The sequence below is a fragment of the Cyprinus carpio genome, chromosome B5 (genome assembly GCF_018340385.1).
Source record: "Cyprinus carpio isolate SPL01 chromosome B5, ASM1834038v1, whole genome shotgun sequence".
NCBI classification, from domain to species: Eukaryota; Metazoa; Chordata; class Actinopteri; order Cypriniformes; family Cyprinidae; genus Cyprinus; species Cyprinus carpio.
Genome location: NC_056601.1, coordinates 19,738,011 through 19,791,620, shown reverse-complemented (window position 1 = coordinate 19,791,620; position 53,610 = coordinate 19,738,011). Strand labels below are relative to the sequence as shown.

Genomic DNA, 53,610 nt, shown 5'->3' with positions numbered 1-53,610 from the left:
CAGAACTTTCTTCAGTTAAACAAGGAGAAAACTGAAATCATTGCATTTGGAAACAAAGATGAAGGTCTCAAGGTGAATGCATACCTGGACTCTAGAGGTCAAACAACTAAAAATCAAGTCAAGAATCTTGGTGTGATTCTGGAGACAGACCTTAGTTTCGGTAGTCATGTAAAAGCGGTAACTATATCAGCATTTACTATCGCCTCAAAAGCATTGCAAGTATTAGATGTTTTGTTTCCTGTGAAGATTTGGAGAAACTTGTCAATGCCTTTATCACCAGCAGGGTGGACTATTGAAATGGTCTCCTCACAGGCCTTCCCAAGAAGACCATTAGACAGCTGCAACTCATCCAGAATGCTACTGCCAGTATTCTAACTAGATCCAGAAAATCTGAGCATATCACACCAGTCCTCAGGTCCTTACACTGGCTTCCAGTTGCTTTTAGGATTGATTTTAAAGTACTTTTACTCATTTATAAACAGTGCTGGGAGTAACGCATTACAAAAGTAATGCATTACAGTAACAGATTACTTTTTGCTGTAACGCAGTAGTGTAAGGCATTACTAATCAATTTTCAGTAATATTTTTTACAACACAATTTTAGCCCAAAATTTAATTGTTCAAAGAAAAGAAAGAAGAAAAAAAAAAAAAAACAATGCAAGACATTAATGAATCAAAATGCAGCAAATAAGTTCTATTTCCTGTTCGTGGTCAGTCAGTAGCTGCGTGTGGTGTCCAAGTTTGGAAATAAAGACTAAACGACAGCTTTTGATATTTGTTTAGCGATTTATTTCATTCATCTCCCTCTTGCTGGTGGAACTTTGTACAAACCCGATTCCAAAAAAGTTGGGACTCTGTACAAATTGTGAGTAAAAAAGGAATGGAATAATTTACAAATCACAGAAACTTATATTTTATTCACAATAGAATATAGATAACATATAAAATGTTTAAAGTGAGACATTTTGAAATGTCATGCCAAATATTGGCTCATTTTGGATTTCATGAGAGCTACACATTCCAAAAAAGTTGGGACAGGTAGCAATAAGAGGCCTGAAAAGTTAAATGTACATATAAGGAACAGCTGAAAAATGACCAACTTGCAACTTATTAGGTCAATTGGCAACATGATTGGGTATAAAAAGAGCCTCTCAGAGTGGCAGTGTCTCTCAGAAGTCAAGATGGGCAGAGGATCACCAATTCCCTCAATGCTGCGGCGAAAAATAGTGTAGCAATATCAGAAAGGAGTTTGAAGTAATCATCATCTACAGTGCATAAGATCATCCAAAGATTCAGAGAATCTGGAACAATCTCTGTGCGTAAGGGTCAAGGCCGGAAAACCAAACTGGATCTTCAGGCCCTTAGACGGCACTACATCACATACAGGAATGTTGTGAAATCACAACATGGGCTCAGATATACTTCCAGAAAACATTGTTGGTGAACACAATCCACCGTGCCATTCACCATTGCACTCTATAGGTCTAAAACTAAAACTCTATAGGTCAAAAAAGAAGCCATATCTAAACATGATCCAGAAGCGCAGGTGTTTTCTCTGGGCCAAGGCTCATTTAAAATGGACTGTGGCAAAGTGGAAAACTGTTCTGTGGTCAGACGAATCACAATTTTAAGTTCTTTTTGGAAAACTGGGATGCCATGTCATCCGGACTAAAGAGGACAAGGACATCCCAAGTTGTTATCAGCGCTCAGTTCAGAAGCCTGCATCTCTGATGGTATGGGGATGCATGAGTGTGTTTGGCATGGGCAGCTTACACATCTGGAAAGGCACCCTCAATGCTGAAAGGTATATCCAAGTTCTAGAACAACACATGCTCCCATCCAGACGTCGTCTCTTTCAGGGAAGACCTTGCATTTTCCAACATGACAATGCCAGACCACATACTGCATCAATTACAACATCATGGCTGCGTAGAAGAAGGATCTAAGTACTGAAATGGCCAGCCTGCAGTCCAGATCTTTCACCCATAGAAAACAATTGGTGCATCATAAAGAGGAAGATGCGACAAAGAAGTGCTAAGACAGTTGAGCAACTAGAAGCCTGTATTAGACAAGAATGGGACAACATTCCTATTCCTAAACTTGAGCAACTTGTCTCCTCAGTCCCCAGACGTTTGCAGAGTGTTATAAAAAGAAGAGGGGATGCCACACAGTGGTAAACTTGGCCTTGTCCCAACTTTTTTGAGATGTGTTGATGCCATGAAATTTAAAGTAAACTTATTTTTCCCTTAAAATGATACATTTTCTCGGTTTAAACATTTTGATATGTCATCTATGTTGTATTCTGAATAAAATATTGAAATTTAAAACTTCCACATCATTGCATTCTGTTTTTATTCACAATTTGTACAGTGTCCCAAATTTTTTGGAATTGGGTTTGTATTGTGTGACGTAGTCCAGTGAAGGCGTGTTTAGGGCAGGCTTTACAGGAGTGCCGCGAGGATACTGGCATGACTCGGCATGATTTTGCCCTCTGTGCTCGAGGTCCGAGGCTATTAGCTCCGCCCGGCTTGCTGTTAGCTCCGGCTTGCACTGGCCAGTGGAAAAGAGTCTAATGGGTGAAGATGGCAGAAGACTGTACATTCGCAAGATGGACGTATGCGCATCTTGTCATTTTACAATTGCATATGGCATTAGAGTTTACATATAGTCCTGTTGTGTCTAATATGAATAGACCCAAGCTATTCACATATATTGCCAGATAATCACCTTACCTCTACCATACTTTTAACAGACTTGAATCGTTTGTGATTCTGGCTGTCATCCTTTTTTGCATTGTCTTGAGCCTTCACTTTGCCAATTATAACCTATATTGTTAGTAGCCTGGATAGCCCGCAGTCATTATGCTACACCATATCGCGTTCTGGATGTAAAATGCTCTGCAGTACATTTTGTAATTTCAGGATGTTAAGTTCTACTTCTGTAGTTATTTTGGTAAAAGTAACTCAAAAGTAACAGAGGAGTCATGTAACGCATTAGAATTCTGAGACAGTAATACTGTAAGGTAAGGAATTACTTTTAAATGGCAGTAACAAGTAATCTATAATGTATTACAGTTTGGAAGTACAGTAACTTGCACAACACTGTTTATAAATCAATCAATGGCCTAGTACCTAAATACATTGCAGATATGCTCACTGAATATAAACCTAACAGACCACTCAGATCATTAGGATAGAGTCAGTTAGAAATACCAAGGGTTCACACAGTTGCCCGCAGTTCATTTTCTATTCTTAACTGTTTTAATTCATTTTAAATCAATTTTTAAATCATTTTAAAAGTTTAAACAGAAGGTTAAAGTAAGTGCTGTGAAGGAAGTAAAGAGAATGGGCAAAGAAAGACAAGTTTGTTAGTTAATCAGTTGAAAGTCAGACCTCTGAGTTCTATTTGTTTGGTTTATGATGGTCAACATAAGTAGGGGATGAAGTAGTGGAATAGTTAGGTATTTTGGGAGGATTTTCCACTTATAGGGGAAGAGGATGAACATAGCTTGAGAATGTTTGTTTGTGTCAAGAGCACATCATATGTTTTTAAATTTCTTGTTTTAATTGTGATTATTTTACTTCCTTTTATTTAAAGCACTTTAAATTGCCATTGTGTATGAAATGTGCTATATAAATAAACTTGCCTTGCCTTGCCTTGCCTTGCCCTTTTCTCTGAAATTAGAATGCCACATTAAGAAATATGATAATAAAAAATGTGACAGGTGTTTAAATACCCATTTGCATAGCCATCATGTTCTAGCTCATGTGAAGAAAATAACTATCCAACACAAAGAGGGTTTTTTTCCCCCACTGATGGTCAAAAGTTTTAAAATATAGCTAAACCAGCCAGGACTTCATCTAGACATGTACTGAATAAGAACATCCTGCTGCCAGATCCAACAGAAAATACAAGTTCAAGATGCACTGAATCCAGTCAAATGCATTTAATGTTTGCTTAGTCCAATAAAGGAAAATAAACTAGTTGTTACTTAAGGAAAGTAAGTCACAACTTAATTTTAGTATGAAATGAGATTTTTACCTACTAGCCTGTTACTCAGTTCATTATATTTAGCACACTCAATAGGTCCTGTAGAGTAAATTAGACTGTATCACTTGAAACTGGGCAAACTGAGTGCCAGACACAGAGCCAGTCACAATTACCAAAGCTTTTTGGCAATTTAAAATGTTATCATCCAAATGAATTGGCAAATAGGCTTTCCAACTAATGTAAATCAATACTTGCATAAATTTATTTCTCTCCACATCCTGCAAAATCACATATACTATCACTGTCATATCCATTTACATGTTTAAAAAAAATCACAGATGTTCTGTATTGGCCAAGTGAGACTTGCCCTTCCTGTGGTTTGGCTCTCATTAAATATATATTTGTGAAACCTCATATAGCTATTAAGCCAACAAGGTCTTTACACTCTTTAGACGCACTGCTGGAGTGAGAGCAAACATCACCCATCTATTTAAATGCACTGCCAGAAGGAAGCTTTTCAACCCTCCATTAGGTAAGTGCTCTGCCAAATAGGAAAATCCATTAGCCTTTGTGAACAAAGCCATTGAGCAATACCTGTCCATTCAGCTATCATACACAAAAGCATCATAAATATATTCAGACTCTCCTGTGTCCACGGACAATGTGATACAGCCAGGGCTGGGAAGGTTACTTTTAAAATGTATTTCACTACAGATTACAAAATGCAAGCTTTATAGTAATCAGTAATGTATTTCGTTAGATTACTCAGATTTAGTAACAATCTTTAAGTGATGATAATCCTCTTTATGGAGAAGCGATAGGACAAAAGAATCGCTGAGTCAAATTTGACAGGGCTCGTTTCCCATGGTCGCAAGCAATGTTGTTATAGTTCAATATTTAACAACCAGAGTTTGCTAAAGATGCTTTTGGGAAACACCCCTCAGATCTATCCAGTTTGTGAACCATTGGTTTCCACCTCTATGGTTTACACACTGGTTTCGTTAAACAAAATAATTTTTTCTTTTAAGAGATTGACTCAAAAAATCATCTGTTCACGAATCGGATCATGAACTCGAGTTACCACGCCAAAGATGATCTATTCTTGAACATTTCGAATGAATAAAGACTTCATGTTCATCTGTAAAGCACACAAAGCTATCGTTTGGATTTATAAACTTTTATTTCATGCATGATTCGTATGGATCTGTTAACTGAATGCAAAGTGTGAATTCTAGCAGTAGGCCTACTGGTTAAAATCCCCAGACTGTTTAAAGTATTAAATTAAGAAATGACATTAAAATTAAAAGCAATCACTTTGGTAATCTAAAATACTTTCCGGATGTAACTGTAATCTGATTACCCCTTTTTAAAATCTAATTATAACGAAATACAGTTACTCATATTTTGTATTTTAAATACATAACGCCATTACATATATTTCGTTACTCCTCAGCCCTGGACAGCATATGTGCTATAACACTGTGCAAACAAGTGCATCACACTATTTATTTGAGAGCATACTATGTTATGTATCTAAAATTAGAAAGGCAGAATTACTTGACGTTATATAAAAATAGATTCTGTGCTAATATTGAATGGCTGTAAGGGCAAGAACACATGATTGTTGAAGCACCCAGCATGACTGCAGCAGGAGGCCTGCACTGGTGCACCTGGGTTCCACCTAATCAGATGCCTTTTATTATCACTACTAAATGCTTGGAAACCTTATCCAGTTTGTTTTTAAAGTAATGTTTTGTATTTTTGTTTTACATTCTGTCAGACAAATCATGCATTTTAGTGAAAAATGGATGATATAATTTCAAGCTTAATTAATTAGTTGTGTTAAGAAACTACAAAATGCTAATCAGAAGCATATCCTGATTCTGTCTTCAGTTCTGTGTTCAAATCGTAACAATGGGAGAATGGCAATAACCTTGAATACGCTAGAAAACTTTGTCTCTAGCTAGAGAAAATGCCTAATTTTGTATGTTTATGGAGGATTCAGTGCACACTCTGATTGCCATATAGAGAACGTGTTATACTTGATATCATGGCTGTATGGAGCTAATTTTCTCCTAAATAGGCTATTAAATAAATATATACATAAAAAGGCAAAACCATTAGACTATGAAAACATTATATAAAACACATTGTATACTCTACTTGCAAGCATATGAAATGGAAATAACCAACAGCTGTTATCCATAAATTTATTCTTAAATGTTAATTATACTTCATAGAATATTTAGGGGCCATCACCAAAGGTGCGTAGGCACCTATTATTTTCATTGACGTTCCTATTATTCTTCTTCTTCTTCCGTTTCTTCTTTCCCTCTTGAGTCTATTGCAGCCCATAGAACCTCTTGCAGGAAAATTGTTAAATTTGGCACACTGATAGAGGACAGTCTCAACATTAACCGTAGCATGTTTAGAGTCTCTAACTCAAACTCTCTAGCGCCACCACTTGTCCAAAATTTCACTCATGTTTATGCTAATAACTTTTAAACCATAAGGCACAGAAGGACATTTTTTTCCTCTGAATCCTTGGCTCATGCCGAGTGGAATGAACACCAAAATTCAAAAATGGCTAAGTTTAGTTTTTCACTAATTTTCATTGTTCCAAAACCTACTTTTTCAAACTCGTCCTACATGGTTTGTCTGATTCTCACCAAAATTGGCTCAGATCATCTTCAGACCATTCTGGCAAAAAGTTATGGAATTCAAATTGATTATCCAAACCATTCTCAAATAACGTGCAAACGAATTTGACAAAAAGCACACAAAAATGGATCCGAGGCTGTATCTCTGCAATAGTTTGGTGTATTGAGACCAAACTTGGTGTGTGTTATCCACCTTTATCTTGTCGTAAAAATGGGCACAGCCATTTGTCAATTCTATGGGTCTGGCTTCTGGTCTCATCTGCGTCCACTCCGTCCAGCTATTTTTAACTGAACAAAACAGTTTGTTTTGCTGCTTGATGTTGAAAGTTGGTGTGTCTTATCACATTATTTTAATGTATTATCTTAATTATGAACACACTGGTTTGTAGTGCAAACAGTTTTACCGTTTACTGCACATTGTAATTCTCCTCGTTATTTACCTATAGCGACTAATGAACCGGAAGTCTCACCCATAGGCCTACTTCCACGTTGAAGAAAAAGGTGGATAATAGAGCGGCAACCTTCCGGTCTCTCTCGTGAAACCAACACAGGATTGACTAAAACTACAATTCATTGACTGGCCGCTAGAGGCTGGCTCCAAAAGGGATCCTGTCCCATAGACCTCCCATGTTAAAATGCCCAACTTTACAGCAGAACAAAACGTGTTTACAGCCTGGTACAAAAAGTGGTTTTGGTCTATAAAGCTAATTTTGCTAATCCTTAATGACAACTGTGAGGGGAGTGATTTTGTTTTATGACTCATCCGTTTTAATTACAAACCCGATTCCAAAAAAGTTGGGACACTGTACAAATTGTGAGTAAAAAAGGAATGGAATAAGTTACAAATCTCATAAACTTATATTTTATTCATAAGAGAATATAGATAACATATGAAATGTTGAAAGTGAGACATTTTGAAATGTCATGCCAAATATTGGCTACACATTCCAAAAAAGTCGGGACAGGTAGCAATAAGATACCGGAAAAGTTAAATGTACATATAAGGAACAGCTGGAGGACCAATTTGCAACTTATTAGGTCAACTGGCAACATGATTGGGTATAAAAAGAGCCTCTCAGAGTGGCAGTGTCTCTCAGAAGTCAAGATGGGCAGAGCATCACCAATTCCCTCAATGCTGCGGCAAAAAATAGTGGAGCAATATCAGAAAGGAGTTTCTCAGAGAAAAATGGCAAAGAGTTTGAAGTTATCATCATCTACAGTGGATAATATCATCCAAAGATTCAGCGAATCTGGAACAATCTCTGTGCGTAAGGGTCAAGGCCAGAAAACAAAACTGGATGCCCGTGATCTTTGGGGCCTTAGAAGGCACTGCATCACATACAGGAATGCTACTGTAATGGAAATCACAACATGGGCTCAAGAATACTTCCAAAAAACATTGTCGGTGAACACAATCCACCGTGCCATTCTCTGTTGCCGGCTAAAACTCTATAGGATTATTAAAACAGGCGTTTTTTTCTCTGGGCCAAGGCTCATTTAAAATGGACTGTGGCAAAGTGGAAAACTGTTCTGTGGTCAGAGGAATCAAAATTTGAAGAATCTTTTTTTTTTGTGAAAACTGGGATGCCATGTTATCCGGACTAAAGAGGACAAGGACAACCCAAGTTGTTATCAGTGCTCAGTTCAGAAGCCTGCATCTCTGATGGTATGGGGTTGTATGAGGGTGTGTGGCATGGGCAGCTTACACATCTGGAAAGACACCATCAATGCTGAAAGGTATATCCAAGTTCTAGAACAACATATGCTCCCATTCAGACGTCGTCTCTTTCAGGGAAGACCTTGCATTTTCCAACATGACAATGCCAGACCACATACTGCATCAATTACAACATCATGGCTGCGTAGAAGAAGGATCCGGGTACTGAAATGGCCAGCCTGCAGTCCAGATCTTTCACCCATAGAAAACAATTGGCGCATTCATAACATTCTTATTCCTAAACTTAAGCAACTTGTCTCCTCAGTCCCAAGACATTTGCAGACTGTTATAAAAAGAAGAGGGGATGCCACACAGTGGTAAACATGGCTTTGTCCCAACTTTTTTGATATGTGTTGATGCCATGAAATTTAAAATCAACTTATTTTTCCCTTAAAATTATACATTTTCTCAGTTTAAACATTTGATATGTCATCTATGTTGTATTCTGAATAAAATATTGAAATTTGAAACTTCCACATCATTGCATTCTGTTTTTATTCACAATTTGTACAGTGTCCCAACTTTTTTGGAATCGGGTTTGTATATTAAGCCTTAAAGTTCTGCATAATTAAGGGCGTGGCCACTTGAGTGACTGGTAGATTGCTACTGCTGTCACCGATGTCGAGCAAGGTGAGCGTGGTTTCAGCAACCAGCTCCCGCCTCTTTGCCCATTTTCGATTATCTGGGAGCGGCCAAGATGGCGAAGGCCCGCTCCACCCACTTCTAGATTCAGAAATGCTCTTCAGAAATCTACGGTTGACTTCACGTCACACTACGTCCATGTTTTTATACAATCTATGGTTATGACAAGTAGGCTATGACCTGAGCCTACCTGCAGGGTTTTGCCTCTGTGCCACCTAGTGGGCAGAAGATATGAAAAATGCATATTTTTATACTTTGATTAATGTTCAAAGAATTTTTCTATTACTGAAGGGTTTTTGTATGAAGTGTTAAAATCTCATTTTCAGTCCAGTTAGGATCACGTCAGAGTGTGACTCATCTGCTGTGCCACATTCAGGATGTACTTTCCTCCTGGACTCTTTAAATATAGTTGATCCAAATAAATCTGTGCAAAAAAGGATTTTGCAAAGAGCATTTATCAAACGAATCCAAAACGAACGCATCAAAGACAGCTCAGGATCTGCAGACTATGAGTCATTGCCAAAAGTTTCCACAAGATGACACTCTTTCACCAAAATTAGACTCACTATCTTGTGCAAAGCTTTTGAAGAAAAATTTACCTCCAAAACCCTACACAGTCTTAGAATGAAGATCCAGCAATAGAAACTGAGGAAAGAAATTTGAACTTCAGCACCTGGAGAGAAAGATCGACAACATCTTACCAGAAAAATTTGCAGGGTCACAAACACTGCACTGCACTGTCACTGAACTTTAAGGTATATGTAATTACAAAGCATGGATGTGTATTTTAAAAAGATATAGAGGTAACATATCAATTAGATGATGTGCAAGTCTGTGTTAAATTAAATTACTATGTAATTTGATGTAATCTGTTCTGACAGAAGCAAAAGCATCACCAGGTAAAGGTGGAGTAATTAGTTTGGCTGTAAAGGAAAAACAATATTAGGAAAAACTGTTTTTCACCCAGCGCCAGATACCAAAGATCTAATCTCTGAGGTGAGACCTGTGAGAAAACTATTTAATATAATGCTTCCTGACCCAGAATATAAAATAAAAATATCTCAGACCTTTCAAGGCACCTTGGCCTACTAAATGCCTTACGTAAGAGAATAGAAAAATTCAATTAAGCATTAAAACTACACTCTCAGAAAAAGAAAAAAAAAATTGTACAAAAGCTTCACCTTATAAGGATACAACAGCTTGTCACTGGGGCAGTACCCTTGAAAGGAAATCTTAAAGCACCTTATTTAATCCTAAAAGGTTTATAGTAGTACAATGGTACAGATTACTAAACTAACCCTTGTAAAAAAAGAGGTACACTTAACATTTTTAATTTGAAACTAATATATTTAAAGAATATGAGGTACCTAAATGTGAACTGAATTGAATGTTTCAGATGCATGTTTATTTACAATTAAACGAAAAATATATGATATACTTTAAATTATATGCTTTTAGTTGGGATTTGAAGTACACAAGTGCACATTCAGTACAATTAAGCACACTTACTTTTCACAAGGGAAGATACTAATATGCACCTTTTAGGAGTAGACAAAGTACAAAGTTGGCCCTTTAATTACAGGAATAGTTTACCCAAAAATGAAAATTAGCTGAAAATGTCCTTACCCTCAGGTCATCCAAGATGTAGATTAGTTTGTTTCTTCATGGAACAGATTTGGAATTTAAGCCATTAAGGCATTTTAACTTTTAATTGTCATGCATCTTTTTGCTTCAGAAGATGTTAATTGATTGACTGAAGCAGTGTGGATTACTTGTGGATTATTGTGATTTTTTCATCAGCTGTCTGAACTCTCATTCTGACAGCACCCAATCACTGCAGAGGATCCATTGGTGAGCAAGTGATATAATGCTTAATTTATAAAAAAAAAAAAAAAAAAAATCTGTTGAAATAAAGACGCAAAATCTACATCTTGGATGGCCTGAGAGTGAGTGAATGTTCAGTAAATATTTATTATTCATTTAAATGTACTGTGTCAGGAACAAGCTACTGTACTGTGCTGTAAAATTTTTGCACTTCTTTTCCTTTCTAACCACGCAGAAGAACATTCTACGTACATATCCGGCTGGAGGAATGCCCAAGGGCTTGTGAAACTAATTTTGCACTCACCTTGCAGTGCTGTTTCACAGGCTGAAAGAGTCAGCATTAAGGATAGGCCATAATTTAATTGCACACAGAATCAGACTCAGCATCTTATGCATGCTTATATCATATTTAGCATCTTTGCATTCTTTTAAATTTGCACACTTCTCATGCATGCATTTTCTTTACAGATCAGAGAAACTGGTCAAACAAGAAGGCTTCTCAACAATTAGTTGTTTTGAATGCTCAAACAGACGGAGACCTCAATTCAAACCAAATGAAAAAGGATGAGAATTCATCTAAGAAGCATCCCAGACCTCAGGCTCAAGTCTTGTATTCTCCAGCATCTGGAAAAACATTCATAAGCCATGCAGCTTCTTCATACCCAGTCAAAGCAGTTCCACTGGCACACAGAAATCATTACTCACCAAATTCCACCTCAGAAGTATTTGCTAAAAACTACGACATTACAAAGACAACAAAACCACTAGTTGCAGGTAAAGAAACTGAAAGCCAAATGAAATCAAACAGGCAACCTAGATATAATATCCAAGAGCTACAGGAATATATGCATCACCAGACCGTTAAGAGAAAAAAAAGGTGCTGCAAATTAGGAAAAAAGCAACAAGAGGTCGAGAGGAAGCAAAGGAATATGCATGAAGTAATTAAGAAACAAAGGCAAGTACTCCAGAGGGCCAAGAGAGAACAGCAACAGGAGTACAAGGTATGTAAATGGATGTTGTCTAGAAAAATTAAAAAGCAAATGTTCTTACCTAGTCATCTTAAGGATTACCACCTTAATGCTGTTGCAATAATGAGATCTAAATGTGCACTTACACAGAACAGAGGCAGTTCCGAGGAGAAGAAGAGATGTGCTCATGAAGCTGACACAACTGAAGAACAATTGTCTGTCTTTCCTAGACAAAACCAAAGTGTGACAGTGTGAGTCCACTGCAGAGCCCACTCTACCTTTTCTCAACCTCAAGATGGCAGTATTGAGCTAGCAAGTATTTAAATCACAGAACTAGACACTACATGGCCAAATGTACAGTATGTGGACATGAAACACCACACCTGCTTGTTGAGCAACTCATTTAAAAACTACAGCATTATTAGTGGATTAAACTGAACTGAATTTTTAGGTAGCAAACAATATGTAGAATTGCAATTTAGGCAGAATTCAAATGAATTGAAATTTAAAGACAAAGATATAGAGACAAAGTTATATAGACAGATAGATCCTTTTGAAATCATTCTAATATGCTGTTGTGGTGCTCAAGAAGCATTGCTTGTTATTCTAAATAACAAGCCACTACCATTTGGGTAAGATTTTTAAAAACAAAATTAAATTAAGCAGTACTTTCATTCAGCAACGACACATTCAACTGAACAGAAGTGACTGTAAATACATTTATAATATTTTATTAAAAGAAATTAAATAAATAGTTTCACATTGATATTAATTAGAAATTTTCAGCTTAGCCGTCACTGAAATAAACTGAATTATAATATATCTATATATAATTTCAGCTTTATTTAAATTTTATAACAATAACAACACTGTTATGCAACTATGTTTGTGTGTGATTTTATGCATGCTAGCATCACTCATTCTCATCAGTCTGATAGTACTTGAATTCCTAACACATCTGTCATCTTTGAACCAGCAGAGCTGAGCAGGTGGATTAGGGCTCAGGCAGACTGGGTGAAGCTGGCAGTCCTGTGAGTGCAGCTGATGCAGAGTGGGCTCAAAACGCTCTGGCAACTCACAGACACAGAGAGGAGGCTCTCAGGAAGACAATCAGTGCTCTAGATACACACATGGACGATGAGACAGCCTGGCTGTGAATCACAGACCATAAAGGGGCTCTGAGATAGTCACAACCTGCTGGACAGGGCATCTGTGGAGCCAAATCAAGGGAAACTTTGTCTGATCGTGTATCTCTGGAAACAGACACAGAGACATACCACAGACAAGAAAGAGTGTCAATTAAAATGATATTGATTATGGATGAGATGGATTGGTTTGTGTTTGATAGTTTGTTTATTACTCTCAAAGAATATGAAAAAGGCACTTAAAATATTTGAGTTTAAGAATTTATTATTTTAATATATGTTTATATTATTTTAGATATGGGACTGTGTGCTTCAGACTGTAGAGCACAGATTGACCAGACAGAAAAAGGACTGGAGGAGCAAAGTTACAGCAGTGAGAGCAAAGAACATCCACAAGCAAGGTGATCCATTAAATAGCATTAAATCGATAAATTATATATATATATATATATATATATATATATATATATATATATTATATATATATATATATATATATATATATATATATATATATATATTTCTCTTCATTTAAATATCAACATTTGTGACATTTAAACAGTCGTCAAAACTGTTTTGAGGTTAACTGGTGTCATTTCTTGTTTTTAGAAACAGTTATCTGTAACATTGTAATAAGTAGAATATTAAAGTTTTTAACGTCTTTGATAAAGAGGGATTAATGGGCAACAGAATTGGCAAAACCAAAAAAAAAAAAATCACACTTATTATTCAGTTATTCAGTAATTCCATGTGTTATACATGCATTTTTTTCCATTAATTAAAACCTTGAGTGAAGTCATTCCATTCATTACATTTGAATTCATAGTCTTGTCTTTATGGCATATCTTGAATTAAAATATAGACAATTAAATATATATCTATATGCCTGCATATAAATTATATGAATATGTAAAAATATTATTTTATTCAACTAAGTTTTAAAAACACAGCAGCTGATTTAGTATTTTATATTATTGAAAAGTGTGTGTGCATGCGCACTCATGCGCATGTGCTTGTTTTGACCAATGAGAACTAAAATAATTTAAATTCCTCATTTATATTGTGAAATACTTTGACAGCTTGTATGTGTCTGTGTTTCTAATTACTTCTGTTAATAACATGTTGACTGATGCATCATCATCCATCTAAATATGTTAACAGTTTAAAAGTAAATGCACATTTTAAGGGGAGCTTCTTCCCCCTTTTAACCCAACCATGATGATAATGTTGTTGTTGTTTTTTTTTTTAACATGCATCGTGATAGTACCATGGTTTTCTTCGAAATACATTGGAATACTATGCAAAATGAATGTGGTATAATCATCATTAAAATACCATACAATATACCGTCACTGTACCATTCTACTTTGTATAGGATAAACTGTCTTACTACTTACAAATTGCAAATGTGCAGTAAAGGCCGTGCAAGGCCAGTTTACGTCAAAGTATTGAATGCTCATTCATGTCTGGCTCCTCTATAAATGCGATTTGTAGTGGAGTGAGCTGAGTGAGTCGTACAGCCAACTCTTTCTGGCGCAGAGCCAGCAGTTCCTGAGGGAAAGGAGCTGAGGGACTGGCAGTACAGCGCACTCCTCAGGCTCAGGGAGAAAGTGCTCTGGGAGAAGACCCAAGCTGAGCTTGACTGGTTGGAGCATTGCATAAAGTGAGTAAAAAAAAAACATTACATTATAAAAGGATGTAATCAGATTACTGATGCACTTAAAAAATGAGCATTATTGGCAGGATGTAAGGAAAGGATAAATATACTCAGAGTGTATAAGAAAAGATACATTGTGTTAGCAATGACAGAACCTTATTATCACATCAGGCTGCTGATCATCACATGCGCAAATTGCACCTTTCACAACACCACTCTGGTCTCAAGTTGAGCATGTTCAACCTTTGATTCAGTAGTACAGAAAACATGTAAGTCATTGTGTATTATTGCTTTTTTCTTATTTTATCTGCATGTGTAGCCTTGAGGTGATTTATTAACTTAACTGATTACATTTTAGTAAATATTTAGTAAATATTTTTAAGTAACCCTCCCAACACTGGAAGTGCAATATGCATTTTACTCTGTATTATATTCATCTTAGCTGTTATTCCTCATAATTTCAGGACTGATGCAAATTGTCTATGCAGAGGTTTTTTTTTTTTTTTTTTACCTCTTATTCATAAGGGCAAATATTTATGGTTGGAAAATTGCTGTTATTGTTGCAGTCTTTTTATATCCTGAAATTATCATATAACACATCTTTTCATCAGTCATGGAACAGCACAAGATGATATACTTGCTTTCACGGAACTCAAGCTCCAACAAGAGCAATTTCTTTTCTTTTTTTTTAAATGCATTAACACTTTTATTTAGCAAGGATGCATTAAATTGATCAAAAGTGGCAGAACATTTAAATTCATCATTATTAAATCAATAAAATCAATATTTTTTTAATCAAAAGTAAACGTAAAGACATATTGTTTTATTTAATTGCATTAAAGAATCATGAAAATATATATATCATGGTCTCTAAAAAAAATATTGCACAGCACAGCTGTTTTCAACACTGATAATAACAAGGAATATTTCTTGAGAACCAAAATCTATATATTAGAACGATTTCTTCATGTGACACTAAAGACTACTGAAAATTCAGCTTTGCTATCACAGAAATAAATTGCATTTTAATACATAATAAAACAGGAAACAAATTTTAAACTTTAATAAGATTTCACAATATTACTATATATATATTTTTTTTTACTGTATTTTTGATCAAATAAATGTAGCCTTGGTCAGCATAAGACATAACAGACATTACAAACAGTAGATGTATTTTATCTGTGTAGATGTATTTTATCAGAGATCCACCACTGGCGAAACATAAACAGATTAGCCCAGCAGCAGAGACGGTTGCTTCTCCACCATCAGAGAGACATTCTTCATATCAAACAGTCAGCTATTCATTTAAGATCAGCACTACAAATGCAGACTCTGCCAAAGAAAAATGAAATCAGCAAGCCGGAGAACACTTCAAGTTATATGGTATTCCACAAATCAGAAATCTGCTCTTTTCTTCAGTGATACTATGGTTAAAGTCAATGTGAAATATCATTTGTAAGCCATTTACTTTCATAATTTGAAGTATTTACAAATACAGCAGGATATTCAACAATATTGTAATGATTGTAGGAGACTTCTTGAAGCGCTATTTGCTGAAAGGACCTTGTGAAGTACTCCCAGAAGGTGCTCTTTGGTTGGGTTTGAAGCAGTTATATAAAAAAAGAAAGAAGAAAATCCAAGGCACTTTTTCTGGTCCAAAAAAGTTTAAAAGCCTTTATTCACATTATGGCCATCTCAACAGAAACATGCTTAAACCTCTGCACTCTGATGCATTTCAGCCTTCAGCCTTCTCAGAGTGTGTCAGAATGGCCATAATGTGAATTAAGGCTTTTTAACTTTTTTGGACCATAAGTAGTGCCTTGGAATCTTTTTTTTTTTTTTTTTTTTTTTGTAAATATTGTAATGATCGTGGATTGAATGTATGAACTATGTATGTATTCCATATGATAGTTTCTTGGAGGGGAGAGGATGAAAAAGCAAAAGGGATTGGTGACATCAGAAGAAAATAAGTTTTTGTTTTTGTTTGTTTTTGAGAAGTAGAGCAATTACATTTTGATGATATATCAGGAAGATGACACTGCAATAAAGAATTTTTCACTATTTTTGTCAAGTTTTCCAGTACAAATGAAATAAATAAAAAAATCCTAAAGATACTTAAAGATACAAAATGATACTTTTACTTTAGAAGGGAAACTTATATATTACACTGAAAAAATATATACTAATTCTTTTTTTAAAGGTAAGTGGTTGCAAACAATTTATTTTCGCTACATTTAATTTTTTTTTTTTTAAAGTTATAGTCAACTAAATTTGTTTAAATGTAGCTAAAATACAGTGATTGCAACCACTTACCTTTAAAAATATAGCACATTAAATTAATTTTCAGTGTATTATAGTATTTTATCCCAGTTGGCGTTAAATAATTAAATTTCATGTTGACTTTAACAAATTCCAAATTGCAACAGTTCCCAGTGTTTCCACTTGAAATAATATGATGAACTGAACAAGAGTGCAAAACCATGTGATCATTCCCCATAATGCTCAGATGCCACATTTATAGCAGTACTGATTTTTATGCTGATGTTTTGCAGGAGGAAGAGGGTGTTATGCAGCCTGGGATAAAAACAGATGCTAGAAGCACAGATAATGCACCAAGAGAGGAAGGGAGGCAAGTGTGATCACTATTATTCCATCATTTATTTTCATACACTTACACAGAGGAGTAGTGGGATGCTTAGTTCCCATATACAGTAGGCAGAGACAGTGCCAACACATTTATGTAGAGTAACACCTCAAGAGGAAATACTGCAGTGCACCACTTACTGTCTGGCAAATCCTGCATGACACACAGCAGAGGAGGAGACATGGCAGAAGTGTGTGCCTATCATCAGCTTGTTATCTAAAGCATTTACTGTCTGTCTTGGCTACAATGCACCACTCAGAGTAATTACCCTTGGAGAGAGAGAGAAATGGAGGAAAGTCGGTGAGATAGAGTGGAGATAGATAGATAGATTGAGTGAGTGAGAGAGAGAGAGAGAGGAGGGGGAGGCTGGATGGGAGGAGAGAGTTACTGGATGAAAGAGAGAGAGACAGTGAAGCAAGCAGGAGGAAGTTAAAGAGAATAAAAAGAGGGCATAGCTGTAGACAGAGATGCAGGATGACTGCTCTCTCAGCCACCGGCTCGACTGCAACTGCGAGTTGACACAATCTTCGGGGAGTGGCAGCAGCATCTCACAGGGGACCTGAAGGAGGACAGTCTACTGTTCCTCTGGCTGCTTGCTCGCGACTCAGCCCCTTTGTGATGGCAGTATGCCAGTCATGAACAGGTCAGGGTAGGTGGACGGCATTTCTCTCTCTCGCTCTTTCACTCTCTCTATTTGCATGAGTAGGCTTTAGTTCTGTGTCAGTTATATCATTTAATATAGAAAATTAAAGCAGTAGTTTACGCAAAAACGAACATCCTATTAAGTACTTACTTAAGTACATTATTGACTTTTCCCAAGTAATTACAATGAATGGAGACTCAGACTTCTGTTTGAAGCTTAAAGCCTCAGGCCTCACTTAATGTAATTGCACAAATTTGCTAAATTCATTCTAAGATTCTATTAGATCACATATTTTAGAGAATGTCTTTTCTTTCATATTGGATAAAGATTTACTGATGTTATAACTATAAGGGAAAGAACTTCAATTTGTTAACATTAGTTTATTAGGTATCATGAATTAATCAATTAAGACACTTCACATTTATGTTTACATACATAAAAATAAAGGTTCTTTTTTAGCATTGATGGTTCTGTGAAGAATATTTAACATCATGGAACATTATGGGGAAAAAATGGATTAGGATTTGCTTTAAAACAATTTTCACACAGAAAGTGTTAGTAAATTTAACAAATTGAACACACTGAATTAAACATGACATTTTGAAGTAGAAAGACTAAAATAGCATTTGCTTATATGCTTATAATCTAATAATCTAATACTCACAATTAATTACAACTTTAAATAATCATTTTTAACAGAGTGGAAAAAGGTTCTTCAGATTACAAAAATATTCTTCACACTAAGATTTAAAAAAAAAAGTTCATTGAAAGGTTTATGAAATGGTTCTTCTAACTGTATCACTATGAAAACCACCTTTTGGTACCTATTTTTTATAAAGTATTTTCTAAGCATATACTAATAAATTTTTAATATTTCAAGTTGCACACATTAATATTAATCAATCTATTATGAATGTAAATAATTTAATAATGAACATTACTATATTTCTATAGTATATTTAGTATATATATATTTAGTTTATATATAAAAATATATTGTTCATTGTTCATATATTTTGTATTTTTGCTTGTTTTCCTTCAGCTTGTTGGGTAAGGTAGGTTTGAGGAGGCTGTTGTCATCAGATGAAGTGTGGACTTTAGGAAGGAAGAGGAACCAAGTGGAATTCGTCCCAGCCGAGCAGGATATTCTGCAAGTCGCAGAATCAAATAATCCTCCAGCCAGCCCCTCTCACAGGTACAGCCGACAGAACCAGGCTTCTCTTCACCTTATCAGTCCAGAAAGAATCAGCAAGACTGAAGGTGGAAGCCCTTCATGTCAGCGTGACTCTGTGAAGGCTTTGAAACCAGGACCTGAAGTTAATGGTGGGTAGAGGGTTCTGTGTTTTCGGGATTTTGAAGCTTTCCATACACATTATGTCTTTTAATAGAATGCTTCATTATCTTCATTTCAGATGGTGAAAGACAGCAGTCATACATCATACAGTCTGATTTTACGTTTTCTCTTTGACAGATGTCTTTCTGTTGTTACTGAGTGTAGGCTACTGCAATTCATTGTGAGTGCTGATTTACAGTAGTCTAGTGTATTATGTGTATTAGTAACTAATGTCTAGTTTCTGCTGACTCATCCTATGAGCAGAATGACTCAATGCCCATACTGATTTACTGTGGCATTTATAGCATATGACTGCACATAAACAATGCAAAACTGTTATAATGTCAAAAAAAAAAAAAAAAAAGAAAAGAAAAGAAAATAAATCAGAACCAATGCTAATGGGATCAAAGAGAGGTTCCCTTATAATCAAATAAGATCACACTACATTAACTAAAATTTGAAGAACAATTACAGTTTTATATTTTAATATACTTAAAAATATAATTTATTACTGTAATGTAAAGCTGAATTTTCATCAACCATTACTCCAGTCCTCATGTGTCATGTGATTCTTTAAATCATTCTTATATGCTGATTGATGGTGAACGTGATTTCATCAAGTGTAACATGTTCCTGGATCAACATCCATGTTGATCATGAAACAACTTTCCAATCAACCAATCAGAATTGAGGGATAAGTTTACAGAAAAAGTCAATTTTAACCAGAGTTAAGGGTTCTTTTGCCAAGTAAGAAATGTTTTTGAGAGTTATATTGTTAAAAAAGATTATTTTATTCATTAAAGAATCCTGAAAAAGGTATCACAGGTTTGAAAAAAATAAATAAAAAGAAATTAGGCAGCACAACAGTTTCCAACAATGATAATAAATCAGGATAGTAGAATGATTTCTGAAGGATCATGTGACACTGAAGACTGAAGAAAAGGTTGGAGTAATGGTTGAGTAAAAGCTCAGCATAATATAAAATTATCTAAAATTATATTTTAAAATATATTAAAACAGAAAACAGTTGTTTTAAATTGTAATAATATTTTACAATATTACTGTTTCCTGTATTTTTATTATCAAATACATGCAGCCTTGGTGAGCAGAAGAGACTTATTTAAAAAACTGCAATTATTGTTATTATTAGTTAGGACGGATTCCAAATTATGTCATCCATTAACATTCCTTCAGGATTTTTGACAATTGAGAATATTTGATAACATTTTCAGAACAAGAAACTCAGAAGAAGGTACAAGGGCTTTATGAGGACACCTGCACACTCAAGAGAGAAAGAACACAACATCCAGCTGAAGTGCCAATGAAGCCGGTATTAAATATCCAGCATTTCACACTCAACCGTGAGCCTCAAACAGATTCACTCCGAGCCCCAATAGTGTCCAGCTTGTCATCTGACAAAAAAGATGATCTCCGATTGGACTCTAAGAAGAGCCATCTTAAACCCAAAGAGCAAGAAGACATAAAAATGACAAACGTGGTCCATGGCAGCACAACACCAGATACCACAGCTCTAAATGTACAGAACAATCAGAGACTGCACAGTGTGCTGACACTCAACAACAACCACAATATCTGTGACCAGGATGCTGGGGGGCAATGGAAGTCATCTCTTTCATACTCCAAAACCGATAAAACCAATGAGTTCCCTGAACAAAAATCTCAGGTGTGTACAAATGAGACTGTCACAGACAATCCACTTATTGAAAACTTAATTCTGGAAGCAGTAAATGTGGAAATAAGAAAGGCTGAGGAAAGTCAGTCTTGTGATGTCAGTCTGTCTGAGATAGATGAGAAGTCAGAGGCAATTTCATTTCATAGTGAAGCACTCACTTGGTCTGAAGAAGAAAGGGACTGTCTCGATAAGGAGAAGATTGAAGCAGCTAAAGCAAGTAGTGGCTCTTTACTTTTTGCAGAAAAGTACACTGTGCTACCAGATGATTTGAACAATAAACAGGAAAGACGCTGTACACCGCCACATTACGAAAGACAAGAGACTGTAGAGTCGACCTTGTCAGAAATTCTCTCGCCTGTGGATGAGGTTTTGTCTTACGGAAGTGCAGAACTCCCTCCATCCGTTAAAGGAGGAGCCATATCAGGTCTTGACAGTTATGGTTGTCCTCCTCCGCCTCCTGCCTTTGAGATTATTACATGGACCAGTGAGGAGGAACTTCCAGCTCCACCTGATTCTGTAGAAGATCTCTCAATTACCAGCGAGAACCTCCCTCCTCTCCCTGTGGACTTCTCTCTGAAAAGAAAAGAGTCTCAGAGTCTAGACTCTAACAGTCTGAGGGGAAAGGAGGTAAACGATGATACTAATGGAGCTCTATGTGAGGATGCAGAGGAAAGCGACTGTTCGGAATACACTTTCTCACTTCCCGAAGATGCAAGAAATGAAATCTGGGATCCATTGTCCTCCTTTCAAATTGGAGACAGAGTTCTTGTGTGTAACTCCAGACCGGGTGTGCTGAAATATAAAGGCCTCACGGTGTTTGCGAATGGGTTTTGGGCTGGTGTTGCTTTGGACGCCCCTAATGGAAATCACAATGGCACTTTTAGAGGTGTGAAGTACTTCAGCTGTGACAAAAGCCACGGTGTCCTGGTCAGAGCCGAGGACATCGCTCACATACACAGAGAACATAGTTGTGATGTAGAGACTGGGGTGGATGAAGATCTCTTCTCAGATGAGGAGCAGCCTAGGGCAAAGAGAGATAAACAACAGAAGGTCACATCGTCAGCTGATGGACAAAGAGGACATATACATAGTCAGTTTCCTCCTAGAGATGAGACCATATCTACAAATACCACATGCACACGACAAAAAGTACCTCAGGAAGACATGTCAGATGGAGCAAGAAACCTTTCACATGCCTTTAAAATGTCCTCACCAAGAGTAAGTAACACCAAGCACTTAAAGTAATAATTCGCTCAAAAATGAAAATTCTGGGACCATTTAATCACCCTCATGTCATTCCAAACCGGTAAGATCTTCGTTCTTCTGTGGAACACAAAATGAGATGTTAAAATAAATGTAGCTATTTTGCATATAGTGAAAGTATGTACACTAACGTTTAGTACATTTTTATTTTGACAGTAAAACACTCATAAAATCTATTTCTAAAAAAAACTTATATTCATCAAAGAATCTGTATCACAGTTTCCCCAGAATATTAAGCAGCACAACTGTTTTCAACATTGATAAAATTAGAATGATTTCTGAAGGATCATGCGACACTGAAGACTGAAATAATGGCTGCTAAAAATTCAGCTTGGCCTAACAAGGAAAAAATTACTTTTAAAATGATTTATATATCAGTTACACTTTATTTTAAGGTCCAGTTCTCACTGTGAACAAACCACTAACTATGACTATTGCCTCCACAATCCTAATTTGCTGTTACTAATAGTTAGTAAGGTACAGTAGTTGTTAAGTTTAGGTATTGGGTAGGTTTAGGGATGTAGAATATGGTCAAGCAGAATTTATGTTTTATTTGTGCTTTTTAAGTGCTTATATGTTGATAATATGGTTGTTATTGGAATGGTAATTATAGTGAGAATTGGTACCAATACTAAAGTGTTACCAATATATTAAACTAGATAACAATTTAATTTGTAATAATATTTCACAGTATTACTGTTAAATGTTGATAAAATAAATTCAGTCTTCTTTAAAAAAAATAAAAAGTACAATGACCAGAGGCTGCCCTTAAACAAACAACAAACAAAAAAAAACTACACAAAGTACCACAAAAACTGACACATCACGATACAGTCAGTTATGAGACACACAAGAACCAGTGTTGTTTCACTGATGTCAAACCTTGTACAGCGCTTTACTGCATTACACTATACAGTATATGTATCTTATTTTTCTTTTCTGTTATTCCATTCTATCGCAGTATATACTGTATAGAGCTAGAATGATAGTAAACTAAACTCGATATGTCTGTTCCTCACACAAACTATGTGTAACTCAGCAGGAAGCTTCAGAAAACTTATGTACTGTACACTTATGTACAGACTTATGTACTGATGTTGCTTTTTGTCCTTACTGGAGCTCAAAAGCCCCTGATCACTGTTTGATTTCATTGTACAGAAAAGAGCAGCATCAACAATTCTTGCAAACAGAGTCATACACCCTAGTGAAAAATAAATATACTAAAATGTATATACTAAAAACATATTCATTTCATCCTGAGTAAACTACAAATACATTTACATATTTATGTACTTAATAAAAATACCCTGCATTTGTACTTTTAGTATACTAAACTGGTATACTAGCTGAAATGCGAGCAACTAATTTTGTACTTAATGCACTTTAATTGTGTGGAAGTAGTGCTGAAGTCCAACTAAAGATATACTAAAGAATACTGATTGTGCTTAAGTAGAACTATTCCAAGTATACTTTAGATACTTTAAATATCTTGCATTTAAAGACTAATATTATTCAAATATTATACAATCCTCATCAGTAGTGATATTAAAACACATTAATATTAAGAAATGTGTATTGTGAGTAGTTCTCCCAATAAAATGTAATTATAATTTTTATATCAGTAAGTCTTGAGTGATATGTCAGTAAATATGTTAATAGATTTGAACTATGCTTATATGAAATAAATGTTTTTTTTTAAATGTATAACTTTTTTTATCGTATAGCATACAGCAGTTACTAAGCACCTGTATTTTACAGACCGACTTTGAGCTCCATCATAATGAGCTCCATCAAAACAGGCATCATGAGGATGCTAAGCTGACAGAAGAGCTGGATAAAGATGGAGTTCACTGTGCTCAGGATAATAGAAAGAGACAAAGGATTAAAGCATTGCATGACAATCCCTCTACAGATACTGTAAGTTGTCAAAACAACTGTAGTATTTGCTTTAGTGAAGAATAAAATACCCGTGTAAAATAATATCTGTGCATGAAATTTGAATCATTGAAAAATGTCATTTTTTTTTACTGGTACTGCACTTTTCTCTTTGATATTTAGGAAGTCAGAAAAGGTGATGAAGGTCATTTAATGCCATGTGTCTTGGATCAGTGGCATCAGGCCCAACCTGACACGCCACCAAAGATAAAAGTGCCGCCCCATGAAGACAGAATTGTGTACAGATTAGTGGACGCTGCAGTGGAGATTCTGTGTGGCCAAGCAAATGAAGACACTCTCGACCTTTATGAAACACCAAGCTATTTATTAGACGATGATAGTCGCAAACGTTATCGGCAGGTTAGTCTATAGGAATGTATACCTAACAAATGACTATAAAAATGCTAAATGAATGAGAGAAACAAAATTCTTATCTAAACCTTATTCATTTTACACTGTAGGTGATCTTTCAGTTAACGTCTGATGTACTTCATGAGATTTGGGGTGATATGTTAAGGACAAAACAATCTGCCCAGAATATCCATGTTCAATCTGTGATCTCAGCTCTCCAATCCAGTCAAATTTCAGTCACATTTTTAAAGGTAAAACAATTATTATAATTTTTTTTTTCAGTCGAACTACCATTTTGATTAAAGTATTTTGAAAAACTTTTACTGTGTGTTAATCTAATGTTATTTGCAGGCTGCCGTGAGAAAAGAGATACAGAAAATTCTGAATTTAGAGCGAAGCGAGCAACAGATGACAGAGTTGCTCCAAAAACTGTGCAAATACTGGTACGCCAAGAGAGACAGAGTGGACTTTATACTGGTGTGTGTAAAGGCACTCCTATAATAATTAGTGATCTTGGTGTAACTTTAGCTAAGTTTGCTGTAAATGTTAGAACTGAAAATGTCTGATTTTGTCTTTTTATCTATTTCTAGATTCAGGAACTTCATAATGAGGAGAGAACTTGGCTAGACTACAGTGCTGACCAGTACACTGTGAAAATGCATCTGACTGAGGAGATTTTCAGTCTTCTTTTGGATGACACAATATTAGCCCTAAATCATATGCACTTTTCAACCTAAATGACAAGTTTCAGAATCTTGACATTTTCATACTTGCATCTCTGATATGTTCTTTGATATGTTGTTGTTTTCTTTTTGGGGGAATCTTACAAATCCTGTCAAGAGCATGTCCAAGTCATATTTCACAATTATATTTTGCTTGAACAACATAAACCCGTAAAACTGTTTTAGGACCATTTAGAACAGTTTTCTTGCATTAAGAAATGTTCATGACAACTAAACACATTTTCACATAATTTCCACTTTTGCAATTACTGTTAAGAAAAATATATTATTCTCATTACTGAATTTCTTGATATTATTCTTTAAAAATGATATTATTTACATTTTAAAGTATTTATATGTCATATTAGTATTGTTTGTACTGCTTTTAATATCTGCTGATTTAAGTCAAAAGTAATCTATCACAGTCATTTGTTTACTCTAATGATTTAAAAGTAATAGGCTACATTATTACAGTAATGAGAATATAATGCAAATCATCATGGAGAATAATAGGAATTACAAAATATACATTATATGAGAATTTCAGGACAAAATTTGCTTATGGTTATACAATGAGAACAAACACATAAAAATACAAACAAACAAAAGTTTTCTGTATGCAATAAATTCCTTTTGATTCTGTGATGAGTTTACATGAACTTTTTTTGTGAGAGTTAATCTTTGTCTTTAATCATTCATCATATCAATCATTATTTAATTTTTTTTTTTTTTTTTTTTTTTACAAAATCAATTATTTGTTTCTGTACATTAAACTACACTACAATCAAGATTAAATATATTTCATTCTTAGCAATATTTGTGGTGTTTGGTTTTTTTTTTTCAAACAATTTTGCTTATATTAGAGTACCATACACCGATGAATTGTTATTCAGTAAACGCGCCACATACATGATATGCGTCGTCCTTACGCAGATAGGATGCGCAAGAGAGGCGCCTGCGTCCTCTTAGCGCAGTGACGATGCTCTAGAAGACTCTCTTCCCTACTAAATGTAGTCATCCATAGGAGCGAACAGAATCAGTCTGAATGTAGAGAATTCATTTTAAGTGAGTGGCTTCAAATTGTATGGCTTTTCTTCCATCACCTCCAATGGCCGTGGCGTTTTGCGTTAAGCTCGTTGTTCTGTTGGGGCTGCTGCTCGGACAGGCTCAGTCAGCGCGGTTATACACTGAGGAGGATCCAGTGGTTATACTGAGCAGCGACAGCCTGAAGCAGACCGTGTTGAACTCCTCCAGCGCCTGGCTGCTTCAGTTCTACTCGTCGTGGTGCGGACACTGTATCCAGTACTCGCCTACATGGAAAGCGCTGGCCGGGGACGTGAAGGGTAGGTGCATTTGTATGGCCATCTTCCTGTTTATTCACTCCTTTGAGGAAATACAATAACATATCCGTTTTAACATTAAACGTTTTAAGGCATTCTCTTCAGGCACACAAGGTTTTCAAAATAATAATATGGAAAGCGGTTCTTTAGGCATGGTCATTCTTACTATGTGATGGTAATACCATGGTATATTAAAGTACTAATACTCTGATATATAACATGGCACTGAGTGATTAACATATCCATATCTCCACGAATACATATGGTAACTTACTTCATGGTTTTGCCATAGTTCAAGTAAATCATGGCATTGCCTTCATTTATAAGTACGTTAACGTTACTTGTTAGTGCCTTTTCTCTTTGGCTTGTTGTACAGTAACTGATTTTCGTTTTCTTTTTAAATGGTGTAAATGTATTTCCTTGTACATTATCACATGGGTTTTGCCTAATGAGGCTTACAGTGTGTTTGTGCTTTTGGATTTAAGTACACAGGAGGATACACATGGGAAGATGATAATCCCTGGTTTGTTGATACACCTTCTTGTAACCTTCTTCCACGGTTGTTGCTGACTGTTTTCTGTATTTATCATTGCGCTCAAGGCCTTTATGTTCACCCACAACACACACACTGTAAGATAAATGTCTCCAGGTAGTGTACAGTATGTATATATATATATATATATATATATATATATATATATATATATATATATATATATATATATATATATTAACACTTAGAGGTATAGATCACTCCAAACTGTAAATTGTGTCATTACTTACAAACTGATTCATGAGCAGATCATTCGGATAAGTTTTGTGAACCAGATCAACTGATTCACTGAACAGATCTGACTCAAAAGAATGAATCATTCACAGTTTGGACATCATGCCTGCTCTCATGAACTTGTGTCAAATAATGACTTAAATTCTGGCCTTTTGTCACACAAATCTCATGTTGTTCCAAACGTGTATGACTTTGTTCTGTTGAATATTATTCTGGCCATACTTATTAAAATAATTGAGCTGTCAATCTCCAAATAGAACACAACAGCCCCATAAATGCATTAGTCATTCATGTGACTTGTGCACTATATTCATGTCAAAGATTTGTGTGATAAAAGGCCAGAATACAAGTCGTTTTTTGACACAAGTGTGAATGAATCATTTTTTTTGAGTCAGATCTTTTCAGTGAATCAGTTGATCTGGTTCACAAAACTTATCTGAATGATCTGTTCATGAATCAGTTTGTTCCAGTTCTCAGGGTTAAAGGGATAGTTTTACCCAAAAAAAAAATATTCTGTCATTAATGACTCACCCTCATGTCATTCCAAACCCGCAAGACCTTCAATCATCTTCGGAACACAAATGAAGATATTTCTGATGAAATTCAAGATCTTTCTGACCCTGCATAGACTGCATTGCAACTGACATGTTCAAGGCCCAAAAAGTTAGTAAGGACATCGTTGAAATAGTCCATCTTATGGATACACCCAAATGAAAATTCTTGGCTAAAGCCGAACAAAAGGAAACACTGGGCCGAAGGCTGAATACCGAACTTGTTTTTTCAAATTTTTTCCCCATATATTTTGCCAATTTTTTCACCATTGCATAAATTAAATAACCAAAATGTGCTTTTTACTGTTTTGTCTAGCTTTTCAAAGAAAAAACAATTACAAAACAAAAATGTTAAAATATTTACCTAACACTTAACAAAGCAAAATTTAACTTAAAATAAATAAGTTAGTGAAATAATTTATATAATGATAATTATAATGATTTTTGCATCTTTCTCGTACAAATGCCTCCGCACTGATGTAATGTTTGCTGCATTAGTGCACACCTCTGTTTGATCGCATCACGTCATTGTTCGGTACAATTTATTTGGGTTTTTTTCTCGCTTATTTGGTTGCCGAACATTCAGTGCATCCCTAGTCCATGAGACATCAGTGGTTCAGCCTTAATTTTATGAAGCTACAGGAATACTTTTTGTGTGCGAGGAAAACAAAAATAATGAATTATTCAACAATTTCTCTTCTGTGTCAGTCTTCAATGTGCATTCACAACAGTACCACGATGCATGCTTGTGCATTCCTCTGCTTGTAAACAAGGCTCAGCGAATGCAGGTTCTACATACTCTCGTGAATGCATGTCGAATAGCCCACTGGAGAGCAAGGTTCTCAGACAATAATGACTTTAATTTTGGTCTGTTTGTTACACAAACCTATTTTATGGTGTCAGAAAATTTGGAATATAGTGTGTTCCTATGATAGAAATTTAAGGCTGAAAATGATCTGAAAACAGAAACTCAGCATATGTAATCCTACCAAACTTGTCCTGCACTGATTGTGTTTAGACCTGATAGACTCAAAGATTTCCTCTTGTTGCTTTCGTTTTCTGTTTGCTGGTTTTGATAATGTTTTATGTAAGCAGCTCTGGTTGGATGGGGAAAGCCCACCTCTGGTCAAGCTGTGACTCCTAAAGCTCCTCTAAATAAATAATGGGATTAACAGTCACTCTCTCTTTAGACCATCTTAGAGCTACAAGACCGGCCTAATTGCTAATAAAAATGCTTAGACAGCAGTGCTACGTGCCTGCCATGCTCTGAGCTAAAGCAATGATGGTATTCCGGAGGAAGCCACGTGTTGGGTGCAGTGAAGGATGACGGCGATGAAAAGGTCACTGTAGATGAGGGCAAATGCATTTAACACCTTGTCGTGAAGATGCTAGAAGTGGTAGAGCTGTGAAATTAGGTAGGGTCAAGACTGATTTATACTTCTGCGTTGGACATACGCCGTAGCCTCTACACCGTAGGATGTGCATCTGTATTCAATTATACTTCTGCAAAAATGTCACAGCACGTCAAATCTAAGCGGACTGCAAGCGCTGTGATTGGTCTGCTAGTACCCCTCCCTCCGTATGTATTTAATTTTTGTTTGTGTGTTTTGCACTTTAATATATTTTTATGTTACAAAATAAAACAAACCAAAGAACAAGTGTCTTATCATTTATTATGAAATGTAGCATTACATCACTTTGTTGTCCGCGACAAACAGTTGTTCTGCCATAGTACAAGTCCTTGTGGAGATTGAAAAAATGTCATCTTCTGCAGTTCTGTTGTTGTCTCTTTTTTTGTAGTTTTAAATAAATGATCTGTTCTTGGATATTTATTTGCCGCCGTCACGGCTAAAGTTTCTCTGACAAGCTGCTGCTTCTTCAGCTTTTGCCATGGTCTGCGGGTAACACAAGCAACATGCCCGTGGACACTGCAGACTAGCGGTTTGCATGTGTACTGCACGTTGATGCGGACAACGACGCAGAAGTTTAAATGAATACCGACGCACATCCTACGGCGTAGAGGCTACGTACGCAGAAGTATAAATCAGCCTTAAGACACTTGTTCTTTGCTTTGTTTTATTTTGTAACATTAAAATATATTAAAGTGCAAAACACACACAAAACTCAAATATACGGAGGGAGGGGTACTAGCAGACCAATCACAGCGCTTGCAGTCCGCGTAGATTTGACGCACTGTGACATTTTTGGAGAGGTGCACGTCCGGCTACATCGCAGCCTGCATGTTCTACGCACAACCTACGGCATAGTTTTGACGCAGAAGTATAAATCAGCTTTCAGTTTTTAAACCTTCAATGTCACAGTTTCAGGGTTCTCTCTCACTGGTATCCAACATCTGTAATGAGTGTTACAAATTATATTCAAAGCAAGTTTAAATAGTAATCTTAAAGGTATAGTTCACCCAAAAATTATGTCATCAATTATGTTGTTTTATTAAACATTTTATTCTGTGAAACATAAAAGAAGATATAAGGATGTTGGTAGCCAAATAGTTTTGGTGACATTTCTCAAATTATATTTTTTTACTGTATGTTTCACAGCAAAAAGAAAGTTTGGAATGGTATGTGGGTAAGTAAATGATGACAGAATTCAATTCTGGGCGTAACATCTTTTTTCCCCCAAATCCTCAAAGCTCATTTTTTCTAGGCTTAAATAGGATCCTAAATCCTAGCTTTTCAATGAGCAGGCAGATGTTGGGACTATGGTACTAAATGATTACCCTGTATTTTTTTTTTTTGGTAATTAGAACAGCATATGGTTGGCTCACAAATGCATGTGCCATTATCGTATCACAGGGTACAGTATATATGTTCTGGAATGCCGTGCCTTGCTTTTCCTCTTCATTGGACTGGGAAGGAAGGGGTGATTATGGCCCTTGGATGACTAACGTTGCGAGGACAAGTCTTCTGTTGAATGCTTTCAGTCTGCCTTTGTTGGCACAATCTGTCGGCTGGGTGGCTCGTGAGTGGCCGCCTACCAGCTGTTACCATCACAATGAGGGTCAGATGGCCCTATTGTGAGGATGCGACCTCTCTGTGCATTCCCCCACACATCCCAAAACCCACAGTCCCCCACCCTCAGGTGAAGAATAGAGGGCTAAAATGCCCCCGGCTGTCTCTCCCCTCTCTCATCCAAACATTTTTATAACAGCTGACTTCTTCACAGCCCATCTGCTTCATCTTTCTGACACAGATTTTACAGCTGTTCAGTTTATGAGTTTGCATTAAAAACAAACCACCTGGCTGTGGAAACTCTGTATATATTGTATGAAATCATGATTCCAGGCAGGACGACTATATTTCGTCTCACAAAGTTTTATGTGAGAGACTTAATATCTACGTTTCCGATGTCAGAGCTCAAAACCATGTAATGCATCAAATGATTTTAGGCTTCCTGCCAGAGGTCCTTTTACCTCTCCACTTAGGCTATCTGGCATCTGTTCTGGGTGCCAGTACAGATAAAACATTTAGTATGGACGTCAGCTTGTGTTTACAACACAAATCAAGAAATATTACTGGGCACAAGTCTCTACAAATGCTCTTCTACCTCTTCACTTAAGGGCTGATGTGAATTGTCTAAAAAGAGCATTATTAAACAGAAAGTATTGGCATAATTTGGTACTTCATCACTTGATTTAGTTTGAGGATATTTCACCCAAATAATGAAAATGATGTCATTATTTGCTCATGTCTTTCCAGACCCATTAGACATTTGTTTATCTTTGAAACACTGATGAACATATTTTTAATGACTGGGAAATTTATGTCACTCTGTTAAAAGTCAGTCTTTGACTTCAACAAGTCGCTTCTACAAGTTCAGAAAGAGATTGTAAAAGTAGCCTAATCCATATGAATGGAGCATTGATCCATGTTTATATTTGAATAAATGCCTAAATTAAATCTATTCATCATATAAAGCAATTCTGTGGTTTAAATGGCTCGATTCATATGCATTGAAGTTTAGCTAAGTTTTGGTGGAATGGACTTTCAATAGAGGGACAAAATTCTTTCAGGTTTCATTCAGAATATTTTCAATTGTCGTTAAATGATAAATAAAAGTCTTATGGGTTTGGAACAATGTGAGGGTGAGTACTTGATGACAGAATGTCTCTTTGATTTTAGATTTGCATTGTTTTGTGTTTTTGTGATGTGTGATGTGTTTCTCTACTCTCATAGACTGGGCACAGGCCATTCAGATAGGAGTTCTGGATTGTGCTCATGAGAAGAACTTCGACATCTGTAAGGAGTTTGGAATCCACTTCTACCCCACCTTCAGGGTATGTTTGTACAAATGATCTTATTTATTCTTTCAGCAGATTAAACCTATACAGTAAATCATAACAAGAGTTGTGCGATATTGAAAAAATATTAGGTGCCCTTTAAAAAAATAATTAAATAACACTTTAAATATGAAACTAAAACTGTCAGTCTTAAAGGGGTCATATGATGCTTTTTTAAAGATCATTATTTTGTGTATTTGGTGTAACAGAATATGTTGACATGCTTTAATGTTAAAAAAAAACACACATTATTTTTCAAATACTGTACATTATTGTAGGTCCTCGTCATTTTCTACAAAGTCCCTCCTTCCGACAAGTGCAGTTTGCTCTGATTGCCCAACTGACCCAGTGCATTGTGATTGGCCAAACACCGCAAGCACTCGTCATGTAATGCCCGTTTCCATAATCGCGAGCTTCATCTTTCAAAATAAATGTAAAGACAGTTAATAATGTCCTTAGTTTTATCATCAGTTCAAGCCCGAAAGGGGAACAGAGTGGTGTGACAGACACAGTGATGAAGCTCCTATGTGTTTGCAGTACACAAGCCACGGACAGTTAAGACAGCTGACTCCACTGTGTGACCCTATCTCTATCTCTCTCTCTCTCTCTCTCTCTCTCTCTCTCTCTCACTCTCTCTCTCTCTCTCTCTCTCTCTCTCTCTCTCACACACACAAACACACGACGCTCAAAACTCCACATTTGAACAGTCAATAGCAAATACTTAAATTAATAACAAAACATACTTACAGTAGCTGATTCAGAAGCGCCAGATTGTCATAGAAAAGTCAGAATTACCTCCTCTCCTAGGTTCACAAAATGGTTGTCCATAAAATGCATTGCTGTTCTGTTGTAGGTAATCTTAAAGATTCCTAAATGCATCTACTTTAGGAAGGGCAAATAAAGTGATTTTGCTTTCACCTAGAAACACACAGCATCTCCCTGACATGGCTGCTTCAACACTAACTGCGGTTACTGAAACCACGCCTTCTTTCTTTTCGTGAAGCATTTGGGTGGCATTATGCAAATATTTCCACATAGTGGCGTAGACATGTGGGGGCGTGTTTGAATGAGCCATTTTAGGTGGGCATGGAGTCTTAACTTTGATAAAGAATATCTCTTTGGGTTTGAGACTTTAGTCTTTACAACTTTACAGATCTCCTTCATGCACCAAGAGCTTGTAACACTCCATAGAGAAAGGAAAAATTTAAATCGCATCATATGACCCCTTTAATGAGCGAGTCAATGAGTTATTCATTCAATCAGTCCATTAAAACAACTGATTCATTCACGAATTAAAAAAAAAAAATGGATTCTTTATTAATTGGTCAATGCTGTACATCAAAAATGTTCATATAAATATATTAAGGATGATTTATAGGGATCACTTAGTCATCTAGTTGTGTGTTCACAGACTAGCAAAAGCTGACTGGATTATTTGGACTTAGATTATTTATTTTTATTTATTTAGCTTTTTAAATTTAATAAGCATGCTGACCGCTTGTTATACTGTGTTTGCACATTCTAAAAGTTTTTGGAAATGTTGCATCTTTGAATTCATGCATTAAATGCATCATGTTTCCTTTGCTGTTTATTGAATGCTTATACTGTGGCAAATGAACTTTTAAAAAATGAGACCCCTGCCTTCTGCTCTATTTTGCTGTGCTCCTTTCTAGCTGTTTTTGTCTTATCGAGGTCATGTAAACCTGAAACCAGCGTAATTATATAATAGACAAATGTATTATTACACCCGTATCAAATTTCTTGTTGCCAGAAAGATGTCTGATTAAGACGCTGTAAAAATTGATGTATACAGTATAGGACATGTTGTTTTATTGTTTTAGAGATTTCATTTGGGAATAATTTCTTCTTCTTTTTTTAGTATTTTAAGGCACATGATACCACAAATGATTTTGGGAAGACGTATCGTGGTAGGTTTAATCATTTTATTAATTGTCAATTAGTGGTTGTAATTATTGTGGAACTAACTTGAATTTCTGATTTTGTATTATTTGTGATCTGACAGGGGCTGACAGAGAGCTTCAGACAGTGAGGCAGTTGATGGTGAACTTTGTACAAAACCACACAAAACATGACTGGCCTGTGGGCTGCCCTCCCCTCGACCCCGCCAGGTGCCCAAATCTACATTATTACCACCCATTTTAAATCATCTTCACATACACGTTCAATTTCAGCCATTTTTGATATTTTACATTTTCCTGTCTCCAGCTTTCAGAGAGAAATTAGGAATGTTTGTTTAGGGCTTCATTTCTAGACCTAAATGTAGTTTTCTATTTAGAGACACTGAATTTGTCATCTGTTACAGGTCTGAGGAGATTCTGTCCTTAATGGGGAAGAAAACGGAGTTCTATACTGCAGTTATAGTTGAGGATGAAGACTCTTATATTGGAAGAGAGGTATGAAAAGTGGTTGTCAATTAATCTGGTTTTGTAGGACATAAAGCAGTATAAGATTGGATGTCATTATTTACTCACCAATATGTCCTTCCAAATTGATCTGATTGTTATTGGTCAGTGTTATTTTTATCAGCCGATCGATTTTCAGTTCATTTATATATAATTAAAGCAGGCACAAATTCACACGTAGACTACAGCTCTGCTGAACGACAGAGTTTTTTCTCAGTGCTGTAAGTATGGCATTGCAGCACTTGTGGGCAATTTGTTGTTGTAAGCATTCACTTTAGATGAGACATCGTTAAATTCAAGATATGTATGCCATTTTCTTTTATTGATATAAATTAACTATGATGTGTCCATTCAAGGGTAACTAGTAATTCTGCTGAATCGCTGTGCAGCTAGGAGTGGGAAAAAAATGCAAATGCATGTAAAAAAATTAATTAATGGCAAGAAAATATGGCGATTGGTCTCAGTTTCCATGATCTGTGCACCACTATTTCAAATTAGCATGACTTTCTTCTTCCACTGAACAAAAAAGAAGTCAAAAACACAAATAAGGAGAATTTTTGCTTAATGTACAGGCTGCTCTTTACCATAACATAAATGTAGATAGACACTGTAAACCTCCAAAAATATTATATTATAAAAGTATAAACAATATAATTCATGCAAAGCTGTACAACAGCTTTTTTTGAGGAACAGATTGAAATTTTAAGTAAAGTACAAGGTTAATTTACCTTTCGCCCTGCAAATATGTTCTTTATATTTAAACGTGGCGTATTCATGATACACTACAGATCCAAAGTCTTGTGTAGCGGATACTTCAAGCAAATTACCAGGAAACACAAATACACATAAATGTCTGCAAAGAAAGTTCTCCCGTGTAACATGACTGGACCAGATCGGAACTAGAGGAAAGCAAGGTTTTCAGTAAAAATCACAGAAACGTAGATCTGTACTTTACATAAAGCTGTTATATTGTTTTAGAAAACCTACATGACACTTTTATGGTGCTTGATGATTGTAGCGTACTTTTGCTGAATAAACCGGTGGGTCTCACTAAATCTTTATATTAACAAAATCATAAATAAAATGCTAAAAACAATACAAATTTAAACTTTTGTTTTGTTTTAGATTGGATCGTTTTTAAATGTTGCTTTAGACAATCCAATAAACCAAACTCCTTTTGTGTTCTATGGAAAAAGGAAAATAACATAGGTTTCAAAAGATGAGTGGGTGAGAATATGATGATCTAAATGACCCCTTTAGGCATAATTAGTGATGTAGCTAGAATTGTAATGCTTTAATTTAATGTTTTGTGCCCTTTTTAACTAGGTAATTTTGGACCTAATGCCATATGAGGGTTTGGCAGTGAAGAGAGCTCTGAGCTCAGACAAACTTCTAATGGAGAAACTAGGGATAAGCTCAGTTCCCTCAGCATACCTCTTCTATCCCAACAGCACACACACTGTCATGAATGTGTAAGTTAACAGTCTCTGCTCAATTCATTCTAGTCTGACTATCAAAAAGAGGTCCTGTTTATGTGCATTTGATGCATTTTTGTTTGTGTTAACAGTCAGAAGAGGCTACGCTTTTTCTTCTCCTCCTTCCTAAAACTCCTCCCTGGAGTACACCGGAAACAGTCCGCCTCGTCCCTGCAGCGTCCTCAGCCTGGGAATAATGGACAGGGAACCCAGGTGGAGTGGAAAGAGTTTGAAAAGTGAGTTTTTATTGATATTTACACGTTTGTCAGCAAGGACAGATTAAATTTATCAAAAGTGACAGTAAAAAAATTACAAAGGATTTCTATTTTAAATAAATGCAGTTGATTTAAACTTCATCATAAAAATAAATAAATAAAAAAATTAAATTAAGCGGCACCTGTTATCAAGAAACATTTCTTGAGCAGTAAATCTGCATATTAGCATGATTTCTGAAGGATCATTTGACACTGAAGACGAGTAATGACTGCTGAATATACAGCTTTGCTATCACAAGAATAAGTTAAATTTTAATATATATTAAAATAGGTTATTACAGTTATATTAATTCAGGAAATTGTAGTAGTATATCAGTGTTACTATTTTTTTTCTTCTTTACAATATTTTTGATTAATGCAGACACAGTGAGCACAAGAGACTTATTAAAATAAAATGTAAAAAATAATAATAATACTAATTAATTTTTTTTTTTACCAACCCCAGCCCCAGTAAATTTCTTGTACAAAGTGAAGTAGACCAAATGTCTGCACTCTCCAGTTTAACAGTTTAGAAAATGAACACCCCATATATATATATTTTTTTTGCTTGCTGTTAATTTAACTTTAAGATGAGGTAACCAATACCAATGTTTCTTTAGGTCTAAGGTATACATGGCAGATCTGGAATCTGGCTTGCATTATCTACTGAGGGTAGAACTGGCCACCCACAAGACCTTAGAAGGAGAAGAACTAAAAACTTTCAAGGACTTTGTAACAGTTGTCGCCAAGGTAGCATTGTACTCCAACACAACTTTTTCTTTGCACTTGAGCAGTCTTCTCGCACTAGAATTGTTTTCATTAGAGCGTTGAAATTTACAGGTTTATATCTTACTTTTTGATTGTAGTTATTTCCAGGTCATCAATCTGTAGTGAAACTTCTCGAGACATTGCTAGAATGGCTAGTCAGTTTACCTTTGGAGAAGATCCCCTATGATGCTATCCTGGACTTAGTTAACAACAAGATGAGGGTAAGACTGTCACCCACTAAACAACGTATTGCATCTCACAAAGTCTCTTACCTGATGACATGTAAGCTTTTAATTGTGTTTTTGTGTATGTGACAAGAGCGTAAATCAGTATGTTGGTGCTTTGTTTGTATTATTCTCAGATCTCAGGGCTGTACTTGAGTGAGCAAGTGCAGTGGGTTGGATGCCAGGGTAGCAGTGTGGCACTAAGAGGATATCCCTGCTCCCTCTGGACTCTCTTTCACGTTCTGACTGTGCAAGCTGCCAACCGACCCGATGCTCTAGCCAACACTGGTATGAGCAGGGAAATCCCTTCTGAAACATGTTTGAGATGATCTCATCCGTTGTTATCGTTATTGTAAATTAGCAAATTGAGACTAAATGTTCAGTATAAATAATTCTGTAATATAATAATTTAATATGTTGCTGTTTGGTCTGTAGCAAGTAGAGCATTCATTTGGTAGATGTTTTCTATTAGTTCCTGTTCTGCATTGCTACAATTAATTTAAACCCACCTTCTTCCTCTCAGGGTTTGAGGATGATCCCTTGGCAGTGCTTCAAACCATGCGTCGCTACATTGGGACCTTCTTTGGTTGCCGGGAGTGTGGGAAGCATTTTGAGGAGATGGCTCAGGAGTCTCTGAACCAGGTCAAGTCTGTAGATGATGCAGTTCTGTGGCTATGGAGAAAACACAACCAGGTTAATGCAAGACTGTCGGGTAAGACAGAAAAATGCACAGATGTACATTTAGGTACAAGTGAGTGACAAAATATATACATTAGCAATGTATGTTTTTTTTTTTTTTTTTTTTTTTTTTTACTTCAGCAAAGATGCATTAAATTGATCATTAACATTAAATACATTTAGAATGGTACAAAAGATTGTCATTAGTTCTGTTCTTTTAAACTTTCTATTCATTAAAGTAAAAATGTTCCTGAAAAATTGTTTCACAGTTTCAACAAAAATATTAAGCATTGCAACTGTTTTCAACGTTTAAAACAGTAAGAAATGTTTTTAGAGCAAATCAGCATATTAGAATGATTTCTGCTGGATCTTGTGATGCTACAGACTGGAGTAATGACTACTGATAAATTCAGCTTTGCCGTTAAAAGAATAAATTATAATGTCAAATATTCAAATAGAAAACAGTTATTTTAAGTAGTAATAATATTTCAAAATATTGTTTTTACTGTAGTTTTGATCAGTTAAATACAGCCTTTATGAGCATAAAAGACTTGTTTCACAAACAATAGAGAAATCTTACCAAGCCCAAACGTTTTGACTCTAGTGTAGGAAGAAAGGGAAAAAGGGAAAACTGGGAGGATTGAAGAAAGGAGACAAGAAGGAATTATTTAAGAAGGTTAAAAAAACCTTAAGAAGGTTAAAAAAAACATGAAGCCATATATAAGGACATGAATGAAAGGAAGAAAAAAAGCACCAGAGAGAAAGAAAAGGTAATGGAAGAAAGATTGAAATTAGAACTGGAAGAAAGGATTTGGAGTTGAAGGGAGAAAGTAAGAAGGATATGAAGCAAGAAAGGAGGACAGACATGAAGCATAGAAAGCAAAGGTGATAGAAAGAAGGAAGAAGAAAAAAATATTGGGAAGTAGGAAGGAAAGGAAGTATGTAATTAGGACTGGAAGGGAAAACACATGAAGGGAGAAAGCAAGAAGGGCAGGAAAAGGCAAAAGGGGTTGGAAGGAACGAAGGGGAAGGAAGGAAAAGAACAAAAGGAAGAGAAAGAAAGAAAGAAAGCTTCATTAATGTGCCATTCATTAAAGGCAAAGGGGGTAGGAAGGAAGGAAAAGAACAAAAAAAAGGAAGGAAGGAAGGACTTTATTAATGTGCCAGAAGAAATTCAAGAACTATAATGATATTTTCATGTCCAAACTATAAGTGTAAAGTTCTCATAAACATGCTAGCAGACGTTACCCTCATAGCTGATTGCACTCATTATGCAGGTTCAATGAGCGAGGACCCCATGTTTCCTAAGACTCAGTGGCCAACTCCTGATCTCTGTCCCACATGCCATGAGGAGCAAGAAGGCCTTCATGTCTGGAATGAACAGATGGTGCTCACTTTCCTCAGACAACACTATGGTGCCTCAAACATCTCTCCAAAATACTCCAGCAACAGCCAACCAGAACCAGGCCCTCCTGCTCCTGACAAACCCAAAGCCATAACCAAACCTAACAGCAACCTTCACCTCAACCAGAACCTAAAGCCATCTCCTGACAGCGCTCCTAAACATCAGAAGAGGAGTGACACCAATGATGCAGGACAGAAGCACACCGGCATCCAGATAGAAGCCAGGCCAGGGATGACGTTCCTGGGCCTGGGATTCTCCAGCGTGGACATGAGTCTCTGCGTGCTCCTCTATGCCCTCTCCTGCGTCTTCCTCATGTTCATGTTTTTCTTCTTCCGTTTTCGTTCAAAGAGATGGAAAACCAGAAACTACCGGCCTTACGTATAGCAGCGGAATACTGCGATGGAAAACTCTGGATAAGGTGAATGTAAAATATGAATCCCCTGCCAAGTGTTGAAGGAGACTTTTAATTTATTGAATTACTTTTATTTGTTTTGATCTTGTTGTTGTTGATGTTTTTTTTTTTTTTTTAATGTTTTGTAATGAAGAACTTGTCTAATGAATGATGAAAGTTAAACTCGTGTACCAGGCCTAGCTGTGTGAACAAGCACCTGTTAGCGAGGATTTCTCAACCCTAAACAGAGAGGATGATTTAACAGGAGAAGCTATTTTACTAGCAAAAGTAACAACCTAGGTCAAAGTATATTTTTATGAATATTCTACATTATTTATAGAGATTTTTATTAAAATAATATATCCTAAGTTTCTCACAGGGTATATATCATTCTCTATGAAAGTCACTCTGTCCCCATATTTCTGTTTGATGGTCCAAAAATCACTTGGGAATATGATTTATTCTGTCGCTCAAGGTCGCTAGCCGAGAAGCCAGTGACACTAAACACTGCCTGTCAATGACCAGATGTGGAAAAACCCTCGGTTTTATCTGCATGTGAAGTCACGAAAAGCGCTACACTTAATTTTAAGCTTTATTTCTTTCTTTTTATTTTTATTTTTACCTTTTAAATCTTGTCAAAATGCTTCATAATTGGTTGTATTGATGCAACTCGGCAGTAAGGGATTTATTAATCTCTTTCAAAAAATAAAAATGTGTCAAATTTTTAGACTCTTTGGTACTACGTTATACAGAGCACATTTAGTGAGTAAACCTTTATTGATAAGCCCATTTTTTTGTAGATTACAGAGGCTCTTTTGAATTGGAATTTATTTAAATAATTATTTTATACTTTTAACTTTTTTTTTTTTTTTGTTCCATGTCACTGTAAAAACAAATGCATTCTGTTGTAGAGCTCATAGAAGACACACAATATATGTTGAACCTTAAGGGAAACCATTATTACAGTGTACTCCGAGGATTCCTGATCCCAGACCGTTTATTGTTTTACATCTATATGGTATTTTGATTCAAAGTTTAGAATTAAAATGTGTTGATATTGTAAAACTTTAAATATCATTATCAGCATTTCGTTTGTGGACTGATTTGTAATGTGTTCAGCTTGTGATTATCTAATGGAGCAGTGTTAATGTGGACCTGAGGCTAAATATTTATAAAGCATTCTTATTAAAATACGGCTTCTGTGTTGTGACAGTATGAGCCCATAATGGTGGCCTTCTAAGCTGCTCTAAATTAACGGTGGTAATTTGCTTTGCATTTAGTTATAGTTTCCAGTGCTTTAAGAATTATATTTTTATCTAAAGACTATTTTTGGGTGCGGTTGTTCTGTATATATGTAGTTTGTCCTTTCAGGGGAGTTGTTGTATTTTGTATGAAGAACACTGTAAGTTATCTTTCAAATAAAAACATGTATTTCCCATCATTTTCTAGTTCAGATCTACCAACAATACAGATACATACACATAAATGTTTCATTTTGAGATTAGTTTTCTGATGAGTAGTTCTTTAAACAATCTTTTATGAGAAGAACAGTCAGATGTATCGTGCTGAGAAAATGGTGTAACTGCAACTTCAAGTCTAAGCACATCGGGAGGTCATTTAAGTTTTCTATTGCTGTAAGTCTGTGTCTGCCCTCTAGAAGGCAGTATGGAGTATCCCTTTTCCCACCAGCTCAGACTGCAGTCTGTTCTCCCCAGGGACATCATGCATGTGACCATACTAACGCTGTCTATTACTAGAGCTCCAGCTGTCAACTTAACAGATGTCTGCACAGGCACTTGTGTTTCCAAATGTAAAATAACTTACGATGTTCATCTCTTCACACTGGAAGAGGACATTTTCCTCAATGATGGTGTGCATTTCACACTGGGAACAAGTTTAAGGGAACTTTCTTCAAGAGACAGCTTAATGTGTCAAGTTTTGCTTTTTTCCTCCGGCCTGACACGGTTTCACAGCTTTTAAAAAGACCAGACAGAAAGCTGGAATCAAGTTTTGCAGCATTCACAGGGAGTGTGTCTGCTGCACCTTATTGATTTATTATCTTTTTTTTTTTTTTTGCTGTTGATATTAGACAGAAGACTGGAACATGGCAGTTCATCTCTAATAGCGCTGACTCACGCCGTAGCCCGTAGCATCTCAGCATTAAAAGGCAGCGAGTCAGAGACAGAAGCATAGCACCTTCTTCCCCACTTTGCTGAGAGACGCTGCTTTACTGCCCCACTGCTCCGTACTCAACTCTTACTTGCACACTACAGTCTTTCAGCCATCCGTCTAATACGTGCCGTCTTAAAATGCTTCTCGGTTTGATGTACTGATCTGACATTCAGGGCAGCTTTGAGGCTGAGTCTCTCTCTTTTCTTTCTCTTATCGTTTGAGTATCTGTCTGATGCCGTGTTGGCACATCTGATTGGGTATGCAGACTCTGTACTGAGCATGCCAGCCTGTGACAGGGACTGCAATGCAGAGCTGCTCTCCTGGCACACACCGTTTGTCTGCCCTTAATGTAAATAATCCTGAACATGCAGCCAATCAAGGCACACGGCTTCTGATGGAATATGTGTCTGCACGTATTCGGGTTAGTGCATGTGGGGTGCACGCTCCTGTTCTTGTCTTTTCTTCGTCTGTTGACGCTCAAATAAAAGTGAGCCATTGCTCTCTCTCTTTCTGTCTTGCCTGTCTTTTGTCTCCATCGCACATGAACACGTTTACTCTCTGCAGGGCAGTTATCCGCATCAGGCTCTCTCTCTCTTTCTCTGTCTCTCGCTCGATCTCTCTCTCTCTCTCTTTCTCTCTCTCTCTCACTCTGTGTCCTTAAATGACTTTCCTTCAGTCTCACTCCCTCCCCCTCTCTCCCTAGTCTCTGTGTCTGTGCCTATAGCCTCTCTCCCCCTTTCTGTGACATACAGTAGATGGTGCATCGATTGCACACAGACGCTTGCTTTCCCTCTCGCTGGCTCATTCTTGTGCGGGCAGGAAGAGGACGGATTGAGACGTATCTCTGCTTCTCAAGGTACCTTTCCTCATGCTGAGCTGCTGTGAGGAGCCTGGCCGTATTCTCTCTCTCTCATCTCGGAAGATTCTGCTATAGAGGTCAGGTAGTGGCGGGGTGGAGAGGGAGGGTGGGCGGGTGGGTGATTTTGTGGGTCACTTTTCAGCTTCTTTTGAATACTCCAGGCAAGCTTATGCTGAGTTGCCAAACATGCAGACTCTAGTAATGTTGGGGTGAAGAGAGCTGTTTACCAAGGGAGTTGCTGTGCAGCATTTCTGTCGCATTTTTCTGCTGTGTCTGCACCAGATAAACATTGTGTGACTTTTGAATCTAGTCATTTTCTGTTTGTTACCTCATCAAGCCGGTCCACCTTCATTTTGACTTTCTGCTGTCTTAGATGTCTGGTGAGAACATCCTGTCTTCTCCAGAGATCTGAAACGGGCATTATGTCTCAGCTCTTGCACATGGAGATTCCAAACTTTGGCAGCACTGTTCTGGACAGCCTTAATGAACAGCGGCTGCTGGGCCAGCACTGCGATGTGGCCATCATGGTCAACGGACAGGCCTTCAAGGCCCACCGTGCCGTTTTGGCGGCCAGCAGCCTCTACTTCCGTGACCTGTTCAGCGGTAGTGCCCAGACGCTCTTTGAGCTGCCCTCGTCAGTGGCCCCGTCCTGCTTCCAGCAGATTCTGTCATTCTGCTACACAGGCCGGATGACGGTGAGTGCCAGCGATCAACTGATGGTCATGTACACCGCAGGCTACCTTCAGATCCAGAACATCGTAGAGCGAGGAATGGACCTCATGTTCAAGGCCAGCGCTCCATACTGTGACTCGCAGACATCTGCCACAGATGATCCCCCGAGCCCAAACAACAACAACTCCTCCCTGTTGCTAGGCGACCAGCCCACAACTGTCTGCAAGATCAAAGAAGAGAAGCTGGAGACCCCGGTGTGTGCTCAGAACGGGGAGCTAAAGCACTCAGAGGAGGACAGAGGACCTAGAGGCAGATCTTCAAGGAATGGCACTCTTTTCTATACAAGTGGAGGCGCAAACGGGGTCATACCCGTTATGCATGCTTACGAGCACTCGACCCGAGATCATGCCAGTCCTGGTGCCTCTAGCCTCCCGACCACAGACAGCCCAACTTCACACCAAAACGAGGAGGAGGACTTTGAAGATGACTCGTACGAGAGCCTGACAAATGGGAAGATCTTCGGGGGCTCGTCCGGGATCTACGGCAGTAAATGTCTTTTAATGGACTTCTCTTTTGCTCCATTGCAGCTCAAAACACTACGGATTTATCCCTGTGAGTGTGATCTGTTGTGTGTCTTACCAGTGCAAGAGAAGATGGAGGTGTCCTCCCTGCCTCTGTCCTTGGAGAACCGTTTCTGTGTGCTGTTAGGAGGAGACAGAGAGGCTCTGCCTGCCGGACTCATCAGCCAGATCGGCTACCGTTGCCACCCTGCTCTCTACACAGAGGGCGACCCTGGAGAGAGACTGGAGCTGATTGCAGGTGAGGCCTGAATAATAGCAGCCTGTCTGAAACTCCATGTCATCTGAATTATTTAATAGTTCAGACTAAGTCATTTGAGTCACTGATTCAGAGCTAAGGTCTGCTTGTTTCTCTGTTGTTGGTGCTTTGGAGGATCTGGTGTCTTCATGACTCGTGGGCAGCTGATGAACTGTCACCTCTGTGCTGGGGTCAAACACAAAGTCTTGCTGAGGCGTCTTCTAGCTGCTTTTTTTGACAGGTCTAAAACATTACAGATGTGTAACAAGTGTAATGTGTATCTGTAGAATGTCTGAAATACCAAGAGCTTAGTTCTGCAGTAAAAATAGCCAAGCAGAGATGGAATCAATCTTTTCACATTCAAATGTTTAGTATATTTTTTAGATGACTATAAGGACCGCATGGTTTTTTGGAAAAATATTGTGTGTGTGCCCTCCAGTGGTTGACTATGGTATTTTGACTGCAGGAACACACTGGCTGACAGCTGTGGGACTGGAATACGTTCCTCCAACTGTGATCCAAATCGCAAACCACTGGACAGTCGCATACTCAACACAGTCAAACGTGAGAAACCCTTTGTTATGCTTTTACAGTTAGCGAAAGGCACTCTATTTAATATATGTTTCTTGTTTTAGTGTACATGATTCCTTGGTTTGCTTTTTTAAAGTCTTCAAAATCTTTCATCAAAACTTTCCTTGCCTCCAGTTTTCACTTTTCATGATCCAATCACCTTACCAACATTTAATCCTTTTTCATTTGGAAATATGTGTATGTTTCATTCGGAAATACAGTGTAGAAGTGAAATACGCTCAATGTTGACTTGAAGCATTAATATTCTTTTTTTCTCTCTCTCTCTCTGCTTTATCATTAGTTTACTGTCAGAACTTTGCCCCTAACTTCAAAGAAAGCGAGATGAATGTGATTGCCGCAGACATGTGCACCAATGCCCGGAGAGTTCGCAAACGCTGGCTCCCCAAGATCAAGTCCATGCTTCCGGAGGCGATCGAGGTGTACAGGGGGACTGCGGTCCTGAGCCAGGTGGAAGGTGCTACCCAGCCAGGCGGTGGCTTTCCGTTTGAGTCAGAGTTCAAACACCTGGCAGCATCAAATCTGACTCTGGAGCAGCATCTCTATGGAGACTGTAGAGAGACACTGAGGAATGGCTCTCACTTCAATATGGAAGAGAGGTCCCAAAAAGGTGAAGAAGCCAAGACTGAGCCAAGTCGAGCCAAAGAGCCAGACAACCCTCAGGAAGTTGAAAGGCTTCCGGAGAGTCCCGAGAGAGCGGCCAGTGTGCTTGCCCTCAACCCTGCCAGCAAGAAAGGGGAAAAAGAGCATGCAACCAGCAGCCCCAGATCACAGAGAGAGGAACAGACCAGACAGAGACCACTAGAAGAAGATCAGTGACTTCCTCCACTTCGTACTATTAAAAACTGGTCTGCAGCTTCCCACACCAAAAAGGATCATTATCAGTAAAGGCAATCTCCCATGTCACTGAACATTACATTAAAGCTGCATGATCATGGAACTGGACATACAACATTTTTTCCAGTATAGACTGAAAAATGTCTGCATTAAATACAGTTGTGATTACAAGTTTACCTACCTCTTGAAGAATCTACAAAATGTTTCTTTTAAAAATAAGAAGGGATTGTAACAACTGCACTTTAGTTTATTACTCACCTTATGAAGCTGTTTGAGAGATATTTACATTTATTCTACAAGACAAAATAATTAAATTTACACATCTGATTATTTTCAAAGGTTTACATACCCTTGGATTTTAATATCATATATTGCCTCCTTAAAGATCAGTAGCTGTTTGTAGGTCCTTTGCGATAGTTGTGCATGAGTTTCTGTTTTGTCCTGAGCAGTTAAGCTGTTCTTGACAAATCCTCCAGGTCCAGTAAGTTATTTGGTTTCCCAGCATGCTCTGCACATTTGAGTTCTTCCCTAAAGTGGCTATATAATGCTGATATCCAGTTTTGCTGCTCTGGACAATTGAGGGACTCATGCAAAACTGTGATGCTTGAGGCAACTCACAATATTAAGAATCAAAGGTATGTAAACGTCTCAGGATTTTTGTGTAGTTTTTTTTTCTTATGAAATTTACACAAATATCTTTTATGCAGCTTCTTCAGGGCAATACTAAATTACTAACACAACAACATTTTAATGATCTTCTTTTTTAAAAAAATATTAAATGTCTTACCAATTCCCCAAGGGGTATGCAAACATCTGAGCACGACTGTCTAAAAATTTTTAAGGATCTTTAAAGAAGCCACTTAGCATACGTAAATACAGGCACATATACAAGCCCAGTACATTAAGGCAAGCTGCAGTGCGTTTTTTTTATGAATGCATGTGATGCATAAGCTCTGGCATTTCTGACTAAATACTCTTGCCAATTACAGAAACAAATGGATCATGGACTTCTGCATGGCAAAAACAAGTGAAGGACAAAGGCTTTCCTTAATATAACATGACTTACATGCTTCAGAAATAAACTATACTGCTTTGACTCCAGCAGGACAGTGGGATTGCTATGTACAAAGCTGACTGTGGGACTGCTGAGTTCAGTACAGTAAGGGAAGGTGAACAGAGAACAACAGTTCTCTAGAGAGTAGCCTGGACTCTCAGTTTTCCCTCTCAAGCTTTTTAATCTTACTCTTGTTCTCAAGCTGCTGTATAGTAAATGCTTGCCTGTTTTTTGCATATCAGCTGGTCTGGACATTTAAAACGTGGTTGTATGATTGTTTTTTGGAAGCGAAATAAAGGAAAGGATTATTTTGAGGGATAATTAGGTTATGCCTATTATTGTCGGTTAAAATGACTTTTACGATGCAATTTATTTATCGTGGAAAAAACACAACGTTAGAATAGTTTTACTTTATTGCAGAAAATACAATGCATGTGAAATGTCTCAGTAAGGTCTAAATGAACCAATATAGTTACAGAATTCATTATTGTTAACAGGATTATCATTTTCTTATCTAACATCTCATTTGCACACCTATATTATCAAATATTTAAAACTAAATTTTGTTCAAGTTATACAGACAGATTTTTTCTCTTAAATGCATAGATGAATCTCTGCATCTGTTCCCCCAACAGGCAGTTTCGTCTCCTTTACCCTGCAAAAGAACAACATTGTTCATTTTTTAGATATCATTGACTATGTTCTTTGAATTATTAAACAATTTTTTTTTTAAACTACTAAGATGGAACAGATTCAGCAGTTGTCCAGAAAATAACCTGTGTTTTGGGAGAGGTAAACAGCATATTGTGGCACGCGTGCCGATTTTGTGATAGTCTTTAGATAGCACATTCTGATCCTTTTCCAGATGCCTCCAGATGTTGCAGAAATCTCGAACAGCACAACAATTCTCACAATTTTTCAGTTGCTCATTTTCCAGCCGAAAGAGATTCCAAATAAAACGTCTTGTTGAACAGAAAGAAACGATTAAGGAAGTAAATGCACTAAATAATAATTCTTCTGCTAAATAGTCAAATAACCTCCAAAAATATGGTTCCTACACCGAAAACTATCTTCACTAAAAAATTGCAAGTGAATTTCATAATTGATTACAATTAAAAAGCAACTAACACATTGAATTAAATGTGACGCTTTGAAATAGAAAGACTGAAATAGTATTTTCTTATCAAATATAGTCCAATAATCTTTTTTACAACTTCAAACATTTTTTTTTTTTTTACAGTTTTAAAATGGATTTCTTAAGGTACAATGTAATCCTGAATATTTCTCCTATGAGTCAGCAGCCACTTTAAAATTAAATTATAGCAAAATGTGATTGCGCTGATCATCCCAGATTATAAGTTTACATACTTGCTGTCTTGCTGCTTAGAGCATGTGACTGAAATCTAACCTGAGGACTTCCAGTGGTGCCAGCAGGGCACTTGCTGTGGCAGCTGCAGCTGAATCCTTCATCTGAGCCAGGAGGATATTTATAGCCCAAGAGACCCGCAACAGCACATCCGCCAGCATAGCTGTATAGTAGTACCACTGAAAGAGCACATCTCTCAATATTGAAGACTATTCCAGAGCTGTTGCAGGTCCAGTGCTGCCAACTGCTTTCAGTTAAAAGTAGCTCAAACTGGTAGCTAAATGTCATTAGATGACATCATAATGGCTGATTCACTGATCTATGTAAAGATGAATATAGATCAGTGGGCAAGATGAGAAATTAGATAAGGTTTGTCCAAGAAGTTGCTATATTTGTTCCTAAACTTTTGAAAAAAGTCTCAAAAGGATGTGGGGAAGTTGCTAAATCTTGCTACAAAGTTGCTAAATTGGCAACACTGTGCTGCTCACTTTGACCCCTAGTGGTTCATTTAATGTCAACTTTTCAGCCTGAAACTTCATGAGATGCCAATGTTAAATGCTTGCACTGTCACTGTCACCACATAGACTAAATCAACACCAAATTGTGACTTTTTAGCTGTGATTTGTCATGTATGGTCAATTTGACTGAATAATACCTATATGGTGGATCTGAAATGTTGACAGCACAGAAAGGTTTAGTACAGTGGTATCTCTTCTACCAAATCTTTTCTAAACCAGATTGAGTGCTGATATTGCCTGCTACATGAATAAATGTGAACTTTTGAGAACTAATATCCAATTTCTGTACCATGTGGGTCACATAGACATTTATGGGTATGTGCATAGGAACAGTTCACTCAATACGTGTAAAATGTTAATTTTACTAACCATCATAACTCTATCCATAAACTGTTTTTTTTTTTTTTTTTTTTTTTTTTTTCATGGAAAGAAATTGCATTTTTAAATGATATCCTGGTCACTTTTATATTATAAAAAGTCAATAGGGATTGGGGATGTCAACTGGGTTGCCAGATCTGTGTAACAAAACCAGCCCATTGGCCAATCAAAATAGCCCAAATAGCAAAACTCCACATACATTTTAGAAGTGAAGTGAAGAAGTGACATGACATACAGCCAAGTATGGTGACCCATACTCAGAATTCGTGCTCTGCATTTAACCCTCCAAAGTGCACACACACAGCAGTGAACACACACACACCGTGAACACACACCCAGAGCAATGGGCAGCCATTTATGCTGCGGCACCCGGGGAGCATTTGGGGGTTCGGTGCCTTGCTCCAGGGCACCTCAGTCGTGGAATTGCAGGCCCGAGACTCAAACCCGCAACCTTAGGGTTAGGAGTCAAACTCTCTAACCATTACGCCACGACTTCCCCATAAATATGCCCCTAATATATTAAAGCTTTGTGTGAAGATAAGACCAAAAGTTTGGGGCAAACCATTCCTTTTATATATAATATATATTATGTATCATGTTAACAAAGATAATCTCCAGATCAAAAAAAAACAAAAAAAAACTCAATAAAAACTATTAAAAAACAGTGTTACAATTGTATACTAACTTTTACCTGTTGGGAGAACACCAGCTCGTCTTTTAGCAGGCCATTTCCCTGAAGTAATCCCCAATCCATCCTTAAATCCCAGCTCACTGTGACTAGAACACCTGTACAGGTAGCCATGGCCCATATATACAGGTATATTCTCCCTTCCACAAGCAGAGAAGATCTCTCTATGACACACACACGTTTGTTTCTGAGAATTCTGGGGACTTTTCATAGACTTCTATTACTTTTATACTGACCAAACAATACTTTCTATCCCCTAACTCAGTGGTTCCCAATCCTGGTCCTGGAGAACCCCCAACACTGCATGTTTTTGGTGTCTGTCTTATCTGACACACATATTTGAGGTCTTGGAGTCTTCGCTAATGAGCTGATGAGTTGAATCAGGTGTGTTTGAATAGGGAGACATCTAAAATATGCAGTGTTGGGGGTTCTACAGGATTGGGAACCACTTGCCCTAACTCAACCCTAACCCTAAACCTACCCCTTACAGAAAACCTGTTTGCATTGTTACACTTACAGATAAACATCGTTTACTATTTTGAATAATTTTTTTCCCCTCGTGGGATTGCAGGCCTGTCCCCACTATGTCAAAAATTGCAGGTTTTACCATCCTTGTGGGGACAATTGGTCACAATGTAGCATAAACAAGTAAACACACACACACACAGACTGTGAGACTGAGTATTATCACACTTCAAGGTCCTTGATATTTGCCTTACATTAACCATTAAACATCCAGATCTGCATAGAATAGTTATTTGTTTGAAATATGAGAACATATTCTCATAAGTTAAGGGTGCAATCAGTTATTTTATGCTCTTGTTTGTCTTCCTAAACAACCAATACATCAAATATCATTGTAGATCACAGATTACAATAAGTGCAGGACGTGTAAAGCTTTCTCTGTAAATAATGCTTAAAATATTGTGCTCAAACAGCTACTATATAATCTACAGTCTCAGAATTTCCTGTCACTAAATGCTGTATTAAATTTGCCAGTTCATAGTTTTATCCAGAAGATATTTCTACCCATTCATTTGGTGTGTACCTCTGGCCATGTTGTAGAGGCTGGCGAAGGTGACCATAAGAAACACAGTGAAGTATTTTCCTGCATTCAGGAGATGTAGCGTGTGGCCAGTGTCCCAGAAGCACCTCAGGCATTGTGCAAATCTCAGCCATGGTGGAAAGCACTGGATCAGACAGGTTACAGGCTTACTATAAAATCCACAGTCCAGACTCACTGCAGACAGAAGAAAATCTCAACTAAAACAAGACAGTAATATAAAGAGGTTTCTTGAAACATATAGTTCTACAAACTTTGATAAGTAATTCTGCCCTAAAACTAAATTTTACTTTAATCTGTGTCCCATTTTCAGTATATAATACTGCAGGCACAGATACTGTAGCAATTAGATGGATACCTGCGGATAGAGGGCTGTCAGACCACATATCTCTCCAGTTGATCTGATATGTATAGAAGCACAGCAGATCCCTCAAGCCAAGGAACAGAGGGCTAAGACTGTTGAATTGATCAGCTAGCCAGCATTCTGCAAAGCCCACGGGCTGAAAAGGGGCTGCCAAGACCTTACTCTGTAATATAGACATTTTAATGCATAAATGAGGATGCTGCATATGAAAATGCATTCTCTTGAGAGCACTGCTGGTAAAATGTGTACTATCGGTAAAACTTTGTACAGCAAAGACAGAAAGGCTCTAGGTGAAAATACATATACCTTGGATATTAATACAGACAAGATTTCAACATGAACATTAATTTGTTTGCCAAGGTCGGCTTTAAGGGGAAGTCATGGCCTAATGGTTAGAGAGTTTGACTCCTAACCCTAAGGTTGTGGGTTCGAGTCTCGGGCTGGCAATACCATGACTTAGGTGCCCTTGAGCAAGGCACTGAACCCCTAACTGCTCCCCGGGCACCGCAGCATAAATGGATGCTCCGGATGTGTGTTTGCTGTGTGTGTCCACTTTGGATGGGTTAAATGCAGAGCACGAATTCTGAGCATGCGTCACCATACTTGGCTGTATGTCATGTCACTTTCACTTTTACAGAGGTGGAATAAAAGAAACTGTAAAACAGATCTGTTTGTACCCACAACATTCTGAAATATATTATATATGTATACAAATACTTTTTTATGTATTTAAAAATATTATGCTTTATTTAAAAAAATATTACACGAATGTTAGCAGGATTCAACACAGCAGTGTTAGTAATCACAGCCCTGATTCAGGCCAGCAGCATGCTTGCAAGTGTGATATTGCTTTTACAAAAGATATTAATAAACAAGGTATGAAAAGAAGATATTCATATTTTAGGAAAGTTACATTCTAGATGCAATATTGTTTTTTGTTTTTTTTTAATATGGTTTTTAATATGGTCTTTTTCTTTGTCTTTGTTTTTTATTTTTTTTCTATTTTGCTCTGCCAACAAAAAGTGTCCAAATGAAACCAAAAGAGAATAAATCATAGGGTGTCTTTGCACAAAACACTGTACTGGTGCTTTGTTCATTAATAAATCAATGTTTTTGAATGAATCAATTGAATGAATGATTCAATGAGAATACCCTCTAAAAAATGCTGGGTTATTTTTTTTTTACCCAAATGCTGGGTTCAGCATGTTGGGTCAATTTATTGGGTTATTTTAATGATGGGTTATTTTTTCTTACCTAACCGCTGGGTTGTGCTTGTCTCCGATGAAACTTCTCGACAACCCATCTGCTGAGAGCACAGGCTTTTTAAGTCTACAGGAGAGACCAGTTCTCAGCTCCGCTGCTGCCGATTTGGTGCACTTTTTCGGGGAAATAAAGGGTTGTATACATTTTATTTCATTTATAAAGTATTCAGTTTGGTGTAAATTATATTATTTTACGCAACATAAGGACAAGATGTCAGTCAGCTGATGACGTCTTTGCCTTGCATAACATAAATGGATTTTATTCGTTATAATACTGAGTGTAATTTAATTTGATGTTAAAATATGTTCTCTAATCTCAGTACTGTTTGTTTTTGGACAGGTTTTGGAGTCAGTCACACCATCTTTCAGCTATGAGTGAAACGTGAGGCCGCGGTCTGAAGTTCGCAGTTCCCCCGCAAACAGCAGCCCTTCACCGGCTCAGATTTCAGCGACACACCAGCACGAGAATTAGCACTATTTCAGTAAAAAGCAATTACAGAGAATGGTTGAATACACTTAAATTAAAATGCTACTTCTAAATGTTCCTTTTTAAATTCTAAAATGCTTGTTAAACGAGTTTAATGTAATATTGTAAACTATGCTGTATTCACCGAAATAAATTCAGATTGTGTTGTATTTTGTCCATGGGGGTTCTTGCTGAATAATAAATGTTCATCTTTTGATTATTGCTGTTTCTTCACATAATTATGTGTGTGATTTTTAATTTTTCCAGCCAATTTTAAGCCAGCAATATAATCATTTTTAATCAATAAATTAAACAACTCAGCATGTTTGGTAAAAACGTTTAACCCAATCAGCTGGGTCAAAATAACCAGCATGTGTTCTGTCCAATATTTACCCAGCACTGGGTTGCCAAATAACCCAGGTTGGTTTGTTTATAACCCAGCAGTTTTTAGTGTGTACATCTCATCATTCATCATGTTCAGGAACACATGTTCCCCAAAATTGCTCAATGTTGAGGAAAACCTTACAGTTTTAGTTAAATTATTTAGAAATTACATATAATTTTGTAGTAAAATGTGAACTGTTGCACATTTTATTCACCCAGAGATGAGTATGTTTATTTTGTAAAATGCTTGCAACTGCTTTTTATTACTTAATTACTGTAGAAACAGCACAATTAAAATGTATTGTCTGATACATAGGGACAACTGAACAGACATTTAGGA

At 36.9% G+C, this 53,610-nt stretch overlaps 5 protein-coding genes across 9 annotated transcripts in view; 3 read left to right on the top strand and 2 right to left on the bottom strand.

The window, feature by feature from the left end:
• Nucleotides 1–12,085, bottom strand: part of LOC109089764 (G-protein-signaling modulator 1-like) — a 17,404-nt gene extending 5,319 nt beyond the window's left edge. Inside the window, exon 1 of one of the 2 annotated variants that reach the window (XM_042724799.1) lies at nt 11,948–12,085. The gene's annotated coding sequence lies outside the window, so the exon portion shown is untranslated. The remainder of the gene's footprint in view (nt 1–11,947) is intronic. The other variant, XM_042724798.1, reaches the window with a different exon arrangement.
• A 5,081-nt stretch (nt 12,086–17,166) lies between these two features.
• On the top strand, nt 17,167–25,678 carry LOC109063264 (centrosome-associated protein 350). 2 transcript variants are annotated; one of them, XM_019080343.2, is made up of 8 exons: nt 17,167–17,899; nt 18,936–19,216; nt 20,459–22,137; nt 23,941–24,099; nt 24,241–24,477; nt 24,579–24,719; nt 24,820–24,945; nt 25,059–25,678. In XM_019080343.2, the coding sequence occupies exons 1-8, from the start codon at nt 17,877–17,879 to the stop codon at nt 25,203–25,205; spliced, it is 2,793 nt and encodes a 930-aa protein (XP_018935888.1). In that variant the 5' UTR covers nt 17,167–17,876; the 3' UTR covers nt 25,206–25,678. The 2 variants fall into 2 exon arrangements, with proteins under 2 accessions (XP_018935888.1, XP_018935889.1); XM_019080344.2 differs by having other exon boundaries at nt 24,820–24,911; nt 25,059–25,199.
• Nucleotides 25,679–26,177: 499 nt separating this feature from the next.
• On the top strand, nt 26,178–40,618 carry LOC109079600 (sulfhydryl oxidase 2). Its single transcript, XM_042724793.1, has 12 exons — nt 26,178–26,533; nt 32,062–32,162; nt 34,045–34,093; nt 34,189–34,294; nt 34,489–34,579; nt 35,915–36,060; nt 36,156–36,299; nt 36,938–37,067; nt 37,184–37,306; nt 37,447–37,597; nt 37,833–38,021; nt 39,265–40,618. The coding sequence occupies exons 1-12, from the start codon at nt 26,275–26,277 to the stop codon at nt 39,774–39,776; spliced, it is 2,001 nt and encodes a 666-aa protein (XP_042580727.1). The 5' UTR covers nt 26,178–26,274; the 3' UTR covers nt 39,777–40,618.
• Nucleotides 40,619–41,287: 669 nt separating this feature from the next.
• LOC109083309 (nucleus accumbens-associated protein 2-like) lies at nt 41,288–46,481 on the top strand. Of its 3 annotated transcripts, XM_042724795.1 has the most exons (6): nt 41,292–42,811; nt 43,188–44,032; nt 44,129–44,305; nt 44,438–44,543; nt 44,769–44,866; nt 45,174–46,481. In XM_042724795.1, exons 1-6 carry the CDS (start codon nt 42,711–42,713, stop codon nt 45,707–45,709), a joined length of 1,863 nt encoding a protein of 620 aa, XP_042580729.1. In that variant the 5' UTR covers nt 41,292–42,710; the 3' UTR covers nt 45,710–46,481. The 3 variants fall into 3 exon arrangements, with proteins under 3 accessions (XP_042580728.1, XP_042580729.1, XP_042580730.1); XM_042724794.1 differs by having other exon boundaries at nt 41,288–42,811; nt 43,188–44,305; XM_042724796.1 differs by having other exon boundaries at nt 41,312–42,891; nt 43,188–44,305.
• Nucleotides 46,482–47,176: 695 nt separating this feature from the next.
• On the bottom strand, nt 47,177–51,435 carry LOC109079591 (xenotropic and polytropic retrovirus receptor 1 homolog). Its single transcript, XM_042724797.1, has 4 exons — nt 51,153–51,435; nt 50,780–50,971; nt 49,735–49,895; nt 47,177–47,436 (listed from the first exon to the last, which is right to left on the bottom strand). Exons 1-4 carry the CDS (start codon nt 51,373–51,375, stop codon nt 47,338–47,340), a joined length of 675 nt encoding a protein of 224 aa, XP_042580731.1. The 5' UTR covers nt 51,376–51,435; the 3' UTR covers nt 47,177–47,337.
• Nucleotides 51,436–53,610: the final 2,175 nt, after the last annotated feature.

Excerpts from the sequence above, each read along its gene's own strand:
- LOC109063264 (XM_019080343.2), top strand. The coding sequence starts at position 17,877 with ATGCCAGTCATGAACAGGTCAGG. Across the intron at positions 22,138-23,940 it reads TTAAAATGTCCTCACCAAGA|ACCGACTTTGAGCTCCATCA; the intron begins GTAAGTAACACC and ends TGTATTTTACAG. Across the intron at positions 24,478-24,578 it reads GTCGCAAACGTTATCGGCAG|GTGATCTTTCAGTTAACGTC; the intron begins GTTAGTCTATAG and ends TTTACACTGTAG.
- LOC109079600 (XM_042724793.1), top strand. The coding sequence starts at position 26,275 with ATGGCTTTTCTTCCATCACCTCCAATGGCCGTGGCGTTTTGCGTTAAG. Across the intron at positions 26,534-32,061 it reads GCTGGCCGGGGACGTGAAGG|ACTGGGCACAGGCCATTCAG; the intron begins GTAGGTGCATTT and ends CTACTCTCATAG. Across the intron at positions 36,061-36,155 it reads ACACACACTGTCATGAATGT|TCAGAAGAGGCTACGCTTTT; the intron begins GTAAGTTAACAG and ends TTGTGTTAACAG.
- LOC109083309 (XM_042724794.1), top strand. The coding sequence starts at position 42,711 with ATGGTGCATCGATTGCACACAGACGCTTGCTTTCCCTCTCGCTGGCTC. Across the intron at positions 42,812-43,187 it reads ACGTATCTCTGCTTCTCAAG|ATGTCTGGTGAGAACATCCT; the intron begins GTACCTTTCCTC and ends CTGCTGTCTTAG. Across the intron at positions 44,306-44,437 it reads GAGACTGGAGCTGATTGCAG|GATCTGGTGTCTTCATGACT; the intron begins GTGAGGCCTGAA and ends GGTGCTTTGGAG.
- LOC109079591 (XM_042724797.1), bottom strand. The coding sequence starts at position 51,375 with ATGCATTTTCATATGCAGCATCCTCATTTATGCATTAAAATGTCTATA. Across the intron at positions 50,972-51,152 it reads TGACAGCCCTCTATCCGCAG|TGAGTCTGGACTGTGGATTT; the intron begins GTATCCATCTAA and ends TTCTGTCTGCAG. Across the intron at positions 47,437-49,734 it reads AGCTGGTGTTCTCCCAACAG|GGTAAAGGAGACGAAACTGC; the intron begins GTAAAAGTTAGT and ends GTTCTTTTGCAG.